Consider the following 61078-nt stretch of genomic DNA (forward strand, 5'->3'; position numbering starts at 1 on the left):
TGTGGTAAATGACAATTACATCGTTCCCTTGCAATATATTTTTTCATAATCTGTTCGCAGATAAAACTACAATAAAATGATTTTATTCATAATATTATTTAGATTCTATGCTCAAGATTGCAAATTTTGTAAGGATTCAATTGTATTTACATCTTAAATTTGCTTGACTGCTTGAGTTAGATCGACATGATGCCTGATCAATATGTTTTTTCTTTGTTCAAGGAATTCCCCCGCAGGAGGAGTGGAATTTAAATCCAAATGCTTCGTATGTCTACTATTGTGCCAATGAAACAATTCACGGTATGTCTGACTGTTCAACCAGTTTTATTATCCAATTCTGTGCCCATAAATCTAATAAACATTTTCACAGCTTATAAATTTAGTAATATAGTTTGAAAAATATCATCAACTAGTTATTTAGGAAATAGAAAACATGTACCATGTTTTTATCAAGAGTGGAATAAAAAGAGAATAATCTAATTGTTTTAGTATAAATCTACTAGTCTTCCAAAACTTTATCAGACACTTTGGAAATGCCAAGAAGCAGCCGTCATTTTGTTAACAAGAGCACACTGCTATGCTACCTACTATCTATCACAGAATAGTGAGTAGCATGGCCAATCAGAGAATGGCATTCTTGGTAGAATGCTAACTAGATAAGATTTATACTTAGACCTGATAGAAACACGAAGAACATGTACTACTGCTTTTAGAAAATTCTTTGGTGAAAAAAGGAAACACCTTGTTTACTTTGATCATCAAAATGTAAATTCTCTTTGCTTGTGCCATCATTATGTCAACAGCTTGTGCTAGTTCTGTGTTTCTCTTGAGTTATAGAAACATGATTTTAAACCAATCAGCATTCATAGTTTTTTAGAGGCTATATTTAAACATTAATATAGCAATATTTTAAAATAACTTCAAAAATGAGTAGCCATAAAGGGTGATGTTTCTTGCTGTGATGTTTATAGGAGTGGAGTTTGATTTTGCACCGGAGACAAATGGAGTACCGCTCGTCTGTGACATGTCCTCAAATATCTTGTCAAGACCTGTTGATGTCAGTAAGGTAAGCATAAAGCTGTGTGCACCTGTTTCTAAAATGCTGAAAAAACTTGCATTTCGTTTGGGAGAATCAGCCTCCTGTGTAGTTTGATCATATAAAACTGATTTATCTGTCTTAGTTTAAACAAATGCAATCTAATTTCAGCTAATAAGAGCTCAGAGGAAGGAAGAGTTCAGGACAAGCTCAGAGAAACCTTTTATATGAAGACAGATTACAGTTTTGTTAATGTCATGTGTTCATGTTTTATCTTAGTTTGGACTGATCTATGGTGGAGCTCAAAAGAATATCGGCTGTGCTGGAGTTACTGTGGTTATTGGTATGTAAATATTGCACTCCTTCACATTTACTTTGATAGGAATCATCACACCTGCACGTATTTGTCACATGCGCTGGACACATTTTTTGTCATAATTTATATACATGAGTTCTGAAAAGTTTGGCCATACAGCAACATGATAATCCCCTGTTATTAGGTTTTATCCTCTTTGAGCCTAGCTCCATGAAAAAGTTAAATGTTATTGTTTGTTTGTCAAGAAGGTTACAATGGTCTTGTTTAAATACTAATACTTTGTACAAGTTTGTAACTTTTCATCTTTAAAATTTTCAGTGCGAGAAGACCTGATAACTAACCCTTCACCACAGTGCCCTGTTGTTTTTGACTATAAGGTATTTAATTTCTCACTTTATGTCTCAATACAAGAGGTAAATTATATCAAGTACCATCACTTATTTAAAAACAAATTTTGGTTGGTGAGAGGAGCAAACAATGATGGATCCTGTCGGAGTTTGTACTTATTTTGTTTAAATTTTGTTATATATCATAAATCAATATTGTTAAATTACATTTCAAATCTTTCTAAGTCTGGGTAGTGAATGTAATTTCTATAGAACTTAAAAGCAGAGAAAAGAACATGTTCTGCCACTCAGAAGAGGATGCACCGAGAATGACTGAATGGTGTCGTGTGTCTTCCAGAGACCTCTGTACTGGTCTAATGATACATGTACATGTATGTCTTACATCAGTATTGTGAAATAGATATTTTTTTCTGGAACAGATCCAGGCTGGAATGAACTCACTGTACAACACACCCCCTACATATAGTATCTACATGATGGGACTGGTGTTCAAGTGGCTGAAAAGAAATGGAGGAATTCAAGGTACTTACAGTATTATCAGTTACCTATTAACATTGAGAGTTGTTGTATTGTATCTCTTGGATACTTCTGTGAGATTTTTTTGGTTGAATTCACTTTTGTATAATAGTGAAAAATGGATTCAAATTGTGTATTTCTCTGTTACTCTCTTATGCAGAAATCAACAGAATTAACCAAATGAAGTCAGACCTTGTGTATGAACTCATTGACTCTTCAAATGGCTTCTACTGGTAAGAAGTTTTTTTCTTGTGCCAATGCTTGTTGGAATGAACTTTGCCAACACTTGCTACTTTGAAAAGTAAAGCTTAATTTAATTCTGTCAATATTTTATGACAGTGGCACAGTGGAAAAGAAGAGCCGGTCAAGAATGAATGCTCCTTTCAGAATTGCTAACCCTGAAGGAGACCAAGAGCTGGAAAAAAAATTCATTGAAGAAGCAGCTGCCAAAGACATGATCCAGCTGAAGGGTCACAGGTCAGTTTGCTTGCTGTTTGTTTGTAGTGCACTACTACTAGTGTCGTAGTATTAGCTGTAAAGGCTTAATGCCAGGTGACTCTGTAATCAGGAGGTGTGGTGAAGTCATGTTAATGTGTTGCCTCTGGATCAAGCGGTCCAAGTTCAAGCCCTTGCCAGGGACATGGTGTTGTGTTCTTTACTCTCACAGTGCCTCTCTCCACCCAGCAGGTGTATAATAGGGGTCCCACTAATTTAATGCTGGGGGGAATAACCCTATGATCGACTAACATCCACTCCAGGGGGGAGTAGAAATACTCCAAGTCGTTTCATGCTACAGAAATGGAGATAAGTGCTGGCCTTGTGGGTCACTTGGCTCATACGCTGACTTGACCTTACTTACTCTGTAACTATTTCTTCTGGCTGAGTAACTTACATGTCTTTGAATACTCGGGCTCTGAGAATTAACAGTAGCCCCTTAGTCAACCTTTTCCTTGATTTTCCTCATTTGTTTGTTAGAAAATATTGAGAGTAGACAATAAGATTTTGAGCTTTCTGAAGTATTTGTGAGTTAGCTGTGTTAGGTGTTTCAGATAATTACTACAATCACATTGTCATACCCATACAAGGTGGTTCCAGTCCAGAGTGAAACGACGGACATGCCCAGACTGAAAAAAGTACTTAAATTGAAAAACTGTTATGAAAAACTCTTACGGATTGCATTTCTGCGACTGACACAGCACTGTGTTTTCTTTTCAGGTCAGTGGGAGGAATAAGAGTGTCAATGTACAATGCCGTGAAACTTGATGACGTCAAGACACTTGTGGATTTCATGAAAGACTTCAGACAACAAAATCAAAAGCAGTAATAATGCCTCAAACCACATTCTTGAATAACAATCTTCCTTATCCAACATTACACACCCGAATACGAGCATCTCTGAAAAAAGATATTAACTAAAAATATTAATACAGATAAATTTATTAAGTGCTTTGTACCTACATGGAAACTTCAAATCGAAACCACGAGTGAATTGTGTGTTGCGTTGTGGTGTTGTCATGCAAGTGGTGTTAAAAGGTTGTAATAGAAAGACAAAGTAGTGATAGGACGGGTTTCATAGCCATTTCACGAGTTGTTAATAGAACTGTCGGTCATGTAAGTTATACTGGGCCTAGAAAAGAGTGATAATATTTTTTTAGACATTACAACAACCGTATGAGGTTTTTGCGGACAAACTTGCAAACAAGTGCCGTGTTTGGTAAATCTTCGTTTCGTGGAAGTATTCGGAACGTTTTCCGATTCTGATCCTCCAATCAAAACCCAGCGGGAGCACACACGGGTTATCCGAAAGCGGTCGCTTCAGCATACGCCGTGCAGTCCGTGGGTTTACTGAAACGTCACTTGATTCACTGGACCGTGCAGTCGTGGTTATGGTTGAAGTTGGAAATGAGACGCTGTTTTTACATGTAACTAATTTATTGACTTAATAGTACGCTGTCGTACATTGGTAATGTGTACACGGCACCAGAAGAGTATATCTGAACTGAATTAAACACCGGTTTTTAAGGTGAAAAGTGTCTTGTGTAACAAATTCAACCTTTGATCAGGGGCAAATCATTTGGCACTACGAAGAAAGAACTGTCAGTGCCTAAATGAGAATCTGTGACTTTGGGCCGGAGGGTCAGTACTGTATGGCCACGCACCCAACAAGTTGGGCCTTTCTTTGACAGAAAAGGTCACGGCAACCCTTCCATACATCTTCCATAGAAAATGGTACCTCCTTCCACATACCCATAGTACTTTGTTTCTGCTCCGCTTTAAAATTTCTACCTTAAAAAATCGCCAAATAGCAAACTTCAACCCCCTCCCCCACCAACCCCAAAGGCCTTCGCTTCTCCTTAGAAGTAATATATCTGTGCGAGATATTAAAAAAAATTCTGAAGGCCCTTTTTAAATATTTCCTACCCATTCTATACTTCAACTCGTGAAAATCCTACCCACTGAAACCTCCGGCCTGAGAAAGGACCCCTTTCGAGTGGGGTCTCCCTTAAGGTCCCTAAAAGGTAGTACCCCCGAGAAACAGTCTACTCTGAAGCAAATAAAAACGCAGTTCTACTGTTTATGTTGTTTTTTCGTAGTTTCATAACTTGTGTCTGCATTTTTTTTTATTTAAAAAGTGTACCAATTGTCATTTCGCTCATTAACGAAGCAGGCAATTGGTATTAAATTGACTCGAACAACAATAGAGTGTGTGATTATGACACTGCTTTCTCTGGGCTGTCGTCATAGAAACTAAAATGTAGTAAAGTTTCCCTCTTCAAGTGAAGAGCTAGTTATTAATGTAATGAATTTGTAAGTGTCTAACAAGATAACGATTTACTAATGGTTTACCTTCAATCAGTTTTTTTGCAAAGTCCAGATTTGAAAAAATTACGAAAACAATTGTGTTCTTAAAGTAATCGTTTGCACGTCGATGTCAACAACAATCCCTTTTTCCTTTGGGAACGTCACAGAAAAACATGTTTTCCCATGCGGGATTAAAATGAGCACTAGTTCTTTTTATGATGCTAATTCAAGTACAGAAAAATGTTATTGTCATCTAGAGAACACATGCAGTCGAGCATCGAAGCTACAGAGTTAAACATTTGTTTATTGTACGTTTACTTGAGCGAGAAAAATTGAACATAAGACGAGAACTTGAGAAAAGCAGTTGAACTTAAGATGAACAAACTAAAGGACGACAAACTTTCCATTACCATGAAAGAAGCCATGGCTCGCAACGTCGTTGCGGAAAACAAAATGAAGGCCACCATGGGCGCCATGAGCTTTGAACAGCAGAAGAATCTACAGAGTATGGAATATTACAAAAACAAGTACGCAAAGCGACAGAGAGAGCTGCAAAACGAGAAACAGCGCATTCTGAATTCTCAAATGAGTGACGATGGCAAAGTCCAAAGAAAGATTTCGGCTCCTGCCTGCATGGTAACCGTTGTTGAGTACAACGACAGGTCTGACGCTGGATCTCTCACACAGCTGCAACCTAGACCGCAGAGTACACGTCCAAGGCCACAGAGCGCACGTCCAAGGTCTATTTCTGTTCCTAATGACGATGCGTGTACGCTACCCTCGCTTCTTCGCGTCGAAAACGGTAGGAAGTCGACGGAGCCTACAAGCACGAAGAACGAATCACTCACGCTTCCAACTATTTGGGCGAATGGAAGTAACAAAGGCCCTCAGCGCAGGCTTTCAGCGACAAGCTTGGCTGTCCCAACATCAACAGATCTGATGGTTCAAACAATGGCAATTTCGCAAACCAGATCTGTCCCCAACTCGCCATGTGCACCCCGTCGAGAAATAATGCAGTCTCCGTCTCCAAGAGGACGTGGCAAGTCTCCTGCGAGGACATTGCAAGGGATGGACTCGCTCAATTTTGATAGCGTGCAAGAAAAGCTAGCGGCGGTTATGAATGTAGCTATGGCCAACACGAAAGAATTCCGTTCAGAACGGCAGCATCCAGTAGAGGTAACGGCGGATATAAAAGAACAGTATTTGAAAACATCGTCAGCAAGTTTCAAAGAGATTAAAGACAACCCTAAAACTAGAAAGATCTCTAGTCCTGGCACCAAACTGTCTCGGTCTGTTCCCCTAAAACAAGATTCTAATGGCGACAATGATACAAGACTGGAGCAAAGTTTAAATAAAATTCGATTTTGCCAATACCTTAGATCCTCTTCTCTTCCCGAGGATGATGAGAGATTACCAGATGAACTGATACCAAAAGTTATCATAGGTGGTCACACTCAGTGGGTACCTGGAGAGTACTAGCGAACCACAGTGTCAGGAAGTTTGTGTCTGGGGTTAGGAAACACTGTAGATAGTGGATATATACAACGCTAGAGGTTTGGTGTATCATGATTAAAACCTGAATTCTTCTATGTATGTAAATACGTGGTGATAATTAGATCAGTGGGGAGAGCAACGGGAGTGATCAAGTAGGAGACGTAGGTCTGATATTTCAGCGAATCCTCAGAACTGACTTAAGTAGAAATACGGTGTCAATTTGTAACGAGGATTCCTAAGTCAATCTACGTTGCAAAGAAACGACAGGACCGCCCGTGTAAGCCTGGACTGGCTGGATGTTTAATCTGAGTTAAGAAGGTTTAAAAGGCCTGAATTTTGTGGGTAACATTGCCCACTGCACGCACTATGCTCCCATTTGAACTGTGCGATGTTACAGAATTAGTGGCGCTCCGTCGTCAGTGTACAAATAGCCAGAATCTAATTAATATACAGGTAATGCACAACAAAAGTGTAAATACGGTATTCATGACACTTTCTCTGTTATATTCTATTTAATTCAAGGTCTCATCAGTGAATCTTTTTAAATTAAGACAATCTGTTTTGCTTTTTGATTATTGCGGTTGTCAATGCTGCCCGACTTTCAAGAGTATGCCATGCAGAGTTCTTTCGAATAAAGTTTTTCTTTTATGTGAAAAAGATAATCTGGGTATACAGCAGATCGGTTATCCTTCTTGCACTCAGTACCTTTCCCGCTCAGTTTAGAATGATGTCTAACAGTCACACGAACGACCGACGCTCCAACTACGTATTATTTTGGAGAATTATATATGGAAAAAGAAAAGAAATATACTTTTAAATCTCTTCGCCTCATCAAATCTTCTTCCCCTATGAGATCTCCATCTGACATGCTACTTAGAAAGATCTTCACAGAGATCCAGCCTTAAGTGTCTGATCTCACATTAATTGCCCTGCCCAGTTTTAAATTGACGCGAAGAGAAGCTAGGTACAATCATGAGTTCACTATACTCTACTTGGTATTGTGGATCTTAGTAACGTTACATTAGCAGCAGTCATGTCGAGGAAGGACGAGAAAGGACTTAGGAATTAGGTTGGAATCACAGGTGTCTGTCCCAGTCTCTCCTGCGTGCCCCCTTGGGAATGATGGATCTTGCGAAGGAGTTTGACCTGTCTCTCTGGGAGAGGGGGAGGAGAGGAAGGAGAAGAAGATATGAGCGAAATGAGTCAAAAGAATGATAGTCTTCATGTTACCACGGATTTCTCTGGGACTTTTCACCTGACCGTACAGATGAATTGCATGTTGCTTGATTGTGCTAATTTGAATGCGCACCAAAATCTCTTAGTCATTTTCAGTTAGACGAAAGCAGTTGGTGGACTGACTACTTTTTGTCGGAATTTTCTACATTTCTTTAGAACCATTGTCTATTTTCCTAATAACGGGTATCCTTGATAAAAACACAAGGCAATGATCCGTTGGTTTGCACAATGTCATATATAATAACTCCGGGCAGCTAAGGTGGCGCCACAAGTTTTTCTCGATTGGTTTTCAACTTACCGCCCTAATTGTACTTAAATAACCACTTCAGACAGACGGATTTACTTGTGCAGCTTCTTGCGCTCAAGTCTAGCTATATGAACAAATTTGGCGTTAGGACCAGATAATTTCACTTGGTATACAGTGTACTTGTACTCCTTGTGTCTCAAATATACAAAATATAGAGTGACCTTTTTTGTAGATAAATTTTATTTCCACCTGTTAGGCACGCACTATCACAACAATGAACTGTAATCGATATAACAAAACTGTAATCCCATTCTTAAATATTGTTATCAGCGGAATACCACTCCGCCCCTCGACCATTTAATCAGTAAAATCACTCTAAAATCTCTTGTACAAATTTACTTATTACTTGTTTTGTTTCAGGTGGTATAAAATGAAAGTCATATGGAAGAGTGAAAAACGCAGGTGTCCAATCCTATTTTTTTTCAGGACACGGCAAAGTTTAGATAGATTTTCATGCTGAGAAGGCATTTAAATGATTCCATTTTGGGTCAACCCAAATGGCAAGAAGATATATCGTACCCCTGAGACGTCTACTTATATCAATATACCACAACAAACTCCGCCCACCCGCCTTTCAATAAATAAACTTCTCGTGCCCGTTTCCTGGAAATCTTATCTAGTATCACAAGTCGAAAAGTTGGTGTCAGTTTTGACTTTCCGTCCATGACTTTGCCCTTAAACTGGGGAATGCTAAGAAAGCGTTTCTGCCTTGCGAATCCTTTCGGAAAGGCGCCCTGTAAACACTTTCTCGCGTTGGTGAAAGTTTGTTGTTCAGTTTATAATCCAATCTCAGTTGTGGATAAACGAATAAAGAGTCTTGTGGTTTATTTGCTTTAGCAACTGGATCGACTTGAAGGTTATTCTTTGCTGTTCCTGAACTTAACGGAGAACTGTTTTGTTTTCTTTTCTCTTCCATGATTTCGCACAGTCCTCTCGTTCTCTCGTTCATTGCTTTCGTATTTACTGATCCACTTCCTTTGAGAACGATATTTAGACTTTGTGCTCTGTCCCTCGTAAAAACGTTGTCCGTTGTTGATACTCCCGGAAACGTCCTTGATGCAAAAATTTTATTCTTTGTTTTTTCTTTGATACTTGCAGCCTCAATTTTTGGGACAAAATTTAGGCTCTGCGTTCTACCCCTAGCTGTCCAGTTACTGTTCATGTTTCCTTTCGGTAGTGAAGCACTGTCAATATTATATTTACTGAAGTAGGTGGTTTTTGTTGGTCTTTTACCGTCATTGTTTAACAGAGTGCTTTCAAGTAATGCATACTTCATTAGGAGCCTTTCCTTCTCTTCGGCTTTGTCCAACTTTTTAGGCGGAGAGGTCGTGTTTGAAATCTTCCTGCGAAAGATCAGATCTCTACCAAGCGGAGTCTCGCCTAGCACACTTGCTCCTTTTCTCCCAGACATTTTTGGTCTTTCTGTAGTGTTTGTAGCCGAGGAGTTCTTCTCATTCGTGTCAATAGCCTTCATCCCGCCATGTGCCCATAGAGGGTTGTACGAAGACGATACTTTTCTTTGCGGTGACCCGGAGTGCCGTTTTCGCTCGTCCACTTCTTCCATTGTAACATGTATCATTGGAAGATTTGCGGACCGAAAAAGCGTGCTGTGCTTTCTTGGAGGATTTGGCGACGATGTTGTGGCTTTGTAAACAGAGGTTTTGCGTTGATTTTGGTCTTTTTCACTGAGCGCGGCCATAAAATGCGGCGAGCTTCTCGCTACGAACGTTGAAGGGATGGTTGGGACAGCTTTTAAGCCCGTCGATTCGGAGTATTTGCGCATTCTCTTCATTTGCTATCCGATGTTACTCGCTCGTGTGATCCAAACTACGTTAGTGAAATTGTACTCTTAAGCCTTTTAACAAAACTGCAGCAGATCCAGGCACAGTCAAAGTACAGCGTAGATTCCTGAAGCACCCCACTTCATGTAACGTTAATTTGAAGATGTCCGGCCGATATTAGCCAGTTTCAGCTGCAATTCACTGAACTTGAAGCTATCGGCAAAAATTACACAACATAAAAGTAAGTCAGTTAGTATGCAGTTGAGGTGTCGACGTACATTTTTGTTTCTGTGGAAACGGTCATTACAATAAAACTCTCAGGAGAGTCACTGTGCGCTTTCAATAATTACGCCACAGTCTCCACTGGCGTAAAGATTTTAGATTTTCAATGTTTCTTCTAGCACATAATCTTTAATAAGAATCGTACACGGATGCTACAAACTTCTAAGTGCCCTAAAGTAATTTATTTTCTCAGAAACACCTTCACTACAATTTCAGGTTTTGAAACTTAATTTGCTTTTAGGTGAAAAGTAATTTCCAGTTCAATGAATCAAAGCAGCTGACGTTTGTACAGTTCTGTTGTGTTCAAATCCTTTAATTGTTTTCTGGGCTCAAAACTTTTGTGAGGCTTTTGACGCAAAAAAACTATTGTACTAAGGAGGGAAATCAAATGTAAGTGGTTTTAATCGTAAACGAAACTTAAGTGATTGACTAATTGATGAAGACGAATGACATTTTGTGATATTTCTTAATTAGTTTTTGGAGTCCTGACGCTGGACAAATTGTGAATAAACGGATCAATTCACCCTTCTTTCTCATAATTATGCTCCTACACTACATCAAATCCCATTTTCTATTGCATTATTCAGCTAATCACTTCACAGAACATAATAATCTAAAACGGAAAACAAAACAGAAAACAATTTTGGTCGATCCGTAGAATTGAATGCGGTCAGCGCATGCGTGTCAAAGTGTTTCTTTATGGTACTTTCGTTTCTACAGAATCGATTGTCTTGTCTTTCAGTGTGCTGAAACAAAAAGACCAATATGATGCATTTTTTACTGTTTTTTGCCTATTATGGAAATGTTTAATGTTAATAAATATATTCATGTTGGTATTTTCCTTTCTAATTTACTCCAATGATATATGTATGGTTTTTAAAAGATGGAAAATTTATGTTACCATACGTTAGTTTTCTGGCAACCTGGAATAAAACATGATGTTAAAGAGGCTAGAATATACTCAGATAAAAAAAGAGCATTTTTGTCATAAATGAAAACTCAGGAAAACGAGGAGCCTACTCTGTCACTGGATTTAGACTGCAAGTAGTTTGCTCTTACAGTTTAGCTGATCAATAATCATTATTCAGCGAGAAATTTCTCTCAGTAACGCCGAGAATCTGGGTAACTGAGGGTAACAGCTCGAAATGATATTCAAATTCAGTTATCAATGAATGAAAGAAATTTGGTGTAGCCTTAAATCTTGTTTCATAATGTCGCGCTATCAAGGTCTTTTTGTTGTCAACGTAGATAGAATCCATTTCTATTCTTGGTTAATCGTGTGTAGTCTGCTGGTCGGATCACTTAGCCAGTGAAACGGCATGCAGTCCTGAATTTATTTCTTCATTGCATTATTTTGCATAATATCATATCACGGTGCCAAGCTTAGCAAACGCGCTGAAGAAGCTTTTATGATAAGTTAAGTCGAAATTATTTTTTTAACTGGCCTGCCTTACCGCATTAAATGCAGAAATGTTAGAAAATAAAAAAAAAAAAAAAAAAATAATAATAATAAAAAAATAACCGTTATTTACCCTCGGCAGTGTTATAACACAGGTGCTAGAGGGGCCGAGCAAACAACTGAAACAAATAATTCAAATTGAACATAACATTGTTAAGAATCCCAACTGGCCGGAGGCAAACCAGTTGGCTATTTACAAGCATGGCCGACGATTTGAACTTGGGGCTACCGAGAAACAAATCCAGGTAGCGGTCAGAGCGGGACTCGAACCTGGCACCGCTGGATTACGAGTCCGACACGCTGACCACTCGGCCACGCTGCCTCCAGCTTCAAACCAAACTTATCGACCAGCGCCACTGATTGTTGTAAGCCGGGCGCTGGCTTCCTGACTGAATTAACGCTAAGTTTGGAATCAGAAATAAAACCCCAGAAAGAAGCAACCATCCGAAATAAGCGATAAAATTATGTGATTGCTAGCAAATCCCGAATGTAGTGTGCTATTCATCTGAAAGTTAAGGGACCTCAAACGTAATTTGGCTTTGTTATGAGAAACTTATAACAATGGTCTTAACAGATAGAACTGAACCAAAATATTCGATCTGATAGTTGTTTCAGATGATCAGTTTCCAACAAATTAAGGCAATATGTTAATTGCTATAGCTTTTTGGTGTAACGTATTAAATTATTTTCAACAAGCTAGATTTATCCCTTACGTTTTAATTAATTAGGACAGAGCATCCTTCATGTGTTACTCGTTTTAATTACCCGAAACTACGCGACCCGAAAGTTGCGGCGGACATCAGCCTGCGCAAAAAATCTATTATTCCTTTTGTATACGTTTTCGCGTTAGGCAAAAATGGAGATGCCCAACTCAGCATCAGATTATACCACTACGAATCTCCGAAAGTAGCTATAGAAAAAGCCTACTAAATCCTAAAGTAGCGAAGATCGTTAATATATATCGAACTCTTTACTGCCTACGAATTCGAAACAGCTTAGTGTCGATTAGTTGCCATACAATTAATTCTCAGCTCATGCAGTAATTATAACAAAGTGGTCTGTTCATACTGCTTAATAATGTAGAATTTAGATTTAAACACGGTCGCCGAATACTGATTTTGTCTCCACTTTTAAGCGAATAGATTTTTCAAAAATTTTTTACAGTAAGCAGTTGAAAGCTACCAATTTATAAATTAAATGGATAATCTGTCCAGCAAGTGTTCTCAGTTCGAGCGAAGACCTTTTTACGCGTTCCAGCTAATTTTCGAGAGGCTAGAATGCGTTGAAAGCTCTTCTTTCGTTCGGTAAGGTTTGTTATACAGGCTATAGAAAACGGAAGGTATCTGGATTTAACGTTTTTTAACCGGACTTACAAACTGGATAAAGATTTATGACAATATTACCTGGAAAACCAGAGAGATTTATCGGGTTGTTTGTCCACCTCTTTAACATCAGTACTGTCTTTCAAATTTATAATATGAGTAGATTGAAAAACTGCGGAGTTTTTAGTATTTCTATCATAACACAATTAATATATTCCACATGTAAGTCTGTTTTAACCTTCATTTCTTCCCACGCCTATCATTCTACAACGCAATAATATTTCCGTTGATCTGCGTCAGAACTGGACACCACGAAAAAATAAGTACGTCATACATTATGGGGCGTGGGGGCGGAGTATTTTCATTTAAGGCAGCTGGCAACAGTTTACAGCTCTTTCCAGGAATTAGATTTTGATGGGTCATTCATTGTAACCACTCTTTATCAGCTGATGCTGGGTGGATTTACCTAATTTTCTGGTTCAATTATCTTTTTTTGTAAACAAGAGTTTTTCTATTTTGGTTGCTACAATCATGGTATCGAGAAACTGCCTAATCATTGATAAACACGTTGTTATTATTTTCGTGACAAAATAGGCTACCATAGCAACAGTATGATCTGCTAAAAACATACTTAATTTTAACTTTAACTGCTAATAACTGAAAAACGAGCTCGGTGACCCCAATTATATATTATGTTATTTTGATTCTCATGATAAGATGCAACTTTTGGCCAAGTTTTAAAAAATTCTGTCCAGGAGGTTCAGAGCCAACTTAACTTTTTTGAAATTTAATTAGGCTCTGAACCCACAACAGACAGAACTTTTTTAGAACCTTGCCAAAAGTTGCATCTTAGCTTATCACAATTCGATAATAAAAAATGGGGGTCAGGGAACTCGATTTTGAGTTATACGGCTCGGGCGTAGACAAACTTCAAGCTACATGGAGTCGACGAATTCGTAGACTAGTCATCAGTGACACTATTTACATTTTAAGTATAGGTAATCATACGGTTTTTCTCGTTCAATTTGGAGTTAATTTGCACTTGGGAGTTTTTCAAAAAGCTGAAATTGCACGAGCCGCTTCGGCGAGTGTAATTTCAGCTTTTTGAAAAACTCCCAGGTGCAAATTAACTCCAAATTGAACGAGAAAAACCGTATGATTACTTATTAATAATATAAACATGAAAAAATTCGCGCGGAGGAAGTGCTGGAAGAACTTTCTTGAAGCCATTTTTTCTCATTTGAGAAAACTTTTTTCAAAGTTCCAGCACAAAATTCTCGTCATCATTTTACGTGATACCATTTTCTTAGAAAAGTTCCTATTGTCTTTCAGTCAATCATAATCCAGAATTTCGATTTGTAATTTGCACTGGTGTTACACTTTTTTCACTGGTGTTACACTTTTTTCACTGGTGTTACACTTGAACTGCACTGCTCTTAGCCAATCAGAATCGAGTAATTTTTTCATGTGTATTATTATAATAATAACAATAAAGAGTAATAAAAACTCATATCAAGCGCATATAACAAGCAAGTATTTTTAATATTCATTTCTCCTCGCGTTCTACCCGACTGTGTGTTTAAACTTAGACATTGTACGTCGCTAACACTGAAACACAGTCATAATAACGGAGCCCCATACCCATATAGGAAAGAAAAGGAAACCCATAAATTGATTTTCTCATGGTTATCATGACTAGCGGTATTGCTCGTGGAGTGGGCGCGTACGCACGACAACGGCGACGACGACGCAGTCGCGCAGTCGCTTCAGATAATAAGTTGACAGAGACAAGCACCCTCGGTTTGTAGCGTCCCTCTGATATTGGACATCCAGGATTATAAAAGTTAACCGAAGTATAATTTTTTCTTGTATGCAACTGTGTTTTTCACTGCTTTTGTTTTTTGTATTTTGAGGACCTTGAGATTATTCAAACTCAAAACAGACGGCCAAACAACATAAATTGAAAACCTCACCGTAAAGTTACAAAACTCAAATTAAAATTCTCGCTTATCCTGGGTTAGCTTAATCGGGCTTTGAACAACCCGGCCAAGGGGCGCTGCTTTTTTTAGGCTTGGCTAAATCTTTATAAAACATTGTTTTTGTCACGTGAGAAGCTGAACATGCCTCTTTTCTTGCCATTTGAGTTGTTCCTAAGTTGCTACTATTTCAATCGATCAGGGCGAACGTGACCAGGAACATACCAAAGGGCATACTAGCACAATAGCACAAGCTCCTCTTTTATGCTCAAATACGTCCTTAAAAGCATATGGTTATTGGACTGTATAATCTGGAACCTTACATTTACCAGTGTTCATGCTAATCTCTCACAAAGTTGTCAAAAGAAAACTTGCTCCAGTAACTCTAAGTCTGGGGTTATGTCCTAAAAATTTGGATGAGCGTTACCAAAGCTGGATTGTTTTGGTCAAACGCACTGATGGTGATCGAACGCAACTAAGTCGTGGAACGTGCCTTCACATGACGTCACGGCAGCCACATTGGTGTCCGACGGCACGTTGGTGTACCAGACCAATCCTGTGGGAGTTGAACCCTTATGTGGCCACTAGGCACGTCGGAGTGAAAAAACTCTATAGTTTTGTGTTCTTTTCATGCTCTGGTTATGTTTCGAGGTTCTTGGGGACACTGATCATAAATGATTCTGCAGTGCAACGATTCGCCGCCTTATTGCCCTTGCAGCATTTTATTTTGATTATAACAGAATATCTGCAATTTTAGATTTGTGCGTTATATTTCCTTTAAAATGCCTGCCATGGCATGACAGCAATACAACTTTTTAATCTAAGGCAATAAAATCTAAAAGCGTGTTGTGTGTTGAGAACCGCACAGAACAATATCTGGACCTGCTGTCGGATATATTTTATTGCCAATTTATCGTAAAAAGACAAGCAAAAAAAGAGCCAAAACAATAACTAAAATGGCTGCGACCTTGTTCAAGGATCATTTATTTACCTTGAGTTTTATGTTATGTCAATTTCTTGTCACGACTCAGGTTTCCTGAGATGGAAAGAAGCTGTTTATTTTGTCAAGACAGTTTCATTCCAAGACCGCGATTATTTTTGGTTAACTTTTTATGCTGACGTCTTTTTTAATTTTAGACACCTCATGACTTTGCGTTGTCCCTCTCATTTAATGCAAATTTTTAACACCGTACGTAAAACTTAAAGAACAAAGGATTTTCGTCCATGGAGATTAAGGTTATTGTATTCGCCTGATACCTTCATCATTTCACTTTTAAAATATAGCTCTAATTTGCAACGGCTTACTGAACGAAATAAATCGCCCTTTCTTGAGAAAATAGCGTAACTAATCGACCAGAAAAACATTAACCTCTGCTTGATGCAATATTACGCAAGACGGAGTAGGTAATTAAAGTGGATTTCCATCTATCAGGTCGTGCACTCGGAAAACTTTGATTTGTTTTGCCGTTCAATTACGTCGTTTGTGTTCCACGGTTTACCAAAGTAACGGTTGTATTAGATCACACATACAATAGCTTTTGTGTGTGGCTCGTTAACAGAGCGCTTTAATGAACTATCTTGCTTTGTGTTCCAAAATTATACTTGAAAATGCCAGCGTCAGAAGTGGGCGAGATGTAGCGAATTGATAAACAAATATTGAAATGCTGACGGAGTTGTAAGATACGTTTTCCGCATGCAAGAGGCAGAGTTTCCCGACGACGGTGTGAGCGAAATGCCAGCCTCAAGTGCCATGGTTAATTCACCTCAGTTTAACAGTGTTTTGGAACAAATGGGTGATTTTGGAGAGAAGATTCACGACGGAATAAAGAAGAAAGCTACCACTACATGTATGTGGAAGTCAATGCCGTTGATCGAGGTGACATGCTTTGATGACGAGGCCTACAACAAGAAAATACAAAACGAGTTGGAAAATGCACCTGCTACGGAAACGAACGAAGCTACGACTGCGAACGAAGCGTTGATAATTGGACATTCAGTGGCACAGCCAAACAATGAAAGAGAAGTGAACTCGGGCGATAACGGCAACGACGAAGATGAATCTGTAAAAGCCAGTTCATGTGTGGAGCGAAATTCCTGGGTTGAAAACAACACAGATGGAATCCAATCAAAAAAGACCAATGCTCCAAGAAAATGCTCAAAAGGATTTGTAGCCAGTTCTCCACAAAGTTCAAACAGAACGATTAACCAAACAAAGGTTGAAATCAACGACATAGAGACGAAGAGGCAAGTCGCCGGTCCAGAAGAACTGAAAAGTTCTGAACCGCCAAAGACCCCAAGGAAACCCGATTTCCGCCAGTCAGAAGTCTTGGCAAGTCCTTCCGCCCGAAGACGAAGATACACCGTTTGCTCTTTTCCTAGTGACAATGGCAGTTCTAATGAGCCTCAAAACAATTCAGTACTGAATAATAGAAAGGGAAGTGTACCGGTACCGGTAGTCGCAGCACAAAATGCTCCTCGCTCGCCAAAACTGGGAGAGAGAAACCTTTCGTCGGAGATCTTGAACGGTAGAAAGAAGCCAGAGCGAATCGATTTATCATTTAAATTGGATTCGTTGGCAAATGACTCGCAACAGTCCAAAGAATTTAGAAAACGATCGCGAACATACGAAGGGAAAACTCAAAACCCAAGGCGAGCTACATCAGCACTCAAACGATCTTCTTCCGAAGAACATTATCTCCCAGACGGAGATTTCCGAATACATCACGATAATCGCCGACTTGCTAACGGAAATCCCTCTCCCGGTGTTGGAAAATCACCGAGAGAAACTTTCCAAGCACAAGAGTCAAAGGACTCCCTAGAGATCTCCGAGAGTGGTTTATCTTCACTAAAGGATGCCGGAATTGTTTCACGCACTGATAATCGTTCGCTCTCAACTAGACGAGTATCCACGTCAATATTACACGGCCACAAATCAGCTTCGAAAGGTTTCAGTGAAAAGCAGCCTTTGTCTCAACTGGATATCACCCAGCGTTTGAATCTATCTCCTCCACGCAGTCGCAGAGTTGACACTCCCAAGCAGTTACAAGACGACAAACAATCGCACTTGGGTGTCAGTACGAGCCCCACTCGCAGAAAATCTGAAACTGATTTGCGCAAGCTTGTATCTGAAGAAGAAGGAGAAGCGGAAAAACAAAGACAACTTTGTTTGACGACTCCTCCACGCACACGCAGAGGGAGCGACTCAAAGTCCGGGGAGAAGAAGACTTCTCTTGGTGTCAGCGGTAAGCTATCGTTAAGCAGGTCGGAAACTGATCTTCGTACACTTGTGTCCGATGAGGAACGCGCAGACGCGAGAAGACCAAGTCTGGCATCACCACAACGCGTGCGTAAACTAAACTCTTCTAAACTGCTGACAACTGTAGAGGCGTTGTGTTCGCCCTCAAGTCCAGTGTCTCCTCGTTTAGAACGCAAAATATATTTAGCAGCCGCCAAGCCAGCCGCACGGCTGCCCATAAGGGCTAAAGTCAGAAATGACTTGGCAGCCTCGTCTCAGATTATAATTGACCAAGCGGAGAAGGAACTGGACCAATGCAGTGAGCGTTTACCACATATCTCAATGGAAGAAGTGATGAAAAGCTGGCACACCGATAGCAGGCATTGGAATGTGGTGTCAAGTTTAGTTAAGCAGAATTCAGACTGCGCTTCTAAAACAAACATGGAAACGGTAAAAAACTGTAGATACATCAGAGACGGTGTGCTGAAGAAGAAAAAAAATTCTCATTAGGAGATGCTTGCGGACACTTACAAGCTCAGCTGGCCACAAACAAAATCTCCATGTTGACCTAGCAAAAGTAGACACCTTTTCAAGAAAGTGTTCACATTTTCTGCTGTATGTCCAGCTATCAGACTGAATCTTCTTTGATTAGTAACAATTGTTAAATTAGACGTAAACGCGATAAACTCAGTTAAACATATTTTTACATCCTATAGACCCATGCGAACAGAGATACCTTCCTTCTTTGTTAGCAGGATTTGTAAATAGCTGATTAAATTCTTGATAACTAATTCCACAACATGTATTGTAAATTTACAGTAGCTATGTGAAAATTAACAACCTTAGGTCACGCGGGTCGAGGCTTTACAGTTACCGCTTCGGCCACGTCCAATGAAGTTGAGCGTGAGTCAGTGTAAAAAGATTTTAGTTTCCTGATTGGGTCGTGACGTCATGTCAGGAAATCGCGCTAGTTCACGTCACTGTTGTTTCAGCAATGGTGAGGAATTGAACAGCTTTGTTGGCGAAGTACTGCCGTCGTCAAGCATGGGAAGAAGACCATATTCGTATTCTCGGTATGAGACTGGAACTAGCTTGCAACTGAGGCAAATGCAAATAACATTAAGGTAATTCCCCTGAAATAAAACTGCCAATAGATTTTTGTTCAAACTTTGTCCACTGAGTATTTATCATATGAGAACTTTAATTATGAAATAAAAAAAGGGGGGTGCCCATGCTCGTTAAGGAGCAGTGAGGCATTAAAAATGTTCTATCTGAGCATTATTTGATGCTTATTACAAGAAAGCATTCCGAGTTATTATAAACTCCTTGTGAGCCCAGACTCATGAAAACACGCCTCAAACTACAGTCAATACTTGTGTCGGACACAAATAAACTTTTTAAGTTTGATTTTGACAGACAGCTGAATCCTTGTTAAAATATTGGACCAAATTGCTTGCCACGGCTATCAAACTGCAAAATAGAAAAACATGACTACAGTGCAGCTGCTATTTTCCTTATTTATTCAATTTTCAACAATAGTAATCAGATCAGTCTTTTCTCACGCAAAGCTAATGATAAGTTGATTAAAATCACTGGAAAAAAATTTGGGGTGCCCGAGCTCGTTAGTGAGCTATAGCCATTTTTCAACTGACAGAACCCGATATCAAGGCAAATCCGCCATGTTTTCAATGTGCGCGTGCACGAACGCGCGCTAATGACGCCATAAATTATGCGCAGTAAGGATGCGCAATGCAAATGTGAGGAATCACCTTAAGACGGATTCCGCTCAGAGTTCGAGCAATAAGTGCAAAAATTATTTACTAAAAATCTACTCATAGCGCGGTAACTTTTGGAATGCTACTTAAAACAGCTCATTTTAGTTCGTTTCTCTACTAGTGACCCCGCGATTAAATTCTCAAGCATTCTCGAGAAAGTTAATGTCAAGCCTCGTAAGAATGCTGAGAGGACCCATGCCCGTGTGTTACTGTGTTTTCAACTAACGCGAAACGTCTGTTTTAATTGAAATATGGATAAATTCAAGTTCAATTTTCCCTCACGGGGTCAGCTTGAGGTTTTTTTTGGTAGTTAAATTTTTGCCATTATTGATCGAATATTTGCGAAAGCCTTCTTTATGTCTTTTTAATGATATTCCCCCGCATGGCAAGAGCCTCCATTGCAAGCTAGTTCCAGTCCAATACCGAGAATACGAATATGTATGGGTTATTGACCAAGTGTGAGGGCAAGATTGCTGGATATTGGCCAAGTTCATTTGTTTGCGTGTCTATGGACCGAGACGGAGTCGAGGTCCATAAACTCGCAAAAAAAGAACGTGGCCAATATCCAGGCATCTTGACCGAACAAGCTTGGTCAATAAAGGATTTATTATATGGCTTTAATTTCGCGGAAATTTTTCTTGCGGGTCATGGCGGGTAGTCCCGAGCGGGCAAGATAGCTCCATCTTGCCCGCTCGGGTAGCCAATCACAGCGCAGGATTTGATTCATCTTGCCCGCTCACGGAGCTAGCCATACAATAAGGTCCGTTAAAAGCACGAAGCTTAGAGACGCTGCTAAAGTGACGTTATTGGTCACCAATCTTTCATTACGCGGTCAACTTCTTTGGGCGCGTCCGAAGCGAAAACTTTAAAGCTCGATTTTATGGCGAAAAAGCTTCGGAATCTAAATGTTTTCATTAGAATACTTTTTCTTACATGTTATAGAGAAACAAAACCACAAAAACCCTTGTGGCCGTTTAGACACTTCTAACGCTAACTTCAAATCCGTTCTAAAACTGGTCAGCACTTATCAATGATCATGATTTTAAGTTACAGTGGAAAGCACGTTGTTCAACCTTTAAGATTTTAGTCACAAAAAGAAAACAAAAAGAAAACAAAACAACAACAACAACAAAAAAATGAGGAGAATGATTGCTTACGGCATGGATCGAGCGAGTGCTGCCATCTTGGATTCAGAGAACTGCGAAGGCTTGGGGAGAAGAGGACGACAAAGCAATATCTTGGGGGGAGGGTGGGGTATGGTTGAATGTGGGCCCATGTTCAACCAGGATAAAACGTCATGTGAGGTTTTAATTTTCTTGTAGGGAGTGTTTTTCACTGCTAATAGTTGTAGAGTCAGGCATAAGCCAAAGTCAAAACTGAAGGACAAAAAATATAAAAAGAAAAATTCTCGGAAAACATACAAAAATAGAATCTAAATTCATGCTAATGTTATGTTTCGACTTCTTTCTAACACAAAAATATGTTTTCTTATTATTTAAGGCAAGGACTTATAGCATAACGAGTTTGAACTGGAAATGCGCTCGCGGAGCGCGCTTTTTAGCCTTTTTGTATCTTAGTTTTATTGTTTGTCACTTTGCAATTAATGCAAATTTGCAACATTGAATAATTATTACGCCTATTTCTCCTCTCGCTTTGAATGCATAGGCCATGGTCTGGGTACTGCAAGTATGTAAACTTCATCTGCAACATTCCAGTTCAATATAGCTAGCCATGACTAGCCTTAACCACTTTTGAAGTTAACGTTAGACATGTTGCAGTCTTCGTCATGCGTCACGGTCTGCGGCGTCGATGCGATCTTTCTGTTCACTCTCTTCACGATGTCTTTTATGGTCACGTCGCAACTGCGGTATTTACTTTTCTACTGAAGCGCATTACCTACTTTCTATTCAGATCTATTCAGCTCAAAAAGAAATGAAATTGATCACCCTTCAAGCGGCTTCCTTTTGTTTACCCACAAGTCGCTGGAACAAACAAATGCCGCTTATGTGTTTTTAGATGCCAACAATACGATATTTTAATTTCCCTTCTAATTAATGCTGCACCCATCCTGTGGTTCCACTCATCAACGAATGAAGCCGGATTGATCAGTCGCTTTGAAAAACTTGTTCATTTAAAACGTTGCGAGCGTGTGTCGAGTTCACCAAGTGAAACCTTTGTTGCAGATTTAAGGAGATAAAACAAGAATAATTGCAGCTGAACTCCTGCAAGAGAACACGACTAGGTAAGTTTTACAACTTAACAGTTTTGATAATTCTTTTCTCAGTTTCCCTGTCGTTTCTTTGGCGCAAAATGTAAATAGCGTTATTTTCTTTTCATTGCATTCGCCTCTCCGATTTTCTTTTAATTTCCCTCTTCTTCGCTAAGAAATCCATTCAAAGACTACTTGAAAAGGTTTCTTTTTTCGTTCACTATAAAACGTAATGAAGGGTAGACGAGTACTGAACTTTAAATTTTTTGAATTGAACACGAGTGTGCCGAAAATTCAACAAAATTGCAATGTCATAATTTAAATAATCAGCTTCAGGGAAAACCAAACGAGGGTAAATGAATGTCACGGTCTGTATAAATAAAGCAGGCAAACGTGATAGGAATTTTCAGAAGTTTGCAAAGTTTTTGTTCAGCTGACAGTGGGAAATTTACGATTTCTTGTATGGGTTCTGGAATTTCTCTGGCGAAATTAACTTCTTTTGAATTGGTTGCTGCGTTATTATTATCTCAAGTTTATTATTTATTACTCTATCTTCTGGCAAGAATCGTTTGTTGACTACAAGTATTGTATCAATATTTGGATTTTTCTTTCAATTTGGGCGACGCCCGCTGACGTGCAAAAAACTTACCATAGTGTTGACAGAATGTTGCTCATTCTGTCACGTGCTGTGTGACTGAAAAAGGTTGCGGAAACATCGGAAACATTCGAGAATGTGCGTGGATTACGAATTCTTATATCTTGAGATCATTTCTTCTAAAAATAAAACAAACTATGATACGACATAAACAGTCATATTGCAAAAGCCACCAGAACAACGAAACACGCCTTCCATCCAGGATCACCGAACTGACTCAGTGTTCTTTTCAATATTACGAGATTACCTTCGCTAGCTCATACCGTCTTTGTTATTGTTTCAGCACATACAGTACCGCTTGAATTCATCTGTTGTATAAGATGAGCGTCACCTATGAGAATTCATTAATGAAGCCGCTTATTTCTCTAACATCGCCGCAGGAAACCAATGTAAAAACACTATTTTTTCCCTCGATGGGAGAAGTGGCCGACAAGGGATCAGCGGGTTCACTTGAAGAACTTTTACAAGGCGATACAAAGACCAGTAACGCTGAAGTCACAGACTCAAAACGCCGCGTCAAAACAGCAGTCTTAACTCGCGTGAAACCAAATCACCGGCAAATTGACCCGGGTCACTTTTACATGGATCACTTCGTGTCAAACAAAGAAAATCGGGATTATTATTACGATCGCAACGTCACTACAGGCAAGCTTCCCGCACGACATAACACGGCGCATGTTTTGGAACACGTTTCGACGGTTTCAGGGAACATGTCTGGGAGCAGAACGCAAATAAAGAAGGGAAGAGAAATTGGGTCTTTACAAGGAAAGAGCCAAAGTGAAAAACAGTCCTTTTCAAGCGCGAGAACCACACGCGACAAGAAATCGGGCGTGACTTTACGATCTGACAAGGTGAACATCACAGTTCACGATTTGCGCTTTACGAAGTTGACACCGAAAGAACCATTGCCAAGACATTCTGTCTTCAGTAAAGAAGTAAGCAAAGCTACAGTTGTTAAACCAGAGGAGAAGAAATCAAGACCTGATTCCTTGCCTAACGTCGAACAGAATCTAAATCAACCTCTTTTACATATAGGGGAGAACAGTAATCGTGAAGCCCGCACTTGGCGACTTTCGCCTCGCTCTTTGTTGGAACAGATAAATGAGGAATCTCCTAGTCGACCCTCTACGAAGGATACAAAGAGAGGGATGAGTCGTAGTGGCACCAAGCCTAAAGGGTTAGGAACCAAACTTTCAACTCCAGTGGACAGAACGAGAAGTCCTGGCAAAGCGGTCTCCCCGAATGTGTCTTCTGCGCGCAAGAAAAACGACAAATCGCCAAAAGGGTCTAGTGTAGGGGATAGGGTTCAAGAGATGGCGCTGCCTAAAGTGACCATTAACGAAGTATTACAGTCGTGGAATATCGGCCCTCAGCGTACCAGATCATCAAGTCTTGCAGCAAAAGACCCAATGGAATTTTTACGAAAAGACCGCTCGCTATCGGATCCGAAAAACAGACCGAGTACTTACGAAGAACTCCGAAGTTGTCGATATTTACGAACTGACAAAGACGATGCAGATGTTCACGGTAGACTCTGTTCTTGTAATTCTTGTGAGCATGGCGAAGGGCTAAGGAACACGCCATACTTGAACTCATAGGGCGCATATAAATGTATCAACTTGAGTGACCGCGTTACAGTCACGAGACGGTCAAACAAACAATAAACTAATGAAGCAACATTACTGAACTAAAGTAGCTCTTTTGTTCTGTATAGTAATATCTGAATATAATTGGCCGTTGTGTTGACCACGATCAATATTTGCCAGTTGCGTGTAAGGCATGCACCATTGTTAATCGCGCATAAACAGTTTTGTTCGGGATTTTTGTCATGGAAGTGTTTGGAAATGGAACAGGGATTGTGCAGAGAGTATTTTAATCACTTTTCAATTCAGGTATGTCTCACTTGATCGACTTGATCAGAGATACAATAAAAAAGGACCGTTTTGGCATAATTATATTATGTTAAAACACAGGCATAGACAAGTCGCACTTATGTGAGCACAAACATGTTAGTTTAGTCATGAATCGTCGGTATTATATTATTAAACGGTTTTGTCGACACACTTATGTGAGATGGCCGACGAAAATTGCAATACCTTGTTGATAAGTTCTAAGCGGAAATTTGAGTAATATTTCCATGACTAGCCAGTTGTCGACGTTTTTTCGACGAGCTCTTTCATGGTTAGAAAAATTAAATCGTGACTCCTAAAAAAACACCCACCCACTGAGTCGCTTGACTGCGTTGTTTTTGGCAAAGTGACCGTCATTTCAACGAGAGGAAGTGATATTTGTAAAGTTCTTTACAAGTATAGAACAATTCGAATGTAAATAATCTATAAATATCTAGATCCAAATAGTTGTATTCATAAACTGTTTATTTTCCGGTGATACATACCGGCTTAAACAAAGAAAGTTACTGTATGTAATTGAAGTTGTTGTTAAGTTAAGACAAAAACGTTTAAGATTAATTAAGTGATTATTTCCACATTCATTGCGTGCCAACTGATGCGTTTTAATTTTAGATTTCTCCTACGCGGAAGTTGTTTCCAAAATTATTTAGAAAACACCTTTAGTGCACCCTGTTGCTTTAATGCTTTGAAAATCCTTGATTTGACAGGGCTCAACACATCAGTGACTGTCATCTGACGGAAATTTGAAAAATAAATTGTGACGACTGTAAAGGCAATTATCGTTTAGCCCACGCAATTTCCTTTTTTTTTTGACGTATATTTATTGGACTAATAGGTGTTTGAACATTCATGATTGGATTCCTATTACACACGGCTGACTTTACGAGCAGAAATGGCGTCGGGCAAAACGTGGACATCACCAGGTTCTTTCATGCTGGTTTGAGGACGTTCTTATGCTTCAGCACTGACTCCTCCCATTATATGTCTAATAGGATATTTTAAAACATTTTTTTTTTATGATAACTATAAACTGAGTCCAGGGGCTTTGCCATCAACACGGAAATTCTTGCCCCGGAAATTCTTGAAAGATAACCATCCTCCTTGGAGAACCTTCAAACCATCCATAGAAAATTAGCCTCCTACCCAGACCTTCCTTGGACTCGTTACGCGATGAAGAAGCAGAAGGATAATGCGGCAAACTCAAAGAAATTTTGCCAGGGAGGTAGCGTTAAGATATCGTTGGCCCTCAGGATATGATACACCTTTTCCATCAACCGTATACCACGTAGATCAGAAGAGTCAAATCGCGTGACTTTCCTGGTGGCATTCACAGCCTCCATTTATTAAATAATCACGCAACGTTTTGTGATGATCGAAAATAGAAGCTTCCATTAGCTGACGTCAGACCTGCGGTATAAAATTTAGTCTCTCTGTTTACAAAGAGAGATGGTTCAGGCGCGGCCGGTCCTAGCAAGCAGGTTACCGTAGCAAGCGTGTTACCCTAACACTCACACATTTCCTCTTTTTTTCTTCGTCGTGTTTACAAAGCAGCTAGGGTTACCCGGGTACGCGGGTTACCCTATCTGCGTGCTAAGGCTACCCTGGCAGGCGGGTTCACTTTTTCCCTTGTAAACACTCCAGGTAGGGTTAACTCGCCCACCTGGGTTAAATTTCTACTTGTTTCCAGACCCTTTGAGTGTAACCGTTCATTTAAAAGTTGTCCCGGGTTGTAGGATTACCCTAGCTGTGAAATTTTTCTTGTAAACCCGGGCTATCTTTTGCCCTCCAGCTAGGGTTAGCTCGCTTGCTAGGGAAACCTCCCTCCTTGTAAACCTATAAAGAGGAAATCTCACAGTTAGTGGGAAAACTCCGAGAAAATGCTGGACCGTGAAGGCGCGGCTACTAATCATCCCATAATGCCTTGCAATATTCAGCAAAGGCGGAAGCCTCGCGTGAAAATTGCTTCGGAAATAACATACCGTGCAGGATGTGGTGATTGTGTTTTCTATCAAATACTACCGCTCTCTCGGGCGTTGCCGGCCAGTTTTAAAGCATGAATTTTGAAAGTCAGCATCTACGATTCTCAGTAGATTTATTCTCCAAAGCTGGACATGAAGCAATCGTGGCTCACATCGAAGGCGAGCTAAAACATCTGGAACATGCCAGAGAGTATCTTGTCAAAAGGGCGAAAGTGGAACTTGATTATGCTTCAGCGCTTGGAAGAATAAACACCGCTGCTTGTAAGGTTATCAACGACAATGACAAAGAGAGCCCGATTAGAAAGGTAAGTATTTTGAATTTAAGTTATATTTCGGTTATGTCTGTGTTCTTGTTAAGTTTATGTGAGGAATTCGGTATGGAGAGAATTGACTTGGCGACTTCGTCGGAAGCTTTTAACAGAAAGAGGACGTGAAAATTTGCGACCCTTTCTTTTGTGTTAGAAATTTGTGTGCTTGGATATTTTGTCTCTGTGATCGTTGTAAGGCAGTTAATCTTAGCTTTGTGATTAATCACGTTTATTTGTGTCGACACAAATTCTCACATTTCTCGAGTCAAAATGCTAAAATATGCTGCGTAAACAGTGTAAGGTATAAGGAACTTTTAAGCTAAACAAGAAACTCAACTTTCCTTTTCGAAGTACATGTAAGCTCACTTACGATCGAGGACGTCTTTTTGTCTTTGAGGAATTTGTATTAAAATGTCTATATCTATAAGCCATGGACAACTGTTTGTCATAAATTCTTCCTCAGCCGGGAAGTACATGGAATGTAGGTAATTTGATCGGTGAATAAAAATTACATTTAAAAATATCAATTTTTGAGAATGGTATTTTGAGCCTGTATTTGTAGTGCAATATATTACTTCCTATATTGTACTTGTAGACATTTTTCCAGCCCCACTGTTAGTGGACACTTACTGATGAAAAATGAAAGACATCAGAAAATGCAATATTTATAAACAAATGAAAACGCTGTGAGCTTGTATAAAATCAACGTTGCATCGTCAGTTTTATTTTTTACCCTATGGAGAAATCGTCCAGCTATCTGTTAGTATCGATAGAATATAAAAGATATAGCCTACATACAAATCATCCTTGGCTTGATATGTCGACTGTATTTCATTGTAAACCTTGTGAGTATATGCTGTGTAATTCTATATGCTATCTTTTTTATTTTAATCATTTTTTAATGTACACCTGTCTCACTTAGGCTGAAATTTTGCTTTTGACACATGTTGCATCTATTTATGATCTTGGTAGTTTTATTAACAATTAATAAAACTACCAAGGGACAATTATTGTCGCTTGCCTGATGTATATCTATAACACTAATATCCTGAGGTAATGCGCAGAGTGCTTTTCCAATTGCATACTCATAGGAATGAATTGGAGAGACCCGCAAGTCACAGTCTTTCAGGTAAAAGATAATAAGAAAGTCAGTATGAAACTCTCCTGACCATCAATTTTTGCTGTCAAAATTGTAAATACAAGTAATAAAATGTAGCTTACAATAATTGTTATGTAAACAAGGGATACATGTACTTTGAAATTCACCTTTTCATGGGTCATCCAAGTCACATAATGATTTTTTAAAAATAATTTTAATTAGGAAACTAACACATTTTATTGAACAGTATATGCGTTTTTCTTCCAGGCATGGTGTACATATATCTTTGAAAGTGAAAGCAAGGCAAAACTGATTACAGAATTCAGCAACCTCTTGAATTCTACTACAGTAAAAAGACTTGACCAGCTCATAGAGGACAAAAGAAACTTATTAAAAAAGTACAAGAATGAGAAATTTAGAACGGAGAGCAGCTACAAACAAGAATGTGATGAAATTGACAGACTAAGGAAAACATACCAAGAAAATGCCAAAGACTCTGAGACAGGGAAAAGAAAATATGAAGAAGTTTTTTCGAAGGACAAATTTAACAATAAGGACTGGGAACGATCTAAAGATCGATATGTGAGATCGACTCTCAAACTACATCAGAATCATAATGATTATGTACTGGCTCTGAAATCAGGAAACTGTCATCAAGGATTTTACAATGATATTCTTGTTCCAACAATGTTGAATTCTTTGCAATACTTACAAGAGGAATACATTTCCCAATGGTAAGTGTTTTGGATTCTAGCCGAACTTGTGTCATACTTGTCAAAAAGAATCCAGAATGAACTCGCTGTGGACTGATCGCCTTGATAAATATATAATTGTACACATTGTATGAAAGAAGTAAAACACAGTTTCTGTGCTTCTATCCAGTTACAGAAACACCAGTGAAGGTATGTGAGAATTGGAAATGCTGTGAAACATTAGTGCAATACTAGGCAAGTTCTAGAGCTTTTCCAGGTTCTCCCAAACTTTCACTTGAATGTGTTTCTAGATGGAAATATTCAGCAATTGTTTTCTAGATTTCATTTAAAGAAACATAAAACAGATTGAAAAACATAAATGAATGTTTTCAAAGAGATGGTTTTCCTTATATTAAAAAACGTTTCTCTTATAATATTTAAATGAGGTAGTCTTAATGTGTTGTGTTGTAGGAAGGATCTTCTCCAGGATGCAGTAAATCTTACAAACTGTTGCCGTGAGGAGTATTTGACATCAAGCCAAGCAGTACAAGCTAGTGTTGATGAAGTAAAAAAGGATAAAGAATATGCCTCCTTTATCACCAGGCACAAGTACATAAAGACATTAATATTTTTTAACATTAAGAAATACTTATTAACACTTATTAACATCCATGTAGAACATGGTCATGCACGTGCCGCTCTTGAAAGAGAGAATGTGACTCTGCCTTTTTTTTCTTTTAAGCACATTTAACACTCTCTGTACGTTATGGTGTATATTAAGCCTTTTTAGTCCACTAGAAACAATGATAAATTACTCTTACAACTCACTCATGTTTTCTATAAGAAACACTCAATTTGGTTGCACTTGTTGGCTATTCACTTATTTTAAACAGTTTGTAGAAAACTTAGGTTGGCAGTTAAATTATTACTAGAGTAATTATTTGCCTGTGGCAACTGGTGAATCTTTCAGTTTGATGCTACAGTTGTGTTCGTGACTAGTTATCCATTGCAACATACATGTTTGCCATTGTATTATGGGATTTTGCAAAATTTAGCTGTTGCAAAAATGTCTTTAAGGTACCATAGTACATTTTACTTAATAGGTGACTGATGAAATGTACAGATTTTAACCAATTCTCACTTTTAAATTTTGTTTTCAGGCAAAACCAGGCACCAGCTTACCCATTTGTGTTCGATTCAGCTCTCATTGAACTGACATCTTCAGGAGTTATTGCTAATGAACTGCTTGTCAATGATTTGACATTAGAAAAACTTCAACACAAGTAAGTACCTTGTGTGATTAGTTTTTGCTCTTCTTCTGATTTTGAAATATTTCATAAAGAAAAGATGGCTTCAAGATCAAATCATGTACATGGTGAATGTTGTATTATTATGATATATTTTTTTTATGTGATAATGTGTTAATTAGTGCACTTATAGTTGCTCAAATGACTGGGCTTGCTGGGTTTAATTTTGCAATGGTTTATTATTAGGGGGTGGGGATGGCGTGGGTATGTGGCAAGGACGGGCAGTGATATACATGTACATTTTGGATACTGTGTCTGTGTACTGTGTACACAGTAGTACATGAAAGTTTGATCTTTCTTCAAAGGTTACATGTGTAACTAAACTTATGTACAATTAAGAGCTCATTTTAGGTGGGCTTATTTTGACATTTTTGCTGGTGGTGACATGGAGCTGGCTTATTTTTAGGGGGGGATATAACTGCAGAATTTTATTATATCGGAATTTAGTAGTTTGTTACTTGTAATATTTGTCATGTGGGGAAAACTGAAATGGGTTAGATGTTTGCATATCAGACTTTTTTTTCTGACTATGAATTCTTGAATGGCCTTGTAGTCAGATGTCTAGAGTAAATGCATTGGGCTAAAGAAGTTGCCCATGTTTACTCTTTAAAAAGGAACTTTAGAAAGAAAAAGGGTGTTGGTCAACAGTTATACTATTTGTCTTATTTGTCTTTAGGAGAGCACTGCTCAGTAATGAACTTGAAAATGTGGAACAACAACTGGAGGCTAAAGTAAGTTAATTTTTGAATTAATAATAATTATTATTGTGGTCAGTGCATTTTTAATTGACTGGATTTTACTCTTGATGTTATAGAAAGCAGAACTGGAACAGGAAACCAACAAGCTCCAGGCTGAAAAGACTGGGGGCAGCAATGAACACTTAAGGTGCGAAGTTGGTTATTTTGCGATAATCTCAAGCTGCTTGCTAATTTGTACTTGCAGACCTCTCGTGTTACATGTGTTCAGTTAGTTGAACAGTGTTGTGCAAAAACAGGATTGGCATAAAAAAGCAACCAAACATCTGCAAGAAGCTATCTCATGTAATTGAGTTAAGTTCGAAAATACGTAGCACTGTTACACCCCTTCATATGTTCAACATGTACTGTCACTGTGGTAAGTCAATGTCATATTATTTTATCAGTTCAAGTGCTAACTTTGTAGTTCTTAGTTATGACAATTAAACTTCCTTGTCTCTGGACAGTTTGTTGTGCTGTATTCCAAAGTAGGACTATAGGAGATATTTTGAAAGGAAAGAGAAGAACCCTATTGTCTACAGTTGGTTTTCATGTTGGGTCCTATATATCAAATACAAAATACCCCTTGTCAGCAATTACAATGTAGGTAGACCTGCAGTGTGCACATAAGGTTGAAGTCACCTAGCCTTTGCACACATTGTGCCCTCTTAAAGAATTGCTGACCCAACTGTCAAGGAGTAACATTCTAATTTGGAAATGTTGGTTCTTGAGGAAAACCAGGCAACTTGGTTGCAAGAAAACCCTCTTCTACAAGGAGGGAAGTAACGACAAATAAATTTAATCCAGATCACACATAAAATGTTTACTCAACTTTATGTATCACAATCTAACTTTCTTTTTACTTAACTTTTAGCATCATTCAAAAAGAGCAGACTGTCGCAGTTCTCAGTTGGCATGTGGATGACCTGAAGTGCAGTCAAACAAAACTGCAGGTACTTAAATGAACTATCAAGATACAAATTCTTCTGACCAGTCATCAAATATTTCTAATCTTCTAGTTTGGAACTATCTGATTTCATCATAGAGCAAGTTTTCTTTGTACATGTATAGGGTAATAACAGGTGTAGATTAGTTGGTATCTATACCTACCCTAGGGGTGTGGCCCATACTGCCAAAGCTTGACCAGTCTAGGTCTGTAGCCTCAAGCAACTTGGGAGAACCACTATTCCCATCACTAGCTATCCCCAGTGTTTTGCCAGGTTGCTATAACAGTTCCCTGGTAGCCCTACAGTACTGGCAAATTGTCCTGGGTGTTTAACAGCACTGCAAGAGAAGTGCTCTGTCAAAAAAGCCAGCCAGTGCTAAAACCCAGACTGCTCAATCAATTGAGTCAGTGCTCCATCCTTTTTAGGGAACCAAACAAAATATTTGTTAAATTCTCCTTAACGAGCCGTTCACTTGAGTTCATGACATACTTTGTAGTTCTGCTCATATTCTTTACTTGGCTATTCTCCCCACCAGCCACTCAGGGAAAATGTTGCCTCTTTGTTTGTAATAGTTGACAATCTAAGGAGAGACCTAAGCCTTCAATCAGTGACCCTGCATGGTATGAAGCAGAAGTGTAAAGTGTGATTTATCAAAATAGTGTTTGTTTCCTAATTGGAGCTTTTGGTTTCATCGTTACTGTTGTTGTTACATTTCAGAAAATGTGTACCATGATCGGATCTGCTCTGGACAAACTTGGTAATTCTCAACCTTCAAAGTTTGCAGACCTTTCTGCTCCAGGATCACCATCAGGGGTGAGCGGATTTGAAGTTGTGTTTCGTATTTCGTAATCGTACCTCAATTGTCAGGCATTATAAAACTTGGAAATATAGTAAACAATATAAACAATATCGAGAACAGCCTTCCTAAAACAACAACAGTCAACATGTATTTTTGTGGGTTGCTTCCTGCAGGAATTTGGTCAGTCAACGCCTGAGATCAGAAAAAGCAATCGAAAAATACCAACACTTTTTAAGAAAAGAAAGACGGAGAGAGAGAATTCTTCAAGCAACTGTAATTCCAAACCTCGACGATACGTGGCGTCATCCAATGAAGAGAGAGTGAATGGAACTTCAAATATTGAAGACTCCGAAGATAGTGAGGATGAAGTTGCAGGAGAATACCTTGAGGTAAAAAAGAAAATGCATTTGTTATTGCTGGAGTTTTTAAAACACGAAATGGCAAAATGACGAAATGTTACTACGGATAACCTAAATGGCACTCCGGTTAGCTTGAATATCACTGACTTGAAGAAGCTCTCAATAATTGTATGGGTTAACCGTATCATACATTGTGTTATTTCTTTATTTCGCCATTTCGTGTTTTAACACTTGCTACGATGTCGTATTCAGGAGCTGTCACGAGAGTTTTTTGACCGAGGCATACCTCTTGAAACCGCTGGCAAGCGCAGGAGAAATTGCAGTAGCCAAATCACGTGGTTGATTTATTTGGCTTCTGATTGGCTAAAAAATCTTTCTTTGACTGGTTGCAGCACGTCTGACAAGTTGATGTTGGTCAAAATCGAAAAAGCAAAACCGCAGCAAGAACTTGATACATATAAAATCAAAGGCTCCTGTGAGCAGCTCATGGATGAACGTTTCCTTTTGCCTCTGTTTCAAAACGAGTCTTCGTGCGAAAGCTTTCACGTCAAAATGAGTTAATGAACCTGTAGGCGACAGTCATATGAATGGTTTTGTACTTAGACTTGTTTTGACAGAGGCAAAAGGCAACTCGGAAATGGCCTATTGGATGAATGTAGAAAACATAGTTGAATATAAAGAGAAGAGGAATTGATCATTGTAGAGTTGTTCTTGGTACTGCAGTGGAAAACAGGAAAAGAAACATCAGTTGGTCAAATGTGATGGATAGGTTTTGATGTCCAAATATGGTTGTTTATTGACACTCTTTAGGTGGTTGAATTCATTCTCTGGTAAAATTGTTTTATAATAAACAATTATTTATTACATGTTTGAAATAGATCTCAACAGCTAGAGTACAACAGCAAAAATCAAGTTTAACACTGCTTTTATTAGGAACATTTCCTTTCTTTTTAAGTCCACTGAAATACTGACTACCATAATGTAGCACATAAAAGCTAAGAGGAGACATTGTAGCCAACAGTCTCCTTTACATGTACATGCAGATCAGATTATAAATTTTTTTTGGCTGAGTTATAAATAGCATAATCTTAACAGCAGCAGGACACACATGTAGTAGAAGTACAGCATGATAACAACCATTTTAAATATTGAATGAAAATTCAACAGGTATAAGCTGAAACAGTTAGGATAGCTTATACTATAATAAACATTGCAAGATTTGTATTTCATTAATAGAGAGAGAGATTAACATATTCTATTTTTGTGTTCCTTTATGATGCAGTCTATTATTTTCCTTTAATTGTAGAGCTAATATAAATGACTGATGTTTCTCTACATGTATATGTTCATGTATATGAACATGATATGGAGCTGCTAATTTTAAGTTGAAGTTGTATTTCTGTATTCCACTGTAAAGCTGTAGGTTCTGAGTTAAGTTTTGACACATGTAGTGACATAAGGTGGATTTCACTTGTCAACATTCTTAACTTTAAGAAACCCACTTGAACAAAGTTCCAAAGTGTTTCTGACTCTGTAATTACACTGTAAATCCACAAATTAGCACCCCACCCCCCTTGATTAAGCGCCCCCCTCGAATAAGCACCCCCTCGTCTTCTCCTAAATTTGAAATAAGCGCCCCGGGCACTAATTCGAGGATTTACGGCGTGCAGTTTGGAGAGCCATTTTATGTGCTTGTAGCCAATGTCTTTTGCAAAGAATGAGTTTCGACAGCTCAAGTGGCAACTACATGTAACACAAGTGTTGAAAGCATCTTATTCTCTTCCTAAGTAGGAGTATTCCACATCCACCTGTAATTCTCAGATTAATTCCATGGCAGAAGTCTTAAGGGTGACTTGTGGTGTTAAAGCCGGTTTCTATGAAGTCTTCTGCTATTATTTTTGGCAACTGATAAACATTTATAGCATCAGTAATGTTGTTAATATTAACATTTGCTTACTAACACTTGCATATTATAGTATACTGTAGTTGTCACCACAGTGTTCAACTGGGTTATTTGCATATGCACAATAGTACAACTTGCTTCACCTGCAATACACAATAAAGATAATAGTCCCATATTTTAAAAGGGTATAAAAATGAATGCAGAAAAATTATACATGTAAATCTTTAATTTGCTGCCCTTTCCCCTCCCCCTGTACCCAAACCCAATAAAAACAGGCTACTTACCTAAATGTGGCGTCCAAGTGATATTTCTTCCTTTTCTGGAAAGGGTTTAAGAAAGAAAATGCCAGTTATAAATGGCATGTTTTCCTTCAAGAAACATTGGAGCTAAAATAATTCCTTTAACCTGAAAAATGTATTCTTATATACAGCATCTCCAAATTATGGTAGAGTTACATGTAATTTTGAAACTCTATGAGGACTAGGAATTTAGGAACATAAAAAGCACAGGAAATTCAAACCATTCTTTGGTTCTGCAAATAAATGTTCTGACTGTTTTCTATATGTGATTCAAATAGTTGCTTGATACATTTAGATACTTTTCTGGAATGTAAAGTTTCATCTTCAGCTAAATTAATTATAATGATCTCACATGATATACACAGTGAATTTTTTTAAAACAAATATTCAAACAGCTTTCATGGAAATTTATATATATGGGCTCATGATCACCTGCTGATTGTGCACATAATTTGTGGTACATGATCTATCTGTGTATGGTAATCAGTAGTATACTGGTTCATCAACTGAGTGTATCCTTTGTCTGTTATAAGATATTTCATTAAGCCTTTTGTTCTGTATTTGCCTCCATTAGATCAATATTGAAATCCCTAAGCAGTACAGTTGGAATTGTAGGTTCTATTAATACTGAGTAGTGAAGATGAGTAAGAGCATGAATTAACTGAGAAATTGTAATTTTACAATGTAGTTTTCGAGCGATAGATTCCAATGACATGAATATTTGGAATTGGTTGGGTTAAAACCATTAATTTCTAAATTATTTAAGTTACATCTGTATGGAATTTGGTACAATTCAAAACATTAAAAGGTACACAGCAGTTCCATGGCAAGTTCTTATGTTAGACTGACTAAAGTCTTAGTCATTTCTGTAAAGTGTAAATTCACGAAGCTGATATGCATCATCTCTATCCGACAAGCAAAGTTTCGATTCAACAAAAATGTTGACATCAGCTTTTTGAATGTTGTAATCACTTCGCACATCATCTATGTGGAGGTGAAGCCAGAGGTGGAGAGATCCAACATCCTGAAACAAGATTGTTGTCGGTCTGTAACACTGCCACAAGGCTTGCTTGTGTTCTTAGTCTGCTCATTTTACTTTTAACTTTCTCACTAATCTTTACTGTGAACTCGACGTAAGCTTCTTCAAAGCTACACGAGGCTGAATATATACACGAGAGACATGTTATCAGCATTTCCAGTACAAACTACATCCATAGTACTGATCGATAGTATAAATCGCTGACAGACAGAAATCAACTCTGTAAAGACAAAATGGCGAACGTCAGCTCTTTTGTGTATAGAAAACCGAGCAGTTTCCGAACGAAAGAATCTAATATTACAAGTACGCAAAAGTGCTCTTATAGACATAGTTTTCAAAGGAAAAAAAAAACGATACAACAAGAAGGCTTACCTTAGCTTCCAGATAACACGGCATTCATTTCATTCATCCTCCGGGTGACATTAAGACATTTTTAAACGATCCGTCGATTTGTCCACGGACCACGGCCGATAGACATTGTAGCTTTCAAGATTCCGATGCAAGGATCGTTGCTTACAGGATTTCATTGTCGATTTGTCGTAGCAAGTGTTCCTTAGCGTAAAAACTTTCCATTTTTCAACCCACGAAGGAATCCCTGTTTACAGATCGAACAAAAAACCATCTTCGACCTCCGTGCCGTGTTATGCCATGTTGTTGGACAAAAATTTACGCCTTTGTAGTACTCCCATAAAACCAGTCAAACATATGCCCAGAAGTCCTCGAGACAAAAACAATACTTAGCAAGGGAGGTAGGAAGAAAATGTTTAATCCGGATTTAATGAATAAATTAATCAGAATCGAGTGAGTGAGTGAGTGCCATTGGACTGCCTACTAAGCTCATGGATGACGTAAATTACATCATCCATGAGCAAAAACCAGAAATAAAACAACAACAACAACAACAACAAACAAGAAACATCTCAGACAAACAACAAACTAACATTCAAACAAATAGCTAAACAAACAAGCACACGATTTAAACAATTCTCCCGAAACCCATAGAGTGGTATTACGATTATAGGATACCTCGATTTTTCTTAATTCCTGATTATTCGAAGAAATTTCTGCTCCCTTGGTAAAGCAAGTTAAGATAAACGTACCTTTGCTTTATCGAACCTTCTGAATTTTCGAACAAAAATCCGTTGTCCTAGGTGGTTCAAAAAATTCCACTGTATTGTTTTTAACACCTTTTTATTTTTTTCCAGCCGAATGATGAGATTGCCCTTGAGGAAGAGCCGTGGTTTCATGGCACGATTGATCGTAAAGAGATAGCTACCCTACTGAAGAAAGACGGAGATTATCTAGTGAGAGAAAGCTCATCAAAACCCGGACAGTTTGTTCTGTCCACTCGGAGCACCGTGGACGGCAGCCAGAAGCATTTTATCATTCAATCAGAGGATGTGAGTACCACTTAAGCTTTGCCATCAAACACTTTATGCTTGTCTCATCATAAAGCAAAAATAAACTTCACTGTTTGAAATTTGATTTCATTCCCCGTTTGAAACCTCCACTTTTTATAGTGAGACGTTTGGCATTTATACTTGGCCTCCATACGTGTCTCATTAGCAACCAGCACTTGAAGGCCGTATAATCATGAGCCTTGCGTGAAACGAAATCCGTTTGGCCAAGTGCTGACCATGATTTCTCCTCACGTTTCTTTACCTACCAGCAGATTCTTTCGTAGAGCGAGAAATGAACGTAAACGGGGAAAAAATTGCGACATGCTTTATTTACTTGCTTTAAGGTAATTCCATCGAAATAGAACTCACAATAGATTTTCTTTCAATGTTTGCCTGTTGGCTGCTTGTATCGAGAGAACTTAAAATTTGAAACAAAAAAGGGGGGTCCCCACATTCGATTAGGAGCAGGAGGACCTTCAATAAACTCCATAATTCCTGAAATTATCTACTTTCAGAAACCTTTATATTTGAACAGAAGCATATCACCTTGCTTCTGATTTGAACCATTCACCTTACGCATTAAGAGAGCAGAAAAATAGAGAAAAAGTTAAGCGAGAAATGCAACAATGGATGTATTGCATAAATGTTAAGGAGCAATTTGATGTACTTTTCATGATAAGGGCACTCGTATTTAGTTGCCAGGGATACAATATGTTCTAGGCACGCAGTGTTCTGGGGCCACATATTATCTTTTACAAGTGCTAGCTATGCTCTCATTTTCCGTGATAGTTTTTTACTCTGCAATAGAAATCGGTCCATATTCACTGTATAGAAATAAGGTGATCTCTGCATTCAAACTAAATAAAAAAGTCGTTAGGTCCCGGTACTCGTTTCCGAGAAAAACACGATGATTTGCCTCTCCCAAGCCAAGAGCCACCATTTTGTACATGTTGTGTATGTGCACGCGCGCGTGAGCGCGCTAATGACGCGAAAATCGTGCGCAGTAGGGATGCGCAATGCAATTCTGAGGAATCACCTTAATTTAACTTCAAAGCGCACAACACTTAAGGTGGCTACATAGGATAATCATTTATGGCGTTGCGCGCGCAAGTGTTATGTTTTGAATGATGTTTTTGCACTCGCTTTCACACCCAGTCCTCTCAAACTTATTACATGTAATAACGAATGATTAAATAGTGTTTTGCTATCATCTCTGTTAAAATTTTGGGCTTAAGTCTTGAATTATAAATGCCCAAGCAAATGTGTTTTTACTGTTTGTGTGGCTTTATTTGTGATTTTCTTGAATTTTCTTCAGTGAAATCTTCTAAAACTTTTACAACACATCGCTTCCAGCGGGATACGAATTTTAAACACGAAAAAAGAAGGGTTTGTAAAGGCAGGTTTTTTCGATTTTTTCAAATTTTTGTCTTTTACCGCTGCAAAAAATCTGGTCTTATAGATTTCCCTGAAAAACGAGCTCCGACTAAAGTAAAATATTTACTACCAATCTGCCAAATTTTACGGAATTTCACCGAAGGAAACGCGAGAAAATTCACTGTCAGTTTTGCTTTTTGTGCTCATTTTGACGTCAGAAAATATCCAAAAACACTGACGTTTTCCTTCAAGCGCACGCAGATTACTTGAGCTTTCATCCTCAGCGCGCGTGCGATCGTAAAACTATAGGGAGCCGTCTTAAGTCCGGCGCTGTTTTCGTGGTGTCGAGGCACGCCTCGTGATTCGCTCGCGACCAATGATAAGAGAGGAATCTGTGGTACAGGTGCCCCATTAATTTATTCAAACTCTCATTCGTTACCAGGGCTTAGTACGGTTTGAAGACCAGGGCTTTCCCAGTATACGAGAACTGCTCGATTACCACGTAAAGAACAAAGTTCATGTGACAAAGAAGTCAAAGACCGTCTTGGTAAACGCCGTGGAAAAACCTGGAAAAGACAAATGGGAAATGTGCAGAGACGACATTGTCCTACAGGAGAAGAAACTTGGTTCAGGTCATTTTGGAGATGTGATGAAAGGAATTCTAAAACCTTCCAACACTCCTGTCGCTGTTAAATCCTGCAAGGGAAATGTTACGCAAACGGTGAAGCAGAAGTTTCTGTCGGAAGCAGAGATCTTGAAGCAGTATGATCATCCTAATATAGTCAGACTGATAGGAGTGTGTGCTGACCGAGAGCCTGTTTATATAGGTACGTCGGGGTCTGATCTCATGAATATGATACCCATCGTATTCTGTTGTACATCTACGAATGACGGTTACATTGTACGTTTGTTAGTCGCTCACGAGCGTGTTACTCTGTAAATGAAAGCTATCTACACTGTATATGTCACAGTGTTAAAAAGTTCTAAAAAACAGTTTCTTACTGCTGCTCTCTACAGTGGCTAATGAAACAAATAACCCACCGAAATCTACAAATCTAAGAATTTTCTCGATAAAAATCCAAGTTGACCGAACAGGAGTCGAAGGTACAGCTGAGCCTTAGGAGACTGGTTGCGAGCGAGGCCATTTATATATACACCTTTTTTTGAGAAGATGATTTTTCTGTCCGTGACACTGGCATACTCGGAAAAAGAAATCCGAGTTCCTCAGGCAGGAGTCGAAACTAAGACTTTCTGGTTACTAGTCCCTCAGATGCTCTGCCACTGAGCCGCAAGAGACTTGTGGGAACTAAGGCCATCAAACTGGATTCATGTCACCAACGTCCTGCATTATGTTAGTAGGCTTACACACTTTCATTGCCTGTTAACATAGAGCGGTTTTCAATTGAGTGTCGTAAAACCAAAACCAAAGTAGTCACTCTAGCCAATCACAGAGGACGCAGACAGTACAGTGAACCAATCAAAAACCCGAAGCAATTACATGTAGCTGACGCAAAGCGCGGGAAAACGCATGCGAACGAGTCACGATTGGTTTTGGTTTTACTTCTGATTGGATGAAAATGTGGCGCGAGTTTTTTAAGTCAATCGTGTAGCGTGGTAAATGCAAAACCAATTACTTTTCGACACTCAACTGAAAAGCGCTCTGTTGCCAACCAACTACAATTTTTTTTGCTTTCCATCGAACAGAATTCGTATGTTAACATGGACTGTTGCTTTGTTCTTCCAGTCATGGAATTCATGGTCGGTGGAGACTTCCTGTCTTATCTTCGTAAAAATGGCGCTAAGCTGGACTCAAAGAAACTAGCAAAGTTTAGTGTCGATGCAGCAGCTGGTATGGAGTATCTGGAGAGCAAAAGTTGCATTCATCGAGATTTAGCAGCACGAAACTGCTTGATTGGTACAAAAGATATACTCAAGATCTCGGATTTTGGAATGTCTCGTGAAGTCGAAGAAGGTAACGTTCGATCACGTGCTTAGAGTGTCAGTCGATGTTAGATTCTCAATGTCACGAAGATAGTAAGTTAGTAGCATAAAGAAGGACAAATCGTTAACAGTCTCAGGGAATGGCTGAGGTGTATTTACAGACGATCATGAGCAATTTGATTTTTTTTTCCGCTGTAAACTATTATTGTATGTGGCCGTTTATTCATGTTGCTGCGCGCAAGTGAAAACTTGGTTTAGAAGTTGATAATGGTTTTGAGAGTGCATGATACCTGGACAACAACTTACAGTTGATGACTCTCTGAAACAGTCGTCCTAAGTTGTTAATACTGCACACTGACATCTAAACATTCCATCTGCAGTCGATGTTGATGGCATCAACAGCTATTTGACAATTTTTTACTCAGTGAAAATCGAGTTTCACGCGTCTTTTTTTTTTCTCTCAACAGTTTACGAAGCTTCAAATATGAAAGAGATCCCTGTAAAGTGGACTGCGCCCGAGGCTCTGTACTATTTCCAGTACACCACTCTGAGTGACATATGGAGCTTTGGAGTGTTGCTTTGGGAGACATTCTCTTATGGTAACACGCCCTATCCTGGCATGAATAACAAGGTGAGGACAACACGTGCCATGTATTCCTTTCTGTTGCACGAGAGAATTCATTTCAAATGCTAGGATTATCTTATAGGATGTGATAAAGTTTGTCTCAGATTTAATCAAAGATATCATATGAACTATATAATTCGCCAGCACTTTTAGTGCTGATATTTGTATTTCAATATTTTTAATTTGTTCCAAATGTAGTTAGTATTTACCAACATTAGTTTATTTTCATTTCTCGTTTTTTGGCTCTTTCTTCAATAATATAAGCCCTCTCCAAATTCCTTATGGGCTTATGTTAGTGTGTGGTTTATGTCAGTGAGGGCCTTCAGGCACATACCCCAGTTTGTCTTTCGTCCACTATCTTCGTGACGTTCATTTGGAAAAATTAGGCGGCGCTGTTCTCTGTTAAGTTGACTGAGAGACGGTCTACTGATTTTCGAACATGCGCAGAGTGCTCATTTTCCAGAGTTAGAGCCCGCGTTCTTGTTACTGACCAAAAGAAAACTGAGCTCTGGGCACGAAATTGTTTTCTAAACAGAACGTTAATATTGGCCTTAGTAACTTTATTATATTCGGATTCGGTTCTTTTTACTATCAATTGATGTATGTATGTAGTCTCATTTTATTTTGCTAACGATTTCCGCTCACAAAACAATTTTTGTCTGTCTGCAGGAAACCCGTGAAAAGGTTGAGAATGGCTATCGCATGCCTGCACCGGCGGACACACCTCCGACAGTGTATCAAATCATGAAAGATTGTTGGAATATTAACCCAGATGCAAGGCCACGCTTTTCTGAAATTCTAAGAAGATTGAAGCAAATCCAGGAAGTTCTCTAAAAGTGTGATTTTGTACCCTCTTTATGTTCGCCTCAATGTTGGAATTATTAGCATTTTTAGTTATTATGAAAATATGGTCATAGTCAACCCAAGCTACATTTAACAGGTTACAATATCGCGAAGAATTATTTTTGAGAAATGAAATTGTCAGATGCCAATACAAAATGCTTTTTTGAAGCATAGCAAATGTCCTCATTGTACATTTGGCATGTGTAGTCATTATAAATTTTAGTCTTCATACATTAGTAACTTTTGAGTGGCTCACAAGATGAACTTGTTAGGCCTCGTCAAATTCCTTGCGTTAATTATATAATATAAATAGAAAATAACTAACATATTATGTTTCTATCTTTAAATAAGATCATGTAAACACACGATGACTTTTAAAGAGCTGAAAAGTCTGTCTAAACCCTCTAATGCAGCTCATTTCAGGAGAGTGTTAGAACCGAATTTAAAACACGTTTTAAATGCGTTTTAAACGCGTTCAGACTGTTTGTTTACCAGTGGTCGCGAATGTGAGTATTTTGTATGATAATTTAACTGCAAATTTCGATATGTACGGCTATTAACATCAACCAGTATAGAGGGTTATATCGTTTTCAGTATTTATTTGGTTTAAGTCCTTGTTCGGTTGTTTTTAAACATTCAGTGTAAAATAACTTGTTTTTAATGTGTCCGCTCGAAATATGTCAACTTTATTCGTAGTCTTGTTAAGACAGCGTCCACACCACGCCGGAAGAATTTGAAAACGCAGCTTTGTTTCTACGGGCAGGCTTACCGTCCACACTAATCCGGCACGAAAACGGAGCTTTTGGAAAACGCTCTTCAAACCGGAGAAATTTGAAAACGCCGGGTTTTCGTTTTCGTGTGGACGGAAAACATTTTGAAAACGGAACTTTTCGAAAACGATGACGTCACGATAATCACGTGATATCCCTGACCGAGGTTTCCTCAAACACAAATCCAAAATGACCGGTGATTGTTGCGTTTTTAAATTCCTCCAGCGTAGTTTGGATGGAAAACATTTGATGCATTTTCAGAGCGAAACCTTCGTTTTCAGATTCCTCCGGCGTAATGTGGACGGGGCCTAAAATCGTTACAAACACGTGCAGATGTTATAGGAAATCCGTATAATCACTGGAACTTTTCTAATGAAGTAAAAGGACAGAACGACAAGTAAATTAGAGTTATAATAATTAAGAAATGGAATTGAGGCGAATAAGGACGCAAACGTCTACTGAAAACATTTATGCTTGTTTGCAGATGTCATCATTTGCATTCAAATTGTGTTTGATAGAGTCAAATCACAATTCTGGTCTTCCCATAAAATGGAAAGAAGTGAAATCAGTTGTATTATAGAGAAACATAAGAAGAATATAAATTTTAGGAAATTGTATATTATTGATTTTATAAGTGATAAAATTTTGCTATTTTATTCATCAAATTCTACAGACATAGGTTAACTGTCGATGTTAATCTAGCTGGTAAATATCTCAAAGAAGGCCCGATTGGTTGAATCGTTGTTCAGTTTGTATTTTGAGTTTATTATATGTAGGTGACTCTGTTTCCAGCTACATTGTATACTGTTAGAAACTCGAACGTACTGAGCTGGAAACACGAACTTCTTTAGTACAGGCTACGAAATTCATCCGTAGAAATAGTCGTGTTTGAAGTGTGAAGTTTTATGTTTGAACTTTCTTTGAGTTTCAATGTGTGTAGTAGAGTGATTTCCCAAAACCCGTGATGTTGGTTGTAGACAATAAATTTAATTTATTGTTTCCTTCCATTTGACCAATTTACATCTTCACTGCTCGCGGGTTGTGAGAAATCGTTCTATCCCAAGTCGATCTTTTCTGATTTTGTAACTGTCTTCATGGCCTGTCTTCACTACTGTTTTTCTTTTGCTTGCCTTGAGTTTTCCATGGCTCACTGATGTAAATAAAATGCTAAAGATGAAAGCTCGAAGAAGCTAGTGTTACTTTGTTAGCTCTGTACTGACTGACGGCTTGCTTCCAAACGTAGAACTCCTTACCCATTTGTTGTTACAGCATGATCGAACTGAAAGATAGGATAACATGCCTCTGACTGAAAAACTTCAAAAAACAAATTGAATACATCCATCTCCATGTAGTTCCCAGGATCAAGAACTGTCAAACGCTCAAATGCGAAAAAAAAAAGGCCTAACGTCACTTACAGTTTTCTTGACCTCGAAGTTTGTTAGAATTTAAAGAAAAAACGCGCAAGACTTCAAAAAAAAAAAAGAAAAAAAGAAAACGTTACGAAAAAAGCTAAAAAAGAAGCAGTGGTAAATTAAATTACGAGCCGATATTAACAAGGTGGGAAAAACTTATTAAATTCTTTATGCATGCATATGCTGCGTTCAAAGCTTAACTTTTCAGTGGCTGTTAAGTGGAGGGCAAAAGCAATGGAATGTGAGCCCCGCTTGAGAGAAATCTGCGATTCTACCCAAAAAATTACATACTGATGACGCTGCACTCCCCTAAACAGGCCTACCTCGCTCTAATCTGAGAGGTACCTGGAAAGGAACGAGTTGGGTGAGATTCCGTAGGAAGCGTCATCGCTGTTCTCTGGTATTTTTTATAAAATTTTCAAGTTGATAGATTTTTTAAAAAATTTTTACAGCAATCAGATAATGAGTTACTTGTGTCAGAAATGCAAAAAAAAAAAAACAAAAAAAAACGGGGGTCACCCACTTCGTTTCGGAGATAAACCGTGTGATTTTGAAAAATTGACGCACGTAATTTAGCATGGTCTACAGAGGTTTATAGTTAAAAATATCGAAGTTGAGTCCACGGAGACAAACGATCTTAATTATATTTTGTAGAAGTGGGTCTTGCGTAAATAATTACAAATGTTGCCAACGTTTTCACGAAACTTAACCCTTCAAGAGGCATTTGGAACCGCCGCACAGATAAACGAAGAGCTAAAATAACGGAATTCGATGGTGCATTTTGCAAAAAAATTCAAACTTCTGATCGATAGATTTTCTTCATTTTTTCGCTAAACGTAGAAAATCGGTAGAGAAAATGATCCAAAAAGAAAAAAAAAAACACTTAAAGGTCACCGAATGTCCAAGATCGTTAAAAGCAGGCAAAGCTAGAGCAATGGCCATCTGCCCTATCATGGTTCATTTCTGAATTTGCGTACGCAGTAATTGAGGATGCACAGAAATAATTAGCGCGAACGTCCTTAAAAGTCCATCGCACGACACGCCTCCCATTTTTCTAATGAGGCACTCAATGTTCCAAGTTCAGTCTCGATCGAGTTGAGAACGATTTGTTGATACAAGACGGCAGCAATATAACTTTGAAGGTTATTGCTGGTATTTTGGCGGTTTTTATATGGGGAGAGTCAGAAGCTCTCTTTGAAGATATTCTGTCAGTCAGCTCATGCTCAGCGTTCATGCCCCGAGAGAGCGGTGAATGGCCGTTCAGATTTAGATACATACAAAGGGAGCTCCAACTTCATTATATATATATAAATCAAAACAAATTGAAAACAGATTCAAAACAGATTGTTCACTATTTGTACAGCTCGGTTTCTCGCCCGGACACTTAAAAAGTGTGCGTGAACGCGCTTCGATCTGCGATCAACCGCATCGTGTAGACGACTTTGTTCTGTTTGACTTTTTCAGGGTCTTAGTTATTGCAACAGTATCGTTCATGTAAATATTTACGTAGCGCGAAATTAAAAACATCCAGGTGCAAATAGTGAGCCGGCCATAAAATAAATGCAAAAATAAACGAAAGATGGGAGCGGGGGTGGGGGGGCGGAGAGTGTTTGGAGTGTCATTGCCTTAAACCGGCCACCCAAATTTCAAGGATCGTTCCATTAAAGGGTTAGCAAAGTTGGCAGAGTATGCTCAACTTCTTTAATTATCTCAATTCTTCATATTTCATTATTACACTCTTTGACAGCAGGTATTTAACATGTTATACCAGAAGCATATGCTTCTGGTTCTACTTTGCTACTAAATTTTATGAGCAGTTTCCCAACACAGTTTGATTTTGTGACCTGGTTTTGAAACCTTTTAAGAGATTTACTTGTGCCATGATCTTTGTGAAATACAGTGCCTGTTCTAGTCTACATATTAAGAGTTTTTAGCGGTGTTTAGTAGTTCGTCTATGCTTTGATCTTCCAAGAGACTTGCCTTGAAAAGGATTATATTGTTGTTGCTAAGAACTGACGTTTTGATAGCCTCAAAGTCTTACGCTTGATTCAAGCAGGATTTTATGTTCAGGAGTACTGTAAGTGTCATCGCCTGCAAAGGATCTTGTATGTTTCGAATGATTCAGGAACACAATCATCAGTAAGCCATGTGTTGTGGTTTGATTTACCACTGGAATTAATCTAAATGGTACCTGCATGAAGAATGTACATGTAAAACAAATTTACATGAAGACAGACAAGCTTTATTCATTTCTGAGGATGCGAAAATACACTTTCTTCACAAACTTTTTTCCAGGTTTGAAAAAAAAAAAAAGCACCCATGTCAGATTTATCATTGAAAAATGCAAACTCTGTGAAATGGCTGCCAGTGGCAAATGAAAACAGTGTGTTGCCATCAAGATAGAATTGGAAGTTTCACTACCAACTTGTGTGCATTGGTGTTGAAAGTGGCTGTTGTTTGTTCAGGGTCAACTTTCTGTGCCAGCTCAACATTGAGTCTGTAAACTCCTGGAACATCCAGTGACAGTTCAGTCTACAACAAAGAAAAAAAGAAAAGTTTACATTAGTTAGAGAGTGGAAGATTTCTGATGGTTGAGGGTGGGGGGGGGGGGGGGGATAGGGAGGAATTAAAAACAAAAGGAGTGAGGAGGATTGTATCTTAAGTATCCATTTTGCACTTTTCAGAGACCAAAGACAGTTCAGGAATGAAATTTTAGATCCACCTTCACAACAAAGACTGGTACTTAAATTCAATTATCAGGAAGTACAGACCTGCCAGCCCCCAACAGTGAAAAATCTGGAGGTAGACTCAAAAAAACCTGGACATTATGCCACTTATACCCCACTTATTGGCACAACAGAAGAAAAAAAAAGTGATCTGTAAGTGTGAATCACAGATTTGCAAGATTAAAATAAGCTGTTAGAACCATCATTTTTATCACTTTTTTTTCAGTCTATATTTTTTCTCAGAAAAAGCAAGAGGTTTCCTATCTTTGTCAGGAGTCTGGAAGACATGACAAAAAAACATAAAACTTCTGGCCAAAAAGGGAGGGTTGACAGGTCTGGAAGTGAGTAAATATTATGCTTGCAGTTAGTTCCATACCTCACAAGCATCCAGTTGGCACTGAGAAGATGATGCAACATTTGGTAAGCCCACTTTAATAATGATCCTTTTTGGCTTGGAATTCTCTGCATCTTTCACAAGAACTTCATAATTTGGTGTTGTTGGCTGTGGTGCTGTATTTGTTGATGACACTTCCTCAATCAAGCATTTTTTCGGTTTTTCTGCTGATCGCTCAAACAAGTCAAGTGGTGCATTTCTATCAGGCTGGCTGTCAGATACTGCTATTGATGAAAGTTGTTTCAATAATGATTCTGGGTTCTCAGAAACCCCAGGCTTCTGTTGCTCAGGATTCTTTGGATTGATCCCTTGTTCCCTTCCATGCCGTAAATATTTTCGCAAATTCTTTGGATCACCTTTAAAAGGCTTTTTTGAGTTTTTATATTTTCTTGAAACTTGCATCTTTTTGGTGTTCTCGAGGTAATCCAAAGCGACATGCACAAGAAGGTTTTTGCGATCTTTACTGTTCGACACACCTTTAGTGACAACTGGATTAACAATAACATCAACTACAGAATATGTTGATTTTCCTTCTGTTTTCTCCTGAAGCTCCCCGGCCATCACGGGAATTGGGTCGTTTTCTGACTTTGGAGCAATCATTTGTTCCCAACTACAAATGTTCACAAACAGCTCATGGGTGATCACAGATGGAAGCTGAAATGCCAATGATTGAAGGACGGTATGTTAGAAACTGTACACGGAATCGTACCCATTCCTTTAACGACACATAATTTCCTTCAGAAAGTTTGAGGTGGCGAAGAAAAAAATCACTAACTTTACGTGAGCTATAAGAAAGTGAAAGTGCCCGTTGCCATGCTTACCAAAATAGTACTGATGCAAAAACAAGGTTCCGGTGGCTTGAAGGAGGTAGCTCCATCCTTCAAAGCCTTGTCGATAAACTTCTTATATGCTTCGGGATCTGACTCAGCCATATCATCCAGCATTTTCCACATACTCTCTGCTTGATTCAAGAAGCTCTCCGAACCCCTCTGATCCGCCATTTTGAATAATGTGAGTATTACTGGGAATAGCCCCCTACTACTCATGCTTCCAAATTTGCCGCTGTCACCTCTAAAGTTGAGCCTGTTCAAAGTGAAACATGAAAAGGAAAATTCTGGAAATAAGGTTGGTAACCATATTTAAAGCCTAAAATTAGAGTAAGGATTTTTTTGGTAGAGTAAGAATTTTTTCTATGTGAAGTTGTTTCTACATCGTGCATGCAAAACCATTTTTCTTTGGATTACGAAGACTCTTTGAAACTGAAGTCAAAGCTCAAGTCCATTTCATCCATGCATTATAACTGAGCTTACCAGATTCAGGAAGCAAAAACAATGTCGTTCTTCTCAATTTTACGGATCACGTCGTTGCCTAAATATCTGTGAAAGCTATAAGATCATGCATATATACTAGGATGTCTGGTTGATCCATTTATCATGTACAATTCACATCTCAACTACAGACAAGTTTGTATTGTCTTGTGATGACCAACATCAATGCATGATACATTTACATCTGTAGACTTTTACACATATATGTTCTCAGGTGCGTAGCAATGTGGTCAGAAGTGTCATGATTTTTTCAAATAGCAGTAAGACGTACCATTGTTCTTGTCTGCTGCTTGTCTGTCTTACCTGACATCACCTGAGCAGAAGAAATAGGTTTCCCTGGAGACATGATTTGATTGGGTAGCTATGTTGGACTAAGATATTCCCTAATTCACAGGGAAGGATATCAGCATTGAATTAGTAAAAATCTTAGTCCAAGAATCTAGCCAATCAAAACATGTATCTCCAGAGCCATGTTTTGATCATTGATCGTTTTGATCTTGGTTGGTCTAGGGATGAGAATGTTTCTGGTTTTTATTGTTTTCATCTTTTTAATTTCTTTTTCCTTTGTCTCTTAGGTGCAACTGTAAATTTTAAGTTCTACTGAATGATGACAAATTCAGACTTTTGATTTCAAAATGAAGAAGCTCTTTGAAAAAGCCAAACTAGAGTACAAGTTCAAGAAGGCTGGCGAGGGCCACACCTTGGAAGGTGATAGCAGGCCTTCTTCAAGACAGCAAGCCTCAACTTCACAGATGCCAACTGCTAGAACAGCACCAAGCTCAGATGCACAAAGAGCAGGGCTGGTGAGTATTGATTACTAAATAGTGATTTTTAAATACTAAGCTGCTGCTCTACCTGTGTGGATCACGATAGCTATGTGTAACAAAATAATGTTCATCTTTGTACAGAGATTCACTAAATAAATTATAATGCTCGGACTGATGAAGGCTGTGTGGGAGGCATTGTAGCTTCATGGTTAGTACACTCGTCTCTGGATTAAGCAGTTCTGGATCGAGCACTGGCCAGGGACATTGTGTTGTGTTTCTGGCCAAGACACTGTACTCTCACAGTGTCTCTCTGCACCCAGGTGTTTAAAATGGGTACTAGTGACACATAATTATTTAGAGAAGAAGTTGAAATTTTATTGATCCCAGATTGAAATAAATGATTTATTAGTTAGCAAAATGCCAAGTTTTTCTACCCATGCTAGGCTGCTTTGGAAAGGATGTCTGTTCATGAAAAAAATGCTGTGAAGAAACCAAAGTCTGCTACAGCCACCTGGAAACATAGTGGACCAACGTCATCAACTTCTCAAAGTGCAAGCACAGAAAATGCTCTTAATCTGAATCAGCTCAAGAGAGAAGGTTATTTGTCAAATGTAGTATTGTGTCAAATATTTATATTTAAAAATTATTCCAGGAGCAGGCATTGGATATGAGATGGTAGATAGCGAATGAGGCGCATTGCACCAGGTTGGCTATAATAATGTCATATCCAACAAGCCTGTGTGGAATAATTGTTTTATTAAAAATGCCCCCAAAAGATAGTTCTTAAACTGATTGAAATAAAATAAGGATAAAAACCCCCCAAAAATTATGCATACTCTCACCATATTTCTAGAGCATGGTATAAATGCCTCTTACTAACTGAGGTCAAGGGCCGTACTGTAAGTTACGGAGCAAGTTTTTTCCCCATCGATTTATGGCCCAAGCACGAAGCGCGTGGGTCATAAATTGAGGGGGAGAAAACTTGCTCCATAACTTACAGTACAGACCGAGAAAATGAGGTTAGTAAGATATTTACTGCATTATATCTCTACTGTGTTTGAAAGGTTTGGGAACGATTTATATACAGGCAGAGAGGCTTCAAATTTCTGATGTACTTCGAAAGCAAAACAAGTCAATTTGAAATCGTTGTTAAGTGACTTTTAAGTCGTTAGCAGGTTTTAATACACAATATCAGAAGTAAAAGAAAGTTTAAACTTTTACTTGCTAAAAAAGTTAAGAACACTTGGCAATAAATCATGAAACATTTTGACAACGAAAACAGCTTTAAATTTTAGCGAGCCGTACAGTAAAATACGGCCCGCTAAATTGACTAATCACAGCGTGCATACTAACTGAGAGATATAACAATGACTCATAACCCATGATAGCTACAGTGCAAGCCTATGAAAACTCTTGAATTGCATTATCAAATGATGCAGTTTTTAATAATTCTAGTTATTCAAACTTATAAAAGATAAAACAACAGTTACTTGAGCCTGTTGCATGTGAGCTGTTCATTCTCCATGGGGCAAAAATCAATGTGGATGTTTACTCTCATGTGATGCATACATTGTATTTTGTGTACATTTTCAGTGAGACAGGAGATGGCATACCAAGGGGCTAGCCAGGCCAGAGAACTTCAAAAGAGCCTTCAGTCTACTGCTGAGGTCAGATATACTCTAGTCTACTAATAACCACCATGATAAACAACTGGCTGGATATGTATGTTGTTGTAGATAGTGCTACATGGCTAATGGCATCTCTTTGCCAGAAACTGTGGTATAGTACCCCTTACAAACACATGCTGATAACTAAAATTTCTTCAACTGTGTTTTCTATTCCTGATATGCTCAGCCAACTGAAGTAGATTGCTCAACTGTGCTTGCCCATGAAGGAGTATACTTCAGCTGTCCTCTGTGCCCAGTCACAGCTTTACAAAGTGAAATAGATGCACACCTTTCTGATTGTCTTCATAAGGTACCTACATGTACATGTATGGAAAACAGTTATAGACATCCGAATGTGTGGTTTGAATGTCCACATTATCATCCAAGTGTCTGGGCAGAGTGTCCATATGATTATCTAAGTGTCTGGGCAGTGTGCCCTTATTATCAACCAAGTGTCTGGGCAGAGTGTCCAAATATGTCTGTTATAAATAGTTGTATTTACTATGGAGTTGTCTGTAAGGATATGTCTGTTCTGTACATGTATGTTAATTAAGTTCAGATAGGACAATTCCATTGTATTAAGTCCACTTTTATGTAGCAAAGTTTTGAATTAATGATAAATTAATAAATCATAATATTATTAAGCTTAAAATGATTTTCAAATGTGTTGGTGAACTATCATTTTTTTTTTCAGCATTATCATGAAGAATCCTTGACTTCCTCTTGCTCAATGATATACTCTCTTAACAAAGATAAGGAAAAGGTGAAGGCGTGTGTTGACTTACTCTGTAGGTAAGCAGTTTATTAAATTAAAATATTCAACAACACACCCAGTAACACAAAACAAGCCCATTAACAGGCTTCTTAGCTTGAAATCTCACGACAAAGGCTTTTCTTTGAAACTTTTTTAAGATTGAAATCTCCTGTAGGCAATGGTCATTACTTGCTAGATTAAAAGACCAGACGAGTGTTCTACTTTCATTCTAATAAATGGTTAAGATAAATTGGTTGTTCTCTTCTTTTAGATACCTTGACAACGTTTGTAAGAACCCTGAAGAGGAAAAGTATCAAAAAATAAAACAAAGCAACAAAATATTTCAGGTAATTCATTTAATGACACAAACATTCTACTCATCCATTTTCTTTCTTTGCACTGATTTTTTGGTGTTGCATTCAGTGATTCATTGGGATGATGCAAGAAAAATCTCTCGGAGGGGTTTTCAGTGCCGACAATTTACCATAAATACCTATAGATTTGCCCCCCAAACTTATCACTTAAACTTTGGGAACAAAATCTATAAGCCTTAAAATTTTTATATTTGATTTTCTGGATGATAATTTGTAATTTCCTGTTGGCCCCAGTTGTAAAATCTGAAATCTGCAGCGTGTAGCACCCTGTGTATTTAAACGGTAAATTCTCTGTTGATAATTTTGTATTATTTTGCATTCACTCAGGAGCGCGTGGCGCCCATCAGAGGGGCTGTTGAATTCCTTCTCGCCTGCGGTTTTGAAGATAAAGTTCTTTCAGTAGAAGGTACAATAACTGACCCTGGATAACGTCTACTTTTCCTTGAAATTTTAGTGCCTTGGATAGCTGATCACGTGTTCACTTTATTGACAGGTGTCTGTTTACTGGTGATTGGGAGAGCGAGAACTTTCCTGGATTAGAATTCGATCTCTGATTTGTCTCAACAGAGCCTGCATTCTTTAGCGATGTTGCTAATTGGGAAAGTTTTGTCGTCGACAAGCCGACGTGAACAATCGTTCGAGCCGCCGGCGTTAATTATCATTGGACCGGGAGAACCAGGATATCCACGAGCTTTTATGTTAACGAGAGCGAATCAGAGGCTTTAGTTAGCGGAGCTGGGGTTCATCACGTTTATAATTTGTACTAAAAAGCGGTGGTTGCGTTGCAGCCAACAAGTCAAATACTTTCAGTCGAAAGTCAGCTGTTTGATTTTTGCTACTGCGATTAATTTACCTTTAACGACTTTGATATATTGCATCAAATATTAAACTAAGTGTTTACTTTTCTCTATTTGTTTGTTTTCAGATTCGGAAGAGAAGTTTTTCGTTTTGCCAAAGGAGGAGTGTGCTGACTGCGAACGACTGAAGGTATTCAAAGAAGTCTTGGTCAGCAGTGAAGCTCTGAAGCCAAAACTCGATCGATGCTTAAAGGTAACCTCAGCCTTGACGATATTCTACCTACATCTAAAGTGGAGGTTGCTTTTTCTTGTTTGTCATGAATCTATTATAAAAGGTAAATAAATGATGTTCGACTATAACCGTGATATAACGAAGCCTGCGTCTGTCTTGCATCTCCTTTTGCAGTTGTGCACCACGCCGATTTTGGTTATGGCCACACAAATTTGTGGCAGAGAAATATTTTCCAACGGTCTCAGGATTTCATTGACGCATACACATCAACTGTCCTTCCCTTACTGTTTTCTGTTACTCCGATCTTTGTAGGTCTACAAGCCAAGCAGTCAAGCTAGCCATTTTGAAGTCCCCAGTGATTTCTTTACCAAGAGTGCTGATGAAGTCAAAAGGGAGCAAATAGCAAGGTCAGGATTTGAGAATAGTCTTTTTAGAAGTCTTTGGTTTTGATCAAACACCACAACTTAGAACTTGAATTTGACTTGAATTAGCTGATTGTCGTTTTTTGTTCATCCATAAGCTTATATCTGATTTTACTTTCACTGTGAATGCATGCTTCAGCGTTATCATTCTTTAACCTTTAGATCATGCGTGCCAAACCTTGCCATCTTTCCGTTATTTTCTTTCTTTTTTTTTTAACCAAGGCTAATCGTTGTTGTATTCTCGTAAGGCCCCCTCCACACTACGCCGGAGGAATTTAAAAACGGAGGATTTTACTCTGAAAACGCATGGAATGTTTTCCGTCCACACTACGCTGGAGGAATTTAAAAACGCAACAATCACCGGTCATTTTGGATTTGTGTTTGAGGAAAACTCAACCATGGTAATCACATGGATCGTGACGCCATCGGTTTCTAAGAGCTCCGTTTTCAAAATGTTTTCCGTCCGCCCGAAAACGAAAACCGGCGTTTTCAAAGGCTTCCGGGTTGAAGAGCATTTTCGAAAAGTTCCGTTTTCCAAACGGATTATTGTGGAGACAGGCCTAACCGTAGAACTAAAGCTGCGTTTTTAAATTACTCTGGCGTAGTGTGGTCGCTACCTAAGACTTTTCGTGCGTGCGTGCGTGCGTGCGTGCGTGCGTGCGTGCGTTCGTTTGTTCGTTCGTGCGTGTGTGTTTGTTCGTGCGTCCGTCCGTCCGCCCGTTCGTTCGTTCGTTCGTTCGTTCGCTTATTCATCCTCCTTTCTTTCCATTTTCTAGAACCGAGGAAGTTGAGCGTAATTCTCAGCTCAGAACTCGCGCTATGCGTGAAGCAGAGAAGCGTCCATCCAAGATCTACCGTTTCACTTTGTTGCGGGTTCGATTTCCTGACGGCATCATCCTACAAGGTACGTATGAATGCTTGATTTATTTCCACATTTCTTCACTTGAGTATTGACTCAGTCGGCTCCATATTTAATAAGAGTCGATCTTTCTCTTTGTTATGACAGGAACATTTTATTCCCGAGAAAAACTTCGGGATGTGTTCGAGTTTGTTCGGCAGTCACTCGTGTCCGACTGGCAGCCATTTGTCTTGTCCGAAGCCACAAGACAATTAACAGATGACAACGCTTCTCTGATCGACTTAGGTTTGGTAAGTACATGCAGGGGAATTTCCAAACACTTTACACTACACGATGATAACAACCTTGGCAATTCTTGATGTATAATTTCATCAATTTCCCGCTATATTTGTCGTTATCTCTGTTAAAAAAAAGTATTTTCTATTGTATTTAAGTGTGACAAATTTTTGCCGACTAAAATTAACCGGAGTGTGGTTTCTTCTCTCTAAACTTTCCATGTTGCAAGTTCTACAAATTGTATCATAGCTCTCACATTATATTACCTCCGTACGCCCCGTTCTTATTTCTGTGCATTCGTTTCAGTTTTTATTTATCTGTGAGAATCGATTTTTTTTAATTTGCTAGCAAAAATTACATCTGGATAAATAATATAAAGTTTCTTTCGCTCGCTCAATTTATCTCCCCCCCTCTCCCCGCTCCCACAATAAAGGTCAAGAAACGTCTGAGCGAGATTCAGTTTCTGACGGCGAAACATTCCTGCCACGAAGTTCTGGCAAGTGTCTCTGATGTAGTTTACGCAATATCTGTTGCTGTTTAAAGTTAATGAGTTCTTTTAACTTAACTTCAGATTTTAAGTCGGCGCGACAAACCGTTAGAGGCTTCAGAAAACACTGCGCGACGAGCTGAATGATTAAAGAGACTACCCGTAATGAACATGATCGAGAGACTAAAAATACTCTGTCCACAGACTTTCTATTTTGTCTTGAGTTCGTCGGGATCGCAAGCAAAAGTACCAACCGCAGAGGATTTGAGAAAGCCCTAACGGGACTCGAGGAAGAGACATTATTTTTCGCGTCCGCTCTCGCGTGGTCGAGGAAAAATAAATCGAAGCCAAAAAAGTGTCTGGCCAGACTAGACTAAAACCCAAATACCATATTCTCCCAAAGTGGTGTATCGAAGCTGTATGAAAACAGGAACGAGAATCTTGCTGTTGATCTTTGTGTAGGTCCCTGCTGCTGTGGTGACTTTCAAGTGGGACCCGAATGTTCTGAAGGATATTTTAGCTGCTCAAGGAGAAGTGGACGAGAATGTGTTCCTGAAACCTGAGCTTCTACAAAGAGTACAAGAACTAAGCTAGAATACAATAATTGAGGATTTAAAGAGGATTATTATTGTTGATATTTAAACTGAAAGTATAGCGAAATCTTTTGTCAAATTCACAGACATATATGGTCGAATCCTTCTCCACATCAGCAAAATATGGGACAGAATAAAGTGGCCGTTGTAGAGAGGTGGCAGTAATTAGGATTATTAGTTTAGATTGGACTACGAGTACGAATTTGAATACGAGAACGATTCTCGCTCTTGGTGTTGGTTTAAGTAGAGAGGGTAGCTTATGGGATGAGATGGGTATGTGATGTGATAATGTGAAGCCTATAGACTAGAATTGAAAAGTCACTCAAATCTCAAGTCCCCTAATGAAGGACAAATTTAAGTTCATGCGAGTTTGAGGCGGCGAAATTTGAGTTTGACAGGGTGCGAAATTAATTTAACGTACATTGTAGGTTTCGCTGGTCCACGAAGTTTAACTCAAGACAGCGAAAACGTGGCGACGTTAAATGCTAGGTTGGAATATTTAAAATATTCGGAATATTTCTTTAAATAAGAGGAAACCAAGGGACAACTTTCCCACACGAATACAAGCATTTTTCTTTAGTCTTGGAAAGCCAAAATCATACGCTCAAATATGTCGTCTTCGGGGAGCCAAACGTGAGGACAAGTTTTGTCTTTTACTCGGACAAATGTTAAACGTTTTGAAGAGAAAGGAAATATTTCGTTTATAATGCATTGATTTGTTTTCAGTTTCTTCTAAATGTAAAGACCATAAGATGTAGCTTATGTAGGGCGAATAGCAGTCTTCCGGTAAAAACGAAGCATTCCATGTAAAGAGTAATAGAGTGTCCAAGATATATAGTAGTATCATTCCTTGTACTTCGACTGTGGTGTAACCTGAGTACTAGGGTGCTTTCCAGTATGCCAAACCGACCGGTCATAGTTCACAGCCAGCTACCCGAGGAAAATGGAACGACAATTTCCGATCAAACTGGGTTAACCAAGGGAATTAGCTCTTGCCATTTTTTATTCCTTACCCTGCATAAGTGAAATCTACTGAAGAGAAGTAAGGCGATGAACCGGTTTGTTGATCAAAATTGAACGGCAAATTTCGGTCGGACCGGTCAAAGGGGTAAAGGTAAAGGTAAAGTCTGCATGCGAGCCAAGTGGCCCATCAGGCTGGAGCTTATCCCGGTTTCTGTAGTATGAAGCGACTAGGAGTATTTCTACTCCCCCCTGGATGGGATGCTAGTCCATTGCAGGGTTACCCCCAGCATTAAGTTCGCCGGTACCCATTTATACGCCTGGGTGGAGAGAGGTACTGTGAGAGTAAAGTGTCTTGCCCAAGAACACAACACAATGTCCCCGGCCAGGGCTCGAACCCAGACCGCTCGATCCGGAGACGAGCGCACTAACCATGAGGCCACCGCGCCTCCCCTCGGTCAAAGGGGAGGTCCCGAATATTCCGGTCAGATCGAACCGAAACGGGCCTTTCCATTAGACTTCCGACCGAAATTTCCAGAATTTTTGGCATAATGGAAAACACCCCTACTGTGTGTTTGCGAGCTTCGGTCACCTATGAAAGATCCGGAAAGAAAACTAGTTACTAAAACAAGAATGACCTATAATGAGCTTAATGATCGAAAATAATCTTGAATGATTTCTAAAATGACCTAAAATAACGACTGTTTTCTGAAATGACCTTAAGTAACCTTCCCTGATTTCTGAAATGATCTAACATGATCGAAAACAACCTTGCACTGATTTCTAAAATGACTTTAAGTGATCTAAAATAGCCATGACTGATTTCTGAAATGACCTTAAATGATCGAAAATAACCATGACTGATTTCGAAAATGACCTGAAATGATCTAAAATAGCCATGACTATTAATGAAATGGCCTTAAATGATCGAAAATAGCCATGACTGATTTCTGAAATGAATGACCTTTAAACCTGGCTAAAAGATCAAACATGGTGGTTACGTTTGCTACCAGTACATGTGGCCTGCTAAGTGAAACCAAGATTTAAGTGACTTTCAGTGGTCTCTAACGAGTGAAAAAACTAGCGCTTGCTAAAACGTGGTGGGTGCCGCGCAAACGGCCGGGAATTCCCGAGGAAATTCTCGATGATTACCACGCGGTTTTGATTGGTGTGAAGTGCCTAGTTGTTCGCCAGCAGCGAGGCATTGATTGATGTAGCTTTTATGATTAGGGAAGACAGGGTTATCCTCAGTTTATTCATGTGCTACTCTTGCTCATGGCATGGTTTCCCGTACACCTGTAATTCCAGGTATGTACTCTTTCAAATGAAATTTTCTGCTGGTACTCTTGTCCCCATTTATAACAAAAGCCTCTAAGAGGGCAAGTAGTTACTGGAAAGTGAATGACCACTTTGGTGCAAAAAAAGAGTTACGGAATTTCAGTTTTATTGCAATGCACTGTTTTAAAATTTGAGTACTTGAAGTATATATGGTCTCTTAAACATCGCGCGAAACTTGCAAGGGTGGACACGCTGCAACTTGTTGTGCACAGTGATGCGGGTCTAAGGGCATTGCACGTAGTACGCTAGTTTAAATTTGGCAGTTTTTGCTATAATTTTGTTATGTCAGAGCGCTTTTCTATAACAGAAGTCATGAATTCTTTATTTTGTTTCTATACGTCCGGCTTAAGGCACCCCTTTAAGGCAAAGCAGCTTTTACTGATAGCTGACTGTAAGAAGTACTCGCCAGTTTGGAATCACAACTATGGTAGGTAGACGTTTAGGGCATGGGTTACAAGTCAGTTATGTCGAGCATAAACGAAATTGGTTTAACAAAATAAAACTGGGTCAGTAAAATCAGGAAAGACAAAAATTATTGTACCATGCCTTTTTATTAATTCATTTTAAAACATAAACAACATGTCAATTTTGGAACATAACACGTAAAGAAATTATCAACATGCTATTGAGCTCTTCCAAACGGCTATCCGTCACCAGAACAACTTATAACGCAAACGCGAAGATTGTTGGCAGTTACTATTTTTAATTGTTCCAATAAAATAAAGTGTAAACTTTATCTTGGGTCATTTCAGAAATCAGCCAAGATTGTTATGAAGGTCATTTTAGGCCATTTTAGGTCGGTGTAGATCATTTCAGAAATCAGCCAAGGTTATCAGTTCAAGGTAAATGTATCTCATTTTAGATCATTTTAGAAATCAGTCATTTCAACGTCAATTTAGGTCATTCTAGACCATTTTAGAAATCAGTCAAGGTCATCTTAGAAACATGACTGACACCCTCTTGTACTACCAGATGTCCAGCGAATACTCTGCAGTAATCTACGGTACATTTCCGATGTCCCTTGATGTTGATAACCGACTGTAGTGAAAAAAGAGTCGCCCAAACAGGTCAGTTACAAGCCCGGGGGCTACCCCCGGAAAAGTTGTGTGGGGGTGTGTGGCCCACTTCCCAAAACCCTTACCCTATTTATGGCCAAAATCTGCGATTTTTGCTACCTTATTTATGACCTGGGCAAAAATTCGGTACCCTATTCATGACCATTGCAGCTGGCACAGTTGCCCTAAACATAAGTTATGAAGGGCTTTTGTTGACGGTCTTATTGATCATAATAAAAGAGTAGCTTCTTCCAAGAAACACCCATTTCAAGACTAGACTGCTAAACCCATACCCTATTTAAGACCAAAATGGCCAAAATCGATACCCTATTTATGACTAAAACGGCGGAAAAACCCTACCCTTTGGGGCCGCACATACCTATATAGCCCATATAAGGGAGTAACCCCCCCCCCTCCGGATTGCAAGCAGTCTCATTTTGCCGCAGACGATGCAAAATCGCGGCCCGTCCACCCGGCCCAAATTTTAGCCCGTCGCTCAGATTTTGCTCAAAGCAACTAGAATAACTGTAAAATGTCTCTGAATTTTTTTTTCCCAAGCCCATAACATAAAGTCTTCTAATTTTTACTTGTTCGCTATTACTTAAGATGACCTCTACGCAGCATTATCATCGCACACAGCTTGAGCTGCTTGGGTCGCCTTGATTCGCGCTGATTGCATGGTTTTCGATCTATTCTTCTGGCATCAGTATCATTTTCATCCATGAAATAAAGCATATAACAACAGATTAAAGTTTTAAGTTGGCTTTGACAGTGAGCTGCGTGAATGTTCCTACGATGGAATTCTCAACGTGCGTGACAATCTGTTTTTGAAAAATGGTCGTAACTGTACTGAAGTCTCAAAAACTAAATGCAAACCTCACAAGAGATCAAGAAATCAAGAGATCACAATGACCCGATTAAAGACTATCCAATATAATTCCCACTTTCCGAGAATAAGCAAACAGGTATAAATCTTAAGAATTAATTGTCAATAAGGGACAGATCGGGGCAGATCGACTCAGATCGACTCAGATCGAATTGTGTTTCCAAAAAAATCGCTCCTCTAAAAAAACTTCGCTCCTCTGCGCTCCTGTTTACCGTTAATCTTGCGTTACGCTTGCATCAGTTACACTTGTTTAATTTTATAGCAATGGATTTCTCCGTGCTCTAAAATAAGTGACACGAGGCAGGCCAAAAAACCCGTTTGATTTTAATTTACATTTTTATAGCCGCGATATATAGCGCAATACCAGCAGTCCGAACCTCTGGCTAATCCCCCCCAAAAAACAAACAAACAAACAAACGCATCCCTACTGCTTATAACTTTATCGTCCGATTGTCCGTTGCGTGTTATAGGAGTTTATGGCTTCCAGCCCCTCACCTCCCTGCCAGTTTTTATCCCCTAATCATGGGCTCTAGTGTAAAGGGGCGTTGAGGCATCTAAATTGTTTGGGCGTTGCTGATATAGAAAATTAGTAGGTGTTTCTTCAATTTGTTTTTTGTCTCGTATCTCAACCAATGAAGAGCTTGTGTTGTCGTGAATGTCAGATTTAATAAGTAG

At 38.8% G+C, this 61078-nt stretch overlaps 7 protein-coding genes across 8 annotated transcripts in view; 5 read left to right on the forward strand and 2 right to left on the reverse strand.

Moving 5' to 3' along the window:
- The window catches only part of LOC145479443 (phosphoserine aminotransferase-like), a 9566-nt gene extending 5321 nt beyond the window's left edge, over window positions 1-4245 (forward strand). The window contains exons 7-14 of the mRNA XM_081457811.1: window positions 223-300; window positions 972-1066; window positions 1316-1379; window positions 1671-1729; window positions 2119-2221; window positions 2376-2448; window positions 2555-2692; window positions 3431-4245. Of these exons, the coding sequence (XP_081313937.1) occupies window positions 223-300; window positions 972-1066; window positions 1316-1379; window positions 1671-1729; window positions 2119-2221; window positions 2376-2448; window positions 2555-2692; window positions 3431-3539 (719 nt within the window). The 3' untranslated portion in view covers window positions 3540-4245. The remainder of the gene's footprint in view (window positions 1-222; window positions 301-971; window positions 1067-1315; window positions 1380-1670; window positions 1730-2118; window positions 2222-2375; window positions 2449-2554; window positions 2693-3430) is intronic.
- A 1040-nt stretch (window positions 4246-5285) lies between these two features.
- Window positions 5286-7173, forward strand: LOC145479445 (uncharacterized). Its single transcript, XM_081457813.1, has one exon. The coding sequence runs from the start codon at window positions 5393-5395 to the stop codon at window positions 6494-6496; it is 1104 nt and encodes a 367-aa protein (XP_081313939.1). The 5' UTR covers window positions 5286-5392; the 3' UTR covers window positions 6497-7173.
- Window positions 7174-7255: 82 nt separating this feature from the next.
- LOC145479444 (uncharacterized) lies at window positions 7256-10037 on the reverse strand. Its single transcript, XM_081457812.1, has one exon. The coding sequence runs from the start codon at window positions 9844-9846 to the stop codon at window positions 8698-8700; it is 1149 nt and encodes a 382-aa protein (XP_081313938.1). The 5' UTR covers window positions 9847-10037; the 3' UTR covers window positions 7256-8697.
- Window positions 10038-22341: 12304 nt separating this feature from the next.
- On the forward strand, window positions 22342-25097 carry LOC145479479 (uncharacterized). Its single transcript, XM_081457855.1, has one exon. It carries the CDS (start codon window positions 23069-23071, stop codon window positions 24344-24346), a length of 1278 nt encoding a protein of 425 aa, XP_081313981.1. The 5' UTR covers window positions 22342-23068; the 3' UTR covers window positions 24347-25097.
- Window positions 25098-26621: 1524 nt separating this feature from the next.
- Window positions 26622-44571, forward strand: LOC145479473 (tyrosine-protein kinase Fer-like). 2 transcript variants are annotated; one of them, XM_081457849.1, is made up of 15 exons: window positions 26869-26942; window positions 28037-28074; window positions 28312-28778; window positions 29208-29345; window positions 29897-30019; window positions 30720-30774; window positions 30858-30928; window positions 31652-31730; window positions 32442-32537; window positions 32697-32912; window positions 37329-37523; window positions 39340-39724; window positions 40642-40869; window positions 41306-41469; window positions 42133-44571. In XM_081457849.1, the coding sequence occupies exons 2-15, from the start codon at window positions 28039-28041 to the stop codon at window positions 42295-42297; spliced, it is 2418 nt and encodes an 805-aa protein (XP_081313975.1). In that variant the 5' UTR covers window positions 26869-26942; window positions 28037-28038; the 3' UTR covers window positions 42298-44571. The 2 variants fall into 2 exon arrangements, with proteins under 2 accessions (XP_081313974.1, XP_081313975.1); XM_081457848.1 differs by lacking the exon at window positions 28037-28074 and having other exon boundaries at window positions 26622-26942.
- A 2131-nt stretch (window positions 44572-46702) lies between these two features.
- LOC145479482 (PIH1 domain-containing protein 2-like) lies at window positions 46703-48654 on the reverse strand. Its single transcript, XM_081457859.1, has 3 exons — window positions 48430-48654; window positions 47591-48262; window positions 46703-47020 (listed from the first exon to the last, which is right to left on the reverse strand). The coding sequence occupies exons 1-3, from the start codon at window positions 48652-48654 to the stop codon at window positions 46883-46885; spliced, it is 1035 nt and encodes a 344-aa protein (XP_081313985.1). The 3' UTR covers window positions 46703-46882.
- A 27-nt stretch (window positions 48655-48681) lies between these two features.
- Window positions 48682-58862, forward strand: LOC145479478 (UBX domain-containing protein 6-like). Its single transcript, XM_081457854.1, has 13 exons — window positions 48682-48733; window positions 49512-49739; window positions 50147-50300; window positions 51297-51370; window positions 51558-51680; window positions 52065-52162; window positions 52396-52471; window positions 52826-52904; window positions 53424-53548; window positions 53840-53934; window positions 54726-54853; window positions 54956-55098; window positions 56034-58862. The coding sequence occupies exons 2-13, from the start codon at window positions 49572-49574 to the stop codon at window positions 56163-56165; spliced, it is 1395 nt and encodes a 464-aa protein (XP_081313980.1). The 5' UTR covers window positions 48682-48733; window positions 49512-49571; the 3' UTR covers window positions 56166-58862.
- The last annotated feature ends 2216 nt before the right edge of the window (window positions 58863-61078 follow it).

The sequence above is a fragment of the Orbicella franksi genome, chromosome 2 (genome assembly GCF_964199315.1).
Source record: "Orbicella franksi chromosome 2, jaOrbFran1.1, whole genome shotgun sequence".
NCBI classification, from domain to species: domain Eukaryota; kingdom Metazoa; phylum Cnidaria; class Anthozoa; order Scleractinia; family Merulinidae; genus Orbicella; species Orbicella franksi.

Excerpts from the sequence above, each read along its gene's own strand:
- LOC145479482 (XM_081457859.1), bottom strand. The coding sequence starts at position 48,654 with ATGAGTAGTAGGGGGCTATTCCCAGTAATACTCACATTATTCAAAATG. Across the intron at positions 48,263-48,429 it reads TTTGCATCAGTACTATTTTG|CTTCCATCTGTGATCACCCA; the intron begins GTAAGCATGGCA and ends TTGGCATTTCAG. Across the intron at positions 47,021-47,590 it reads GCCAACTGGATGCTTGTGAG|ACTGAACTGTCACTGGATGT; the intron begins GTATGGAACTAA and ends TCTTTGTTGTAG.
- LOC145479445 (XM_081457813.1), top strand. The coding sequence starts at position 5,393 with ATGAACAAACTAAAGGACGACAAACTTTCCATTACCATGAAAGAAGCC.
- LOC145479444 (XM_081457812.1), bottom strand. The coding sequence starts at position 9,846 with ATGAAGAGAATGCGCAAATACTCCGAATCGACGGGCTTAAAAGCTGTC.
- LOC145479473 (XM_081457848.1), top strand. The coding sequence starts at position 26,712 with ATGAATTTTGAAAGTCAGCATCTACGATTCTCAGTAGATTTATTCTCC. Across the intron at positions 28,779-29,207 it reads GAGGAATACATTTCCCAATG|GAAGGATCTTCTCCAGGATG; the intron begins GTAAGTGTTTTG and ends GTTGTGTTGTAG. Across the intron at positions 37,524-39,339 it reads TTATCATTCAATCAGAGGAT|GGCTTAGTACGGTTTGAAGA; the intron begins GTGAGTACCACT and ends ATTCGTTACCAG.
- LOC145479478 (XM_081457854.1), top strand. The coding sequence starts at position 49,572 with ATGAAGAAGCTCTTTGAAAAAGCCAAACTAGAGTACAAGTTCAAGAAG. Across the intron at positions 52,163-52,395 it reads TGTGTTGACTTACTCTGTAG|ATACCTTGACAACGTTTGTA; the intron begins GTAAGCAGTTTA and ends CTCTTCTTTTAG. Across the intron at positions 55,099-56,033 it reads CTCTGATCGACTTAGGTTTG|GTCCCTGCTGCTGTGGTGAC; the intron begins GTAAGTACATGC and ends ATCTTTGTGTAG.
- LOC145479479 (XM_081457855.1), top strand. The coding sequence starts at position 23,069 with ATGAGCGTCACCTATGAGAATTCATTAATGAAGCCGCTTATTTCTCTA.